General features: G+C 32.1%; 2 protein-coding genes across 2 annotated transcripts; one reads left to right on the top strand and one right to left on the bottom strand.

Annotated features, from left to right (window-relative positions):
- The first annotated feature begins 44067 nt into the window (after nt 1-44067).
- On the top strand, nt 44068-49068 carry LOC112720227 (65-kDa microtubule-associated protein 1). The gene is made up of 10 exons (XM_025771088.3): nt 44068-44263; nt 45128-45221; nt 45305-45508; nt 45633-45890; nt 45969-46184; nt 46356-46511; nt 46591-46902; nt 47571-47658; nt 48269-48417; nt 48600-49068. The coding sequence occupies exons 2-10, from the start codon at nt 45150-45152 to the stop codon at nt 48894-48896; spliced, it is 1752 nt and encodes a 583-aa protein (XP_025626873.1). The 5' UTR covers nt 44068-44263; nt 45128-45149; the 3' UTR covers nt 48897-49068.
- A 422-nt stretch (nt 49069-49490) lies between these two features.
- LOC112720225 (indole-3-acetate O-methyltransferase 1) lies at nt 49491-57784 on the bottom strand. The gene is made up of 4 exons (XM_025771087.3): nt 57502-57784; nt 56809-57228; nt 54330-54605; nt 49491-49994 (listed from the first exon to the last, which is right to left on the bottom strand). Exons 1-4 carry the CDS (start codon nt 57613-57615, stop codon nt 49635-49637), a joined length of 1170 nt encoding a protein of 389 aa, XP_025626872.1. The 5' UTR covers nt 57616-57784; the 3' UTR covers nt 49491-49634.
- Nucleotides 57785-72089: the final 14305 nt, after the last annotated feature.

Here is a 72089-nt window from a genome sequence, read left to right as displayed (position 1 = left end):
AGGGATCAACATCCCAGATGAAGTGTCCGTTTATATGAGAAACATAAACATGTTTTCCATTTTCATAGAAATATACAGGTGGGTCATTCAGATCATGAGTTGTTTGCACCTGAAAAGAAGAGATCATACTGATCCTTCTAAAGGATGGTCCTTGCATAGAAGTTTGTCTAATTCCTCCTGATTTTTGGAAAACAGTGATCACCGTTTCATCACTATTGTGGATAATAGTTGGAGGTGCTGTAGTATGAACATCAACCTGTTTCTTGGGGAAGACTTTCTCATAATCAGTAATCCATTCCAAAGGAATGATAAAAGAAAGTTCTTTAGTAGTGGTCATCCTTGGAATATTCATGATTGCTGGTCCTCTGGCATTATCTGTGAACGTGAATAATGCTTCTCCTGTAGTGTTTGGAAGATTGAGATCGAGAGCATGGTCTTGAACTCTGTGGAGGACTTGGTGATACAAGGTGGCCTGTTCAGCATTAGAGTCTTGAATTACCCCAACTAATTGTATCTGGAATTTTAATCTTTGAGATATTGTTGGGTCTGATAGCCTCATGGTAAAATACTAAAATTAGAAGCTATAGTAAGGATGACACTTCCATTTGAGAGTGTAGTAACTAAAGCCCCAATTAAGGCTCCTTGAAGATGGAATTCAAAAGAGCAACTTTAGCTGTCACCGGAAGGGATCTTCTTCTATGAAGGGTTAGGATAAGCCTAACTACTCCTAAATGTAGATGGGTGTAGCCTTGGTTTTGGTAATTTTTGATGAGTTCTTGTGAAATTTCTAAGGTTATATATTGTTCAGCAGTAGTGGCTTTTAAACCACATTGTTGTAGATAAGAAGACTAGATGACTTCTTTTGGTAGAGGAGAAGGGTTTCTAGTGATAAGATGGCGGATGGAGGTGAGGGTTGATTTCTTTTGTCTTTGGTAGAAGGAATAGGGACTGATGGGTGGGTATTCAGTGGCTAGAGTTCTGGAGTCTTCTGGGACATGGGTGAATTCTACCAATTGATCAATTTTATTGGCAAGAGTTTTCTTTAGACTAGGGGGTAAACGATCTATGCTTAAAGAAGTAGAATGATGTATGGGCTCTGAAGAACTTAGAGACGATGAAAGGTTCATGTTTAACAACTCTCTCTTACTTGCTTTCACTAGTAATACCTTCTTCTTTTTCTTATAACCTGAGGCTCTGATACCATAGGGGGTGGATCTCCAGTACTTCAAGATATCAATACTATAATACTTTGAGTGCTTATCCCAGTCACTCTTATAATAGCATAAATCGAGTGAGATTATAGGGTCCGAGCAAGTATTATAACATTGAGTCTCTTTTTCACTATGAGAAATTTTCGTGGATCCTATCCATGCCATTTTCTAATGAGCAGGATCCTTTGTTGACAGAGGCAAGCTTAGAACATACTTAATGACACTGGATAAGGAAGAAGAAAATAGCACTAGCTAAGCTTTCAGAGAGAGAAGAGAGATTTAGAATATTTTGTGAAATAGGAAAAGTGGATATATTACAATGTTCATTGAGAGCTGATTACAACTGGGGTAAGATCCTCCTTTTATAGAGGTCTCCAGATGACAACAATATCTTACAAAATTTAAACAAGCCTATCATACAATGCCAGCTGGAAGATAAGGATAAGCCTTATCTCTTTCTGACTTTTCCTAGACACGTGACAGAGGTCACTTTATTTTAGTGCACTTAATAATTATACATAGCAGGGACATTGGCTCAATAAAGGGACGGTTTAAAATAGTCTTCTGGAAGGGTCCCGTCACCATCTGAAAAAGATGATGTATCATCAGAGGCCAAATTGACTGCCCTAAGATCTGAGTCTTGTAAATAAGTGAACGGGTCTTCAGTGGTTTCTTCATTAGGATCATGGGCCTCTTGCAGATACAGGTCATATGGATTTGCGTATGGTCCTTCAGTGTCATTGGGTATCCTTGCATCAATTCTGGTTGGGCATGGTGGTAAGGCATATACTCTTCCACTTAAATCCTCAGAGTTTAGATCTTCATCAGACTTTTTGTTTGCTGTTGGGATATGTCTGGATGTGCTGGGCTGATCTTTTCGAGTATAAAAAGAGTATTGTTCAAATTGATTTATTATTCCTGAGGTTATGAATCTGGATTGGAACTCTTGGAGTGTAATTGGTGGGACATCTATTTTGAATGGGAGTCCTTCGACTGCATCTCATTCTCCATATATTCCAGGTTGCCAAAGTTGACAAAGGTAGTTGGCCAAGGCATTCAAAACTTTCTTTTCATCTGTGGGCCACATAGTAGAGTATCCAACAATATCCATCCTATTCATGGTGTGAGGATCGCTACCAGTGAAGTAACTTTTCTGTAAGGTGACAAAACAACAGAATTTTTTTTTTCCTGAGAAGGTTTATCCCATAATTGATGGCGACCAAGCATGTTGTATAACATTCCTCTCCATGCATCTAGTGGAGCATACATAGAGAACAATCGGACCAAATGTGATTTTTTTAGTACTATTACACAAGATATGGTATACCGGAAAAAAGTGACACTATGATGGCACAGGTATATATGGATGACAGAGCCCAGATATACCACATCATTTCTTCTGGTATAGGTCCTTGGATTATTGGGATAGTGTAAAAAGGGGTGTCCATGTTGAAGTACCTCGAGTTTGGATGGATTTGGGTTATGATGAGGAGCTGGTGTAACCAATAGAACAGAGTTTGTCTGGCAAGACAATCTATCTGAAACTCAGTCTAGGGTCTTGCTTTGAGGGAAAAAGGGCCAATCTTTCTTCTATATTGGCATCTGTGAAGAGGACAATAAGAAAATGGAATGGTGTATGAAGGGTTGTGTGTACTCATGGTATAAATGTAATGAACTGGTTTTGGAATGGGTTCTTTGATAGGTCTGGATAGAAAATCAGCAAGTGTGTTTTGGTGTCCCTTTATGTGCTTTACTTCGAATTTATAACGGGAAAACCAATCTTTCCATCGTAAGAGCCGAGAGTCTGGCAGAATCTTTTTCATGATTTCCAGCATTGATGGGAAAGAGCTGTTATCCATCTTCACAGTGAAATGATAAGAACTGAGGTGGAAATTGAATTGTTCTATCCCGCGTTTGACAACAAGGATTTCTTTGTAAGTGGCATGGTAATGTTTCTCTGATTCTTTGAACTGTCCACTATTATGCGCACAGTAGTGTCTTGTCCCATAAATTTCTTCAAGTAACACATCTCCCCAGAATTCATCACTAGAATCTGTCTGCAATATCCTTTTTCCTGTGCTAAGAATCTTTAGAGGAGGGGGGTCTTGCGCTATCTTCAACATGATTTTGACAGCTGTGGTTTGTTCAAGTCCCCATGGTGGGGGTTGATGAATCCACATTTTATAGTGTTTATTTGCTCTATTTGGGTAGATTTCATCAACTTTTCTTGTATTTATCCATTGTAATAGCATAGTTTCATAATTTCTCTCTAAATTGTGCTTGAAAGTGAAAACATGCTTTTTAAGCTTTATAATTGCTAAATTTTATTCACTTTAATTCCATTTGATGCCTTGATGTGTTTGTTGAGTAATTTCAGACTTACAAGGCATGTATGGATTGAAGAAGTGGAAGGAAAGCATGCAAAATGGGAGAATTCAAGAAATGAAGAATTTGTAAAGCTGCCAAACCTGACCTCTCGGTACTAAAGTGATCATAACTTGAGCTACAGAGGTTCAAATGAGGCGGTTTCAGCGGCATTGGAAAGCTAACGTTCGAGGTTTCAAAATGATATACAATTTGCTATAGTGGACATAATTCTAAGTGTGCGTACGCACACAATTTGTGTGTATGCACAAGTCAGAAAATAGCAAGTGCGCATACGCACACGTCCTGGCACATGAGCTCATTAATTGCAAATCACTGGGGACGATTTCTGGGCCTCCAAAACTCAATCCAACTCATTTCTGAAGCTATTTCAAGCCAAATTGAAGAGGGATGAAGTGGGGAGCACTTAGGTTTAGGTTTTTACATATTTTGTTTAGTTTTTCTAGAGAGAGAAGCTCCCCCTTCTCTCTAGAATTAGGATTCCTTAGTTTAATTTTTTGCAATTTCTACTTTTAATTCTTGTTTTCATTTACTTTTCCTTGTCATTTATTATTATTGCATCTTTGTTCTTTTCTTCTATTTGTTATTTCCTCTCTTTTGTCATTTTTATGTTCATGGATACTTTTGTTAATTTCAATTTTAATTAATGCAATTTATGTTTTCATGTTGATTATTGCTTTCCTTAATTGTTGTTATTATTTTCTTGCAATTGGTAGTTGTAGCATTTATTATTTCTTGTTATTTTATCATACTTTCTTTTCATGCCCACCAAGTGTTTGATAAAATGCTTGGTTGGGTTTTTACTTAGTTTTTTGACACTCTTGGCTTGGAATTGATGACTTTGGTGATCATTGAATCATTGATGTCCATTCTTGTTTGATATATTGGAGTAGTTAGTTGATTTGGTCTCCATTGACTCTATGTGACCCTTAGTGTTGACATAGGACTTATGGATTGAAATAAACTATGCCTATTTGACTTATCCTCGATGTAGGGTTGACTAAGTAGGATTAACTCTTCATAATTATCATGTATTTGTGGTCAATGGCTAGGATAGATAACCTTAGCTCTCAATTACTTGCCAAGAGATTTCTCGCATTTGAAGTTTCCTTTCCTTGTATTTAATTGCTTTTGACTTTTATTGCTTTGATGTTTAAATTCTTGCATGTTTAGTTTTCACACTCTTAGTTGAGAAATTGTGTGTTTGGGTGGAATTGAGTTGTGGATGTCCATTCCGCATAGTATGAGAATGGCTAATTGGTTTGGTTTCTATTGACGCTAGTCTTTCACTAAGTAATTAGTGAGTTGACTAGGACTTATGGATTGAGACCAATTATGCCCTTTTGACAAATTCTCAAGGAGGATTGACTAATTTGGATTGATTCCACACAATTGCCATATTTGTGGTCCATAACTAGGATAGAAATCCTAAATTCCCCAATTCTTGCCAAGAGTTGCCATTTACATTCCTTGCATGTTTATTTGCTCTCTTACTATTTACATCTCTTACTCTCTTGCATCCCCAATTCCCATGCTCCCTCATAGCCAATAATATGATACTTAATTGCAATTCCTGGGGAGAACGACCCGGGAGTTTAAATACTCTTGGTTATTTGATTTGAATTGTGACTACTCTTTGATTTAAACTTTGATTGTGAGAGTTCATTGTTGGTTTAGACTATGCTATTAATGAAGGGAGCATCAGGGGTTTCTTTTTGAAGAGTTTTGATAGCTAGCTGGTGTGTCTGGTCATATCTGAGATAAAGTTTCTGATGTAGTTTACAATTCCCAAGAATTATTGAACTTGTTTGACCGTCAAGTTTTAGTCATGGAAATGGATTAACTCCTTGGCAATATGCTCCCCTGGCTAAAAAAATTCGTCTTCGAAGACCATTCTGAGGAACTCATTTTTTGTTTTAGCAAGAGAGCTCTTTTTTTTTATGACAGCATGATTCCCTGATTTTTGACAATTTGGGTGAATTAGGCCAAGAGCGCCTTATGGGCTTCATTGTCCTTTGAGAACAGTAGAATGTCATCAATGTAAATGAGTATGGAATGTAGAATATGCTCAAAGATTTTGGTCATTGCTTTTTGGAAAAGGGATAGGGCCACTTTGAGTCCGAACGGCATTACTGTCCACTGATATTGGGCCTCAGGGATACAAAATACTGTTTTGTATTTATCCTCAGGATGGAGCCCTATTTGCCAAAAACCATCCTTTAGGTCAAACTTGCTGAATATTTTTGCTCCACTTAGCCTTTGTGTAATAACTGAGATTCTTGGTAGAGGAAATTTATCATCCTATAGAAAGACATTGAGTGGCTTATAATAAATGAAAAGCCTCTTTTTTCCTCTGAAGGATTACCATGTGTTCATAACACGCAGCGGAAGAAAAGAAAGTAATCCTTAAAGATCTATTTTGTGCTTAAACTTTATTCCAATAATAATATATAGATATAGATCAGATCTAATACCTGTGTACGCTAGTAAAAATTACTTTCTCCTTCGATGGTACGAAGGCGCTATGCGTATCCACACCGAGACCAACCTTTGCTGTCAACTCATTGACCAATGGACATCTGATCTAAATTGAGAAACCTCTTGCAACTCTTTGCACGCCATAAAAATTCTTCTCCAAGAATCAGGCTCACATACGTTTATGTGTGTAGAGGTAAAGGAATAAAACTCTTGTTATTCTCATTTCATTCTCGTTTTTCCTCTACTCTTGGCATACATATATATAGTATAAGATTTGTTACTGATTTCAAATTTGAATCTCCATTCAAATTCAAATCATATCTTGTTATTTTAAACTTGAATCTTTCAAATTTATGAATCATATCATAACTCAATTTGAAACAGAATCAATTAGGATCTCATCCAAATTTAGAATTCAAGTTTAGAAATAGAATAACTAATTATTCTCAATTATCATATTATTATTATATTCTTGGTGCTAGCAAAAAATATAATAACATTCCATTTGAATTAATATAATTATTTATTTGATCAAATCAAATTAATAATTAAATAATTCTACAGCAAATGTTAGAACACTCGTTAGTGTATGACCCTATAGGTTCAATACTAAGCGGGTAGTAAATTAGTCATACTAAATTTACTAATCAAGGTTGGCGTCTATCAACACTCCTCAATGACCTGATAGTATGAAGTAATATATTTTTACTAAGAACCTTAGAAGAACAAAGTATAATTCTTTCCATCTTTTCAGCTCTTGATTAACCCTTAGAGTATGGTTTAATTATCAAACTCTAACTTGTTACCATTATTATAATAAACTGTGAATGACTTAAGAAACTCATTTCTTCATTCATTCAATCTCCTTGGCCAAGGTTTTATTCATCTCAGTCATTATAATCATAGAGCTCAAACTCTTTACCGAGAGTTGACGGATTCCTTATTGACTAATCATTAATTCTACAAGTATTTAAATCATACTCAATATCCATTCAACTAGCACCCTAGGGTATTAGGTGTCCAGAATCAAAGTATAATAAATACATTGTTAATTACTATGACAGTCGCAGGTCAAAGGAAACTCTATTACTATGTTCATGTTGAGAATATCCTATTGACAAATATACGATAATTATAACCCTTAGGAATTCTCAAAGTGAATCAGTTCAATGGTCATATCTCTATATGCACCATCTATATATATAATTTAATAAATGAGATCTATTAATCTTCATCCAATGAAGACCATTATATATATATATTGATCTTTCCGGATTATTAATGTCCTTTTCTAATAATCCTATGATCAAGAACAATTTAGATTAAATTATAAAAGATTTATCTCTCAATATTATGATCACTATCACAATAATAAATCTCTAAATTTAATCAAGGACCTTTAACATTTTAATATAATAATAATAACAAATTATTTGACACGTGATTGATTGGATTGTGGTCATACTACTTATTCCCAACATCCTCTATTTTGGTCAGCCCTTTTTTCAACATAAAAAGTTTGACATGCCCAGTTAGAATTAGTTGGTTCAATGAGTCCTTGAAAAAGAAGAGCCGCACATTCTGCTCTTGCTAATTTGAGATCTTCAGGATTCATTCCTGAGTGCGTGGCCTTTGTTGGGTTGATGTCCTCATTCTTTTTAAAAGGGAGGTAGACATAAAAATCTGGATTCTTTCACAAAGGTGCCAGATGATTGAATTGATCATGACTGTCATAACAAGCATTAAGGAGTTGTTGTTGGACCTCCTTATATTCTTCTGGAGCTTCTTGTATCTCAAGGATGCTTTGTATTCCTGTATAGGGCAAGAATTGCCCTTTGTAACTTAGGCCAGTGGGTTTAATGTGTAGCCCGTGGGTTCGGAAAAAGGCATCAAATTCAAACAGGACATCTTTGTCTGGGAGGTAACTACCTAGTACCCTGAACCAAGTACATAAAGGGACACCAAAACACACTTGCTGATTTTCTATCTAGACCTACCAAAGAACCAATTCCAAAACCAGTTCATTATATTTACACCATGAGTACACACAACCCTTCATACACCATTCCAAATAGGACATCTTTGTCTGGGAGGTAACTTCCCAGTACCCTGAGCCAAGTACATAAAGGGACACCAAAACACATTTGCTAATTTTCTATCCAGACCTACCAAAGAACCAATTCCAAAACCAGTTCATTATATTTACACCATGAGTACACACATCCTTTCATACACCATTCTATTTTTTGATTGTCCTCTTCACATAAGCCCATACAGAAGAAAGATTGGCCCTTTCCCCTCAAAGAAAAACCCCAGACTGAGATTCAGATAGATTGCCTTGCTAGACAAACTCTGTTCTATTGGTTACACCAGCTCCTCATCATAACCCAAATCCATCTAAATCCAAGGTACTTCAACATGGACACCCCTTTTTGCACTATCCCAATAATCCAAGGACCTATACTAGAAGAAATGATGTGGTATATCTGGGCTCTGTCATCCATATATAAAAGTGCCATCATAGTTCCACTTTTTTTGGTATACCATATCTTGGGTAATAGTACTAAAAAACAATCTCATTTGGTCCGATTGTTCTCTATGTATGCTCTACTAGATGCATGGAGAGGAATGTTATACAACATGCTTGATCGCCATCAATTATGGGATAAACCTTCTCAGGCAAAATAAAAATTCTGTTGTTTTGTCACCTTACAGAAAAGTTACTTCATTGGCAGCTATCCTCATACCATGAATAGGATCGATATTGTTGGATACTCTACTATGTGGCCCACAGATGAAAAGACAGCTTTGAATGCCTTGGCCAAATACCTCTATCAACTTTGGCAACCTGGAATGTATGGAGAACGAGATGCAGTCGAAGGACTCCTATTCAGAACAGATGTCCCACCAATTATACTCCAAGAGTTCCAGTCCAGATTCATAACCTCAGGAGTAATAAATCAATTTGGACAATACTCTTTTTATACTCCAAAAGATCAGCCCAGCACATCCAGGCATATCCCAACAACAAACAGAAATTCTGATGAAGATCTGAACTCTGAGGATCTAAGTGAAAGAGTATATGCCTTACCATCAAGCCCAACCAGAATTGATGCAGGGATATCCAATGACACTGAAGGCCCATACTCAGACCCATACGACCCATATCTACAAGAGGCCCATCATCCTAATGCAGGAACCACGGAAGACCCATTCACCTATTTACAAGACTCGGATCTTAGGGCAGTCAATTTGGCCTCTGATGATACATCATCTTTTTCAGATGGTGACGAGACCCTTCCAGAAGACTATTTTAAACCGTCCCTTTATTGAGCCAATGTCCCTACTATGTATAATTATTAAGTGCACTAAAATAAAGTGACCCCTGTCACGTGTCTAGGAAAAGTCAGAAAGAGATAAAGCTTATCCTTATCTTCCAGCTGGCATTGTATGATAGGCTTGTTTAAATTCTGTAAGATATTGTTGTCATCTAGAGACCTCTATAAAAGGAAGAGGTCACCCTAGTTGTAATCAGCTCTCAATGAACATTGTAATATATCCACTTTTTCTATCTCACAAAATGTTCTAAATCCCTCTTCTCTGTCTGAAAGCTTAGCTAGTGTTATTTTCTTCTTCCTTATCCAGTGTCATTAAGTATGCTCTGAGCTTGCATCTGTCTACAGAGAATCCTGCTCATCAGAAAATGGCATGGATATGATCAACAAAAATTTCTCATAGTGGAAAAGGGACTCGATGTTATAATACTTTCCCAGACCCTTTAATCTTACTAGATTTATGCTATTATAAGAGTGACTGGGATAAGCACTCAAAGTATTATAGTATTGATATCTTGAAGTACTGGAGATCCACCCCCTGTGGTATCAAAGCCTCAGGTTATAAGAAGAAGAAGGTATTACTAGTGAAAGCAAGTAAGAGAGAATTGTTAAACATGAACCCTTCATCGTCTCTAAGTTCTTTAGAGCCCATACATCATTCTACTTCTTTAAGTATAGATCGTTTACCCCATAGTCTAAAGAAAACTCTTTCCAATAAAATTGATCAATTGGTAGAATTCACCCATGTGTTAGAAGACTATAGAACTCCAGCCATTGAATACCCACTCATCGGTCCCTATTCCTTCTACCAAAGACAAAAGAAATCAACCCTCACCTCCATCCACCATCTTATCACTAGAAATCCTTCTCCTCCACCAAAAGAAGTCATCAAGTCTTCTTATTTATAACAGTTTAGTTTAAAAGCCAATACTGCTAAACAATATATAACCTTAGAAATTCCACAAGAACTCCTCCAAAATTACCAAAACCAAGGCTACACCCATCTACATCTAGGAGCAGTTACGCTTATCCTAACCTTTCATGGAAGAAGATCCATTCCGATACAGCTAAAGTTGCTCTTTTAGATTCCACATTCAAGGAATACCAACATGCCTTGATTGGGGCTTTAGTTATTGCACTCTCAAATGGAAGTGTCATCCTTACTATAGCTCCTAATTTTACCATGAGGCTATCAGACCCAACGATATCTCAAAGATTAAAAATTCAGATACAGCTAGTTGGGATAATTGAAGACTCTAATGCTGAACAGACCACCTTGCATCACCAAGTTCTCTACAGAGTTTAAGACCATGCTCTCAATCTCAATCTTCCAAACACTACAGGAGAAGCATTATTCATGTTCATAGATAATGCCAGAGGACCAGCAATCGTAAATATTTCAAGGATAATCACTACTGAAGAACTTTCTTCTATCATTCCTTTGGAATTGATTAGTAATTATGAGAAAGCCTCCTCGAAGGAACAGGTTGATGTTCATACTATAGCACCTCCAACTATTACCCACAATAGTGATGGAACGGTGACCACTATTTTCCAGAAACCAGGAGGAATTAGACAAACTTCTATGCAAGGACCATCCTTTAGAAGGATCAATATGATCTCTCTTGTTCAGGTGCAAACAACTCATGATCTGAATGACCCACCTGGACATTTCTATGAAAATGGAAAACCTGTTTATGTTTCTCATATAAATGGACACTTCATCTGGGATGTTGATCCCTCCATGTGTGACTCCGACTGTGATTGTGCTAATCAATGGAGCGACATTGATGATGAAGATTATGATAGGTGACGGAGGAACAAGAAAAAGAAGAAAAGATCACAGTGAGCCCTTTGCTCATATAAGAGACCTGAGCCCCCTGATGATGCATATATGGCTCCAATTCAAGAAGAAAAGGTTGGCCCAAAAAGGTTCTACAGATTATTCTTATCAATCAGCCAAAATAATCCCATGTATTGCAACCTTCAGACCTTATGAGGAAGAATTTTCACCTTTGGTGACTTAGACTGATGAAAAGAAAATTACTAGATGACCTTACGTAATTCCTCAAGGGATTACTCCACATGGACATCAAGCTACAACTCCTCAAGAGAAAGTCCTCAATTGGCACACGGATAATGCAGTATGTCAAAATAAAGTATTACTCCAAATTAACCATACTCTTGATGCTCTTGTAGAAAAAACTGAAGGTCTTTCAGCACAACTAGGATCTATGGCAGAACAAGTTGCCGAACTCAAGAACCGGCTCTCTACACAAGCTTTTCAACTTGACCAAGAACTCAAAACCTATATTGACAATAGGTATTTTGGGCCAGAGTTCCATAGGAAAAATAGAGAAATGGATCAAGTCAAGTCTCAACTTCGTCAGATTGAGATGGACAAAGACAAAACGGCTGTACCTCAGGCATTGGCTATAGACCCATTATCCATGTACCTTAAACCATATCCATCATATTCACCTGTCTTATTTCCCTCAACATATTCACCACTTGAAACCTCAGATTACGAATCCATCTTCAAATCCACTTATCATTTAGCCAGACAAGCAAATACCAAAAAATCTATCTCTCCTCAAGGGCGATGTTACTTGTCCCAGCCATAGCCATCCCAGTCTCAGCCAGCTTTCCAACCCAGACCTCATCCTCCCTGGAAGCCAGGCAATTTTTTCAGAGAAGATACACCATTTAATACCCCCACAAAAGACAAGGGTATCAAAGAAGGGTCACCTGCCCTGGGCTGAATAATTAATATACTTACTCTGGATAATCAATCACACAGTGAGAAAATCACTGATGAATCTGGTGATGAAACTGCTGAAGAAGAAATCACTGACGAAGCTAGTGAAGAAACTGCTGAATGGTCCAAAGAAGACAATGAAGCAGACCTTTCAGCAATTGCCATGGTCAACCCTGTAGAAAAAGAAGAGGAAGAGATAAGATCAGAAAGGGATGAACCATTAGCCTCGGTAAATCCACCACAGATGGGATCTTCTGAAGTAAAAACTTCTAACAAATGGTTTACCTTTGATGATATTCCACCATCAAGATACAAGAAAAGGTTAAATGAATTTGGTGCTTGGATTGAGACCACCATGGGTAATCCAAATCTTTCAAGAAGACAAGTTCTTACAGATTTTATAAATCGAATGACTGGCAATCTCCGAGAATGGGTTAACAATCTTTCTGAATATGAAAGACTTCAACTCATTAATAGTACTTCTTCCCAGTTATTGGGATACTACATCAAGAATTCTTGTGAGACATTACAATTATCTAAAAAAGAAATTCTCAAGAATATTTTGAAATGAAGTGTTGTTCACTCAACAGGAAGGACTTAGAGAAACATTACAAGCGAATGGCTGTTAAATATTATCTTCTTGGAGGAAACAATAATCCACCACTTAAACAAGTCTTCACGGCATCCTTGCCAAATGAATTTCAGCCAAAATTACAACAGATGATGATGACTCTTCGTAAAGAAGTAGCCACCACCACCATTGGAGAAATATATCAGCTAGCTCTAGCTGCTCTGGATAAACTGTGTGAACAACAACAAATATTCAAATGGCTCAATCAAGACTCAAGCAAACTCGAAAGGGCATGCAACAAATCCTACTTGAATATCAAATGCAAAGAGCTAGGCATGTGTGAATGCAAGCCAAAGAAGAAAATGCATTGGCAACCACAATCTAGAACATTCCAGCAGAAGGCATTTAGAAGGGGAAGAAGGAAGCAGAGATATCATTATTTCAAAAAGAAAAAACCCCATACTAAGTCAAACAAATGCTTTATTTGCGGAAAATAGGGTCACTTTGCTAGATCATGTCCTAATAAGACAAAAAAGGAGATAAAAATGCTTCAGTCTTTAATGGATGCAGCTTCTATCGAAGATGACGAAGATCTTGAATCAATACTTGAAGAACAAAAAAGCAAAGATAGTGAGACCCAATATGTTCAGTTCAGAAGAAGACCTCCCACCTAAAAGGTCAATCTTTACCATATCCTCCATTGCTTCCATTACCACAAGAATTCCTAAAGGATCAAATACTTCGAAAGAAGAACTTGGATATCTTGGATCTTTAGGAATAAAGCAGATTGATGGCACTCCCCGACCTCATTTTGATTTAAAGGTTAAGACGTCTATCTATGACAAACCAATAAGAGCTATCGCACTAATAGATATTGGTTCTTGTGTCGCTGTCCTAAAACCACATGTTCTACCAAAAAAAATGTGGGCACTTTTCTCTAAGAGATTCGCGGCAGCTAACAATGAAGTCTTCACCATCAATCTCATCTCCAAAAAATCAATTGGATTGAAAATATTTGCAAGCCAGACCATTTGGCTCAGGGTACTGGGAAGTTACCTCCTAGAAAAAGATGTCCTATTTGGATACCCATAGACTACACATTAAACCTACTGGCCTAAGTTACAAAGGACAATTCTTGCCCTATATCGGAATACAAAGCATCCTTGAGATACAAGAAACTCTAGAAGAATATAAGGAGGTCCAACAACAACTCCTTAATGCTTGTTGTGACAGTCATGATCAATTCAACCATCCGGCACCTTTGTGGAAGAATCCAGATTTTTATGTCTGCCTCCCTTTTAAAAAGAATGAGGACATCAACCCAACAAAGGCTACGCACTCAGGAATGAATCCTGAAGATCCCAAATTAGCAAGAGCAGAATGTGCAGCTCTTCTTGTTCAAGGACTCATTGAACCAACCAATTTTAACTGGGCATGTCAAGCCTTTTATGTTGAAAAAAGGTTGAGCAAAATAGAGGAAAAAAGAGGCTTGTCATTGATTATAAGCCACTCAATGTCTTCCTACAGGATGATGAATTTCCTCTACCAAGAATCTCAGTTATTACACAAAGGCTAAGTGGAGAAAAAAAATCAGCAAGTGTATTTTGGTGTCCCTTTATGTGCTTTACTTCGAATTTATAATGGGAAAACCAATATTTCCATCATAAAAGCTGAGAGTCTGACAGAATCTTTTTTTTTATTTCCAAAATTGATGGGAAAGAGGTGTTATCCATATCCACAGTGAAATGATAAAAATTGATGTGGAAATTAAATTTTTCTATCCCGCATTTGACAGCAAGGATTTCTTTGTAAGTGGCATAGTAGTGTTTCTCTTTTTCTTTGAACTGTCCACTAGCATGCGCACAGTAGTGTCTTGTCCCATCAATTTCTTCAAGTAACATAGCTCTCCATAATTCATCACTAGCATCTGACTGCAATATCCTTTTTCCTGTGCTAGGAATCTTTAGAGGAGGGGGTCTTGTGCTATCTTCTTCAGGGTTTTGACAACTGTGGTTTGTTCAAGTCCCATTGTGGGGTTTCTTTTTCAAGAGTTTTGATAGCTGGCTGGTGTGTTTGGTCACATCTGGGGTATAAAGTCTCTGATATAGTTTATAATTCCCAAGAATTGTTGAACTTGTTTGACCGTCAAGTTTTCGTCAGGGAAATGGATTAACTCCTTGGCAATACATAAAGGAGTTCTGGGGTATCACAAATCCAATTTTGAAAAAGATTGTCACCCCTAGTTTTCACTTCTAACATAGCAGTGACCCTCTTTTCTCCCTTCTTTTTTCATCTACTCTTTCTTTTTGTTTCTTTCTTCTTTTTTTTTTTTTGTCTATTTTTTTTTCTCTTTTTCTCTCTTTCTTCCATTCTTATCCAACTCTCTCCTCCCTCCACCTTTTCTTTCATCCACCTCTCCCTTCTTTTATCTTCCTCTCTCCTTCTTCTATCCTTTTAGTTTGTTGTTCTTTTTTTTTCTGTTTAGCTTTTCATATCTAACAATCACTTTGGCCTCATTTGTTTAAAGATACGGGACACTGAGATAGAGACACAGAGATACAAAATTGTATTTAACAAATGAGACATAGACAGTGACATTATGTCCAGAGATATTGAATTAGTGTATTTTATATCCATCCTGACAGGAAAGACATAGAAACAATATGCTAACAGCAGACACAACTTATTTTTTATTTTTCTTTCATTATTCTTATTAAATTTTTTAATGAAAAAAAATGAGAATAACTTAAACTTTCATAATTTATTCTAGTGTATCACCAAACAAAATACAAAAATACTAATTTTTGTGTCTCTATCCTTTATGTCTTATTCTCAATGTTTTGTGTTGTCTTGTCTTGTTCTCAAAATCAAATGTAGCCTTTATAGTGTATTTTTTTTCTTTTTGCAGTGTATGTGTCTCTCATATGTATAATTTGAACATGGTAGTACAAATTTTGCAGATTTAAAAATTAAAGAAGATACATGAAAAAATGTTCAGTTTAGAAAAATGTTCATATTTAGTCTAAGAAGAAAAAAAGATATCTCATGTTATTGCAATATTTTTGGTGTAAGTCAAGAAACTAGGGTAGCGTTTATTTTGAGGTACTAGGACGGGACTGAGAGACTAGGACTCAGTATCATATTTATTGATCCAGAGACTGATACTAAAATTTCAGTCTCTGTTTTCAAAACTTTAGTATTTTAATACCTCTAAAAAGTGAAGACACAGAAAACTGAAATTTTTGAGACGGAGACTGAAACTTTAATAATATTTTATACTTAAAGTACCCTCATTTCAATTAATTAATTCCAACTTTACCCTTTGTACAAATTAAATTAGAGTTTCAATCTTATTTCAGCCTCTGTCTCTTACTTTACACCAAATACAACATTAAAACTTATTTCAATCTCTGTCTCTCAGTCTTTGCCTCTTAATCTCAGTCTCTCAGTCTCTGTCTCTTTTCCAAAGGCTATCTAGAGGAACTTAAACTCATTATCTCTATTTTTATTTAAGATTCATTGTAACTAAAACTTGTATCCACTCTCAGCATATAGTTCAACACAAAGATTATTTATTTTTCTTTAAGATTTAGATCTAAATTTTTTCTATTTTTTCATAAAAAAATAGAATATAAATGTATGTGTTTATGAAAAATATACTTACTCATTTCCAACATAATTCCAAGCATTCCAACCCTCAGGTCGAACTACATCTAATAAACTGAAATTAGCAATGATAACTTTGGCAAATGGTCCATATGCTCTCCCAAGCTCAGCTTTTCCACTAACACTTGTTATGACACATTCCTTAAACACAAATCTTGTTGGGGATTCATTTGTCATTCGCTTTTGTGCGGTTATAGTGCCATCTAACCTAGGACCATTTGCTCCAAACGTAAAGTTAATGACACTTTTCTGCTCATACCATAAACTTAAGAAAATTACATAACATGCTAAACAATTAACATTTGAAATATATGTACTAATAATTGGTACAAAGATAATTTAAAGTACTAAGTGTTATTGTAGTTTTATATAGGGTTAATTGTATTTTATATTGTATATACTTTAGTAAATGCCCATTTTGGTTCCTAATTATTTGGACGAGGGACAACGCACATTCCCACGATTTGAAATTAACAAAGCGGCCCTCAACCTCCATTGGAAATATCCATCGCAACTCTTTCAATCGGAAGACAAACGGTGGGTGTTCACGTGTCAGTGGCTAGTCCACATGGATTTTACGCGTCTTCATCCAAAACGGCATCCACTATTTGTATTATCGGCTTCGACATCAATGGTTCCTCTATTGCTCACTTTCTCTGCAAGTACTCCCCCTCACTCTTCCGACTTCCCAACAAAAATCCTCGTCTTTGAGCGCCGCACCACCGTCGGTGCCCATATGGCTACCGTCACAATTGTTGGCGACATGTTCGAGGCCAGTTTCTCTCCTCCACCCTAAGAACTTCCACGCTATGAATTACACCAAACTTCTGGACCTCAAGGTAAAGCCACCGTCGTCGATGATGAACTCCATCGGGATTTGGAACGGAAGCTGCGTTTTGTAATCTCCTGCACTGTTTGCTAAGATTACTTTCGACGACAGCACAGAGACCGTCGGCAACAAGTAGATTACTTCAATGGAAGTTTGAAATTTAAGAGCAGAGCCCAAAATCAAACCTCATAAGAAGGAACTAGGATTAGGAATTTATCTTTTGCAAAGATGTTGTGGAGAAGATCAGCAATGGAGGAAAGATCAGCTATGGAGGAATCCACCGACCATGCAGACCAAAGAGAACCCGAAGGCGGCGGATTTTCAGGCTCTATCTCAGTGTTTCATTAATGGACAAGGAGTAACACCAACGAGACGTTGGCGTTGGAGTAGAAACTGGGTTGTGAAGTGGGTATCTATTGATGGGAAAGAAGAGGACGGATCAGTCCTTAAGCTATACCTTCAAAGAGAATGACATTGTTTGATAAGCTTTTGGCAATACGAATTCAATCTTCAAAGTACTGTCTTTCACTCTCCTGCAAAAAATTTTCAATTCTTTTTTGCCATTTTTCAAAATTCAAGCTTTCGTATTTTAATTTTTCTATGGTTATGGTAAATTCACTTTCAGAAGAGAAGCAAAAAAAGCTGAAGAAAGAACAGAAGCTCAATGCAATTTTTCATTCAATTTCTCAATTCCTTTTTAATTTATTTTTATTGTTCAAAAAAGTTTTCAATGCTCTTTTTTATTTTTATATGAGTAAATCATTCCCACACACATAGTCTTGTTGAGAAAAAAGTTGCAATCAACTCTACCGAAGATGAAAAAGGAAAAAAACCCTTAACAAGTTCGAACGAAGGAATGAAGAGAATGCTACGGAACGACAACATTTTGAAGGGGTTGTAAGGGGCGATTAGTCCCTACTTAGAAGGAGACAAATTCACATAGACTAGTCATTGACACGTTAACACCCTACCATTTGTCTTCTGATTACAAGGGTTGCGATGGGTATTTTGATCAATGGAGGTTGAGGCCGCTTTGTTAATTTTAAATCATGGGGTGCGCTTTGTTTATAATCTAAATGATTAGAGATCGAAAAGGGCATTTACTCGATATACTTTAACCTGATAATTTTAAAAGTAGAAAATGACAATAAGTAGAATAGAATAAGATTTATGATACATTTTATTTTTAGTGAATTTTTTTAAAAATCCTGTTCTACCTAACCAATAAATTTAAAATCCATCCACCTAAATCTGAGTCGTAAAAATAACTATTCACTCAACTTAAATATGTCCAACTCATAAAAAAGTAATAAATTTATGAGAAAAAGACAAATAGGTCCCTGACCTTTTGTCCCGCGGACATTTTTGTCCCTAACCACTGAAAAATACTTTTAAGTCATTGACCTTCACAAAACTTGGACGGATTAGTCCCTGACGGAGGCATTTGGACGGATCAGTCCCTGATGGAGGCATTTAGACGGAGGGACTGATCTGTCCAAATTTTGTGAAGGTCAGGGGCTTAAAAGTATTTTTCAATGGTTAGGGACGAAAATGTCCGCGCGACAAAAGGTCAGGGACCTATTTGTCATTTTCTCTAAATTTATTTTAAAGCAAATACATATATATTGAAATTACTTTTAACACAAATAATATTTTATATTTAAAACGTATTTGATAAAAGTTAAATTAAAATATATATATATATATATATATTAATTTAAAATTTGTATTACCATGACTCATATTCAAAATAAATTTATTGTTTGTGCGAAAAATCTATTCAAAAGATTTAGAGTACGAGTAAGATTTAGGTTGAGAATCTTAAATTTGAAAGTAAAATAAGATATGATTTTCGAAAATTTTTGTATTGGTAAATAAAATTAAGATAAAACTTAACCTTATCTTAATAATAATAATAATAATAATAATATACGATGTTTTGAATTGATGTTGGAGTTGAGTATCAATTTTGATAAATTCAGTTTGATCTCAATCAATTGTGATCAACAGTGGGTTCAAAGTATGTGCAGTCTGTTGGGGTGTAAGGAGGCGGCCCTCCTGGTTCGATATCTTGGAATCCTCTTAGGAGCCAATCCGAGGTTGGTCAAGGTGTATTTTCTACTAACTCATTTGTGCAGGTATTGCAAGTGGAAACACTTCCAGATGACATAACAAACTATAGTTTCACCAAGACTATTTGGAAAGGGTTAGTCCCTCCAAGAGTTGAGTTGTTTGCTTGATTTGTGTTGATAGGCAGGGAAAACACAAAGGAAATGTTATGTCGACTTGGAATTGTTAATCAGAATGAGAATGTGTGTGTGTGTTATGTAATAAGGATGTTGAATATATCCACCACTTGTTCCTTGCCTGTGAATTTTCTTAGCAGGTGTGGTGCACTTGGTTATCTGATTTTGGCAGACCTGGTCCGTTCCGGATTTTCTGAAGGAATACTTTTAAAGCTGGAATGTGCTACATATAGGAAATAGGAGCACAAAAAGTGGTTTATAAGCTTCTTCGCAATTGTGTGGAACATCTGATTAGAAAGGAACCGGAGGTTGTTTTAGAATAAAGCAAAATGTGCTGAAAACATCATCAACTTATCGATTCTAAATTATAAGAAGTAGAGACGTAAAGATCCCTTTAGTTGTTGATGACAATGCCAAAAATAATACTAAAATAATTTTTGTATGAATTACTATATAGAATTTACAATAAGTGTTGCTTTCATAATTTCTTACTTGATCGCTCTACGTTTGTATTGAGCTCCTTTGAAAAATAATATACCTCATAAATTGATTGTCCATCTCCAAATATGAAATCTGCTGCTCCTTGAATGTAGCAATATTTAAAATAATGGCGTCCTCTATTGTCCCACAGAGTATCTTGTAGACTAGTAAAGGAACAACTGTAAAATGCATTTCTTTCACCTTCTAATTTTGCTGCTAGTGCTGGTAAAATGCCTTTAGTTTGAAGTGGATAAGGATCATTATATATGTTCTGGAATATACATGAAAATAAGGAATATTAAATAAGAAAATGGTAACAGTTTCTGTACTTGATATTTTTCTATAATTATTAATTACACACCATGTATAGTAGATATCACTTTCTATTTTTACCGATCATATATATATATACATTAAAATTTCGTTATTAAATCAGTTATTTATATAAAATATATATTAAAATATAAAATAATATTTAAAATAAATTAATCAATATATATATATTTAATTATTTAACATAAATATATTAATACACATTAACTAATTTAATGATTGATTTTTTTGTGTAAATAATATTTTTTATTTTTACTTTCCTTAAATGCAATTCCTTTAGCAACAACATCACTTGCTGAAGATGTAAATGTGGGACTAGTACTCGTTGTGTCATGTTCACTCCATTGGATTATGGTGGAGGGATTACCAGCTCCTTCAAGAAAAATACATGGTCTATTGTAGGCAATAATTTCTTTTTCTTCTCTGCATGGTAATAGAAACATAAATTATTAAAAAATTTAAAAATAAAATACATCAAATAATAGTCTAAATTAATTTTTTTAAATCATGTACTAAATCTCCAAATTAGTTTCTTGGATTCACAATTTTCACTATTTTAGTCCATTAAATTCAAAATTACTTATACTGGTCCCCGAGATTCAATTCTGAATACTATATTAGTCTTTAGACCCTTTCTAATACTGAATTAGCAAACTAAGTAATGAATTGTCTCTGACTTATTACGCTGGACATATGGCTAAAAGCGTCGTTTCATTTTAGTATTTATACAAGGCAAAAAGGAGAAAAAAAAAAAAAGAAGAATTTATATGATGTGCAAATTATTATATCTCCCTTCATTCTTGAAAACGACATTCTTCTGTCTTATTTAAGAGTTAAAACGAAAAGACGCTATTTAGTTATGTGTCTAGCGTGACAAGTCAGAACTAGCTCAGCATTTCGTTCGTTGATTCAACGTTGGAAAGTGTTTAAGGACCAATGTGGTGTCTATAATTAGATCTCGAGGACCAGTATAATAGATTTTGAATTTAAAAGACTAAAATGGTGAAAGTCGTGAATATGTGGAATCATTATGAAATTTAATCGTTCAAATACTATATAAATAAATATAACCATATTAGGTGTGTAAAATATAAAATACATATTAAAAATGAGTTAAACTATACCTGTATTTATATATAAATATATTATAACTGATTTTAATATGCAAATAATATTTTTAAATAAATATATAATTGCAAATAAAGAAAAACCCTTACGTATAAATTCCTGCAGCGATTCGAATATGAATCCATTGAGTATTTGGTTTAGAGATAGATTCAATGGCACTTTGGATGGTTTTGAAGCTTCCTCCCTCACCAGCAGAGGCGGAGCTTAGTTAAGACAAGGGGCCATGGTCTTTTTAAATTTTTGATAAAAAAATTAGTAATACTTTTTCAAAAAATAAAATATTAGTTCAGTTGGCTTAAATATTTTACTATGACTTAAAATATCAAAGTTCAATCTTCATCTTTTGTTTTTATTGTATAATAATTTTTAGTTTTAAATATTTAAAACATGTTGGATTTGGACTTAACTGAGTGTATTCGCATTTCGCAGCTCTCTATTTAATAAGCAACACTTTCTCTACCTTTGAGTTCAAATATAAAAAATTAGGTATTTTTTATTTATGTAATTTAATATTATTTTACATTTTATATTTCACTATTTATTTAATTTAATTTTTTATATGATAAAAAATATTAGAATATTCAATAAGTATTGATAATATTGTATTTGTATAAATTGATAAAAAAATCAATAAATATTATAAATTTTAATATTTGTCATTCTAACTTCTTTTTTACATATTTTACAGGATATATATTCAAATTTTTATATAAAATAATTATGAAAAATTAAAGAATTGATTATTTTTTAAGAGGAAGACTAATATTCAAGAAGGAGAACATATAACTTTTACAATATCAATACCTGTACATAGTTCTTTTACTTTAATGAATCACGAAGAAAGTGAGATACAACCTCAAAAAATTCAAATAGTTGTATCTGATGAGTTTGACCTTAATTCTTTGCAACGAGACCCTGGAAAAACAATTTTAAATTTGACAATATCACCCAAATCAAAGAGACGAAGTTAGACGAACTTATCTTAAATGGGGTCCATATCAAAAACATCTTGACAATTATCTTTCATCCGGTCCCCCAAAATTTTGTTTCAAGCTCCGCCACTACTCACCAGATTGATTCACATCAATGACATTTGGTGGATTAGAACAATTCAAAGCATTACAAACTCTGATGATAACAATGATAAAACAAGAAATGGTTAAAATCTTTATGTGTCGCATCTTCTTAGTTTTGTCAATACTCAACGTTAATGGGGTTTAAATAAAGATGAGTTCTTTCTCATACACGGATATAGAATCTACAATAATAATTGCAACAACTTTAAATAGAAAGAAGTTATCTTTTTATTCCAAACAGAAAGGAATATGGCATAAAATCTACAAACAGTTTTGACCATATTTTAATCTCTTAAAAAAAATCTTAACTGAATTATTAACAGAAAGAATAAATAGTTATTTTAGCACCTAAAAGATTTTTATTTTAACAAAACGAACCTCAATTTTTTATTTTGATGAAATGAACTTTAGAATATCAATTTTATTTGACAAAATAGTCTAAATGTTCAGAATGCTAGATTAATTAATTAAGCCAATTTATCAAACAAAATTGATATTTAGAGGTTTATTTTGTCAACAATAAAAATAACGAACTAAAAATCTATTTTAACAAAATCAGAATATTTTAAATACAAAAATAACTATATACTCTTAACAAAAAAAAGTTATTTGCATTATTTTGTGTACACCTCTCTTATATATTTTCACTATTAAAAGAGATCGATAAAAATAAAAAAGATAAAAGTTTTATCTTTCATTCCATAAAAAAAATTATGAAAAATTAGTGCAACAAATACTATTTTTATTTCATTTATTTTTTACTTATAAATATTCACATGCATTATTTTACTAATTATACCAATCAAGGCAAATGACGACGATTTTCGCCATTAAATGACAATTTTGCGACAATTAGCTCGTTTGACATGACATGTGTTACCACAGTCACTCCTTTTAGTGAATCTACTCAAGTTAACATTCAAATTATCCTTTGAAATTTGCCTCAAATATCAAATTTGTATTTTAAATTTCAATTTAGATATCTCTCTCTCTCTCTCTCTCTCTCTCTCTCTCTCTCTCTCTCTCTCTCTCTCTCTCTCTCTCTCTCTCTCTCTCTCTCTCTCTCTCTCTCTCTCTCTCTCTCTGCATCATCCTAGAGCCTAGAAAAGCACCGGCGGCGATGACTCGGTTCTCTCCCTCATACCGGCGTCCTTAGCTCTCTTGTAACACCCTACTACACAGTTTTACGCTTAAGTCGTAGAACAAGGGTAGTGTGGTGTTACAGACCTCTAAACAGAAAATATTTACATATAGTAGTGGAAAGAGATAACATACTAGGAGCCTTGAAAAAAGGGTAAAACAAAATCGCAAAATAAAAGGCGCAACGGTCAAGAAATAGAATTACTTGCGTGCTAAGAAACTTAAAAGTTAAGGATAGGAATAAGCAAAAGAGTCACAAGAGTGCCAATAATACAAAGGAACTAGCTCCTGACTCAGCATGCGAAGTCAAGGCTGGCCGGAGAATATTTACATATATATACATAAGTATCCCGAATACCCAAAATACAGAAACAAGTCCCTAACTCTCCTGTAACCTCTATGAGGAACAAAATAATCAAGTGTCTTGGAGAGCAAGCTAGTACATATATACATACATATACAAACTAAAACCCAAAATACACCGGGGACTACTCCGCTTCAAGGAATCTAGACGCCTAGCGAGGAGCCTCTCGAACTGCATCTGAAAACAACAACACAGTATGGGGTGAGAACCGAAGGTTCTCGGCATGGTAAAGGTGCCACGCGTATAATAAATAAGGTCCTGGGAATGCCAGAGGCAATCCTAGAACTTCGTCATACAATTATAAAACTTAATCTCTAAGCAGAAGCCATAAAAAGGGGTAGGTAATCTAAGTACCCTAAATTTACTCACTTTTAAACCTAACATAAACACCAAACTGTTCCACCCTTCCTCCGATCCTCCATCATCCATGAATCAGCAGAGACAGACAAACAAATAGTTTCACGCACAAGTAGGAAACAGATAGTGCAAATAGCAAATATAGCAGTTAGCAGGGTATAAATTCAGTTAGGCAATCACAAATAATGCATAGTAGATAAAACAAACAAATGCACATGATGCATGCCTGTCCTATGGCTGATGAGGCTCATATGTCAGTTATCCAGCCAACTCGACAAGTTCGAAAACCTTAGACTGTCCCCCGTTGCGCATCCCCATGAGTCTATGCATAGATTTCACATTCATTCATCATTTAATCACTCAATGGGGGATATCCATACCCGGAATTTATACGTGTCCGGTCACCCTTACAACGTAGGGTCAACAGAGTATCGAGATTCAACCTGGAACACGCGGTGACAAGCCACGGTTCTGTTACCCAAGAAAACTCGTATCTCAAATAATATCATTCATAAGCCATTTCATGTTCATAATCATTAGTTAATCATTCATCAAAACCATGGCATCATAACTTCATTTCACATTTACACCTCTTATTTATATCTCATCATATTTACCAATCTCTTCATCCCCAAGTTACCTTATTTTCCTAGCTTCAACTAGCTACTAGACTTAGTACTATACCTTAAGTCTAGTCTAGAAGGAAGAAAAATGAAGGTTTAGAAGTGAAAATCTGGTTTAAAACACCAAAAATCCAGTTTTGCAGCAAGCAGGGGCCACGCGTGCGCGTGAGTCATGCGTACGCGTGGTAGTATGAAAAGGTAGCATGCGTGCGCGTTCCCTTTCCATGCGTACGCGTGGTCATGCATGTTGGCTCATCACGCGCACGCATGGGCTACTCGCACATGCGCAGTTTAAAATGCCACTCCACGCGTACGGGTAGGCTACGCATACGCGTAGATGTACGTTCTTCCAAAAAATAATAGATTGCCCAGAAAGCTGCAAAACCATAATTTTAGCCACCTACATACTCATTTTTCACACCAAACTTCCGTCGTCCATAACTTTCTCTACAAAATTTCATTTTTCACAAAATGTATATCATTCAAAAGCTTGAAAAAGGGCATTGTCCATTCTTGTCTTCTCAAACAAGGGCAGAGGCTATGGCCTTGCTTGCCTCTGCCAAATATAGTATGAGTTCTTCTCCTTTTTCGGGTCAGATGAGAATTGGTGGCTGGCTCAAGAAACTTTTGAAGTTTTGAAAAGTTTACTCGCATTCTTGAGTCCACTCGAATTGGCATCCCTTCTTGAGTATTAAAAATAGAGGTAGGAATTTTAGAGCCGACCCTGCTAAGAATCTAGATAAGGCTACCAATCTGCCGTTTAGTTGCTGGACTTTTTTCAGCAGGGGGTATTTTCATCTTTAAGATTGCTCTGCATTTTTTCGGATTGGCTTCGATGCCCCTCTAAGTGACCATGAATCATAAGAACTTTCTGGCTTCCACTGCAAAGGTACACTTTGTGGGATTTAACCTCATCTCATGCTGTCTTATTATCTTGAATATTTCCTTAAGGTTGGACAGCAAACCGACTTCTTTCTTGGTTTTGACAAGCATATCATCCATGTAGACCTCAATCAACTTTCCGAGGTGGGATGAAAATACTTTTTTCATTAACTATTGATATGTTGCTCCAGCATTTTTTAGTCCAAATAGCATTACTACATAGCAGTAGTTTGTCTTGGAAGTAATAAATGAGGTCTTCTCCTGATCTGACTTGTACATCAGGATTTGGTTGTATCCTGAATATGCGTTCATAAAGTACAAGTATTTGTAACATGAAGCTGAATCTACTATAGCGTCAATGCTGGAAAGAGGGTAAGGATCCTTGGGACAGGCTTTATTGAGGTAGGTATAGTCAACGCACATCCTCCACTTCTCGTTTTGTTTCTTCACGAGCACTACATTGGCAAGCCATAACGAGTATTTTACCTCTTTTATGAACCCAGCTTCTAACAATGCTTGGACTTGTTCTTCTACTACTTGTGCTCTTTCGGAGCCGAGATTTCGTCGTTTTTGTTGGACAGGTCGTGAGCTCGGATAAACGGAAAGCTATGACTCATGAGGTCAGGACGGAATCCGGGCATGTTAGAAGCCTTCCATGCGAAAAGGTCGATATTTTCTCTTAGGAGCTTGACAAGGTCTTCTTTTAACTATTTATCCAAGTTAGCCCCTATGTTTGTTGTTTTTCCGACCTAATCATCGATCTGGACCTCCTCAGTCTTTTCATCGGGTTGTGATCTCAATTCTTCTCGAATTTGGACACCGTCGAGTTCTATGGTATTGAACTCTTTCCCCCTTTGTGCATCCACATAGGTTCAGTCTTTAATCGTAACACCTTCTTGCTAGTTTCTGATCTCCTATCACAGTTGCTATTTCCTCAGAAGTCGGGAATTTTATGCAAAGGTAAGGGATAGAGACTACCGTAGCAAGTTGGTTTAGAGTTGTTCGACCTATCAGGGTATTGTAGGCTGATGCTACGTCGACCACTATGTAATCTATACTCAAAGTTCTTGACTCAGTATCTTTACTAAAAGTGGTGTATGAAGAAATGAAGCCTAAAGGTCGGATGGGCATATCTCCCAACCCAAAAAGAGTGTCTGGATATGTTTTTAGTTCTTTTTCTTCTAACCCCAGCTTGTCAAAAGCAGGTTTAAATAGGATGTTGGCCGAGCTTTCTTGATCTACCAGAGCTCTGTGGAGGTTTACATTGGCAAGTATCATTGTGATCACGATAGGGTTGTCATGCCCAGTGTTATCCCTTGGGCATCTTCTTTTGTGAAGATAATAGTAGGTATATCGAGAGCTTGATCCTCCTCCCCGACTTGATAGACTTTTTTCAAATGTCTCTTGTGGGAGGATTTAGTTATTCCACCTTCTGCAAATCCTCTAGCAATCATGTGGACGTGTCTTTCAGGGATTCGTGGTGGCCTATCTAGCCGACTCTTGTCTTCTTCCTCTCTTTTTCTTTTTCCCTGATCGTCCGATCTTTCTACCAAGTATCTTTTCAACCAACCTTCCTTGATCAACTTTTCTATCATATTTTTTAAGTCATAGCAATCATTGTTAGAATGACTGTATATCTTGTGGTATTCACAATATTCTGTCCGACTTCTACCTTTTTTATTTTTGATGGGCCAAGGAAGTAGAAATTTTTCTGTGTGGCAAATCTCCCTGTAGATGTAAACAAGGAAAACTCATAATAGGGTATAGTTGTGATACCTTCAAGGCTTATCCGAGCTGTATTCATATTTTTTTCTTTGCTTCTTTCTCTTTATCTCATATTTGATAGTGAGAGTTTTGTCTCGGGGCAAGCTCTCCTAGTCGGACATTCTCTTCCATGTTGATGTACTTTTCTGCTCGCTCTTGCACCCCATACAAGGAGGTCAGGTGCCTTTTCGATATGGACTGGGAGAATGGGCATTCTGTGAGGCCATTAACTAGCCCCATGATGATCGCTTCGGTAGGAAAATTTTGGATTTTCCAGCAAGCCTTGTTGAATCTTTCTATATAAGCTCAGAGTGTTTCTCTGACCTCTTGTTTAACCCCTAAAAGGCTTGGAGCGTGTTTGATCTTACCTTTCTGGATGGAGAATCGGGTGACAAAACTCCTTGCAAGGTCATTAACATAAGTTACCGACCTGAGTGATAGACTGTCAAACCACTTTATTGCCGCCATGGTTAACGTCGTCAAGAAAGCTTTGCAATGAGTTGTATTCGATGTATCAACCTAGTACATTCGGCTTTTGAAATTACTTAGATGGTGTCTCGGGTCGGTCTTTCTATCATAGAAGTCCATGTCTGGGCTTTTAAAATTTCTTGGAACCTTAGCCCAAATAATCTCCTCCGTGAATGGATCTTTATCCCCAAGGGGATCTCTTCTCGATCAACATGAGCTCTCCGACCTCGAAGGTTAGTCTCTAGTTTCTTGAGTTTTTCTTCCACATATGTTCGTCATCGTACCTCCCTTTTTAGGACTCATTCAGATTCTCGTTATAACTCCAATTCAATCTCGAGCTGCTCCAACCATCCATGGTATCCGTGTACCAGATCTATGAGCTATGCCAGATTTTGGTTCACGACGTCCTCAGGTGGGTGGATTTATGAGTTTATCCTTCTGGGTTGAGGGTTTCGTGAAGTCCCCTCCCCATTAAAGCCGTCCGTTCTATCTTGTTGTGGAGGTACCATGATTGCACGATCGTCGTTGTGATGTTCTGGCTCAGACTCGGATGTCGTGTGTCGTCTTCAGGACGATTGTTATTTCCTCCAATTCTTCACTTCTGACAATACATGAAAAAAATTCTATTAATAAATAAAATTTTGTTGAGAAAATAAAATATAGCATTCCAATGATAGTTTTTGAACCTTACTCATAATCAGATTCAGTTTATTTTTTGGAAGATGAATCCTTAATAACGTCCTTCCTTTTTTTGGATTTCATCATGAAAAAGCAAACAAGCATCAGGCAATAACACAATAAAATTGATAAAATATACAAAAAAATAAAACAATACTTAATGCTTTGCTATTCTTTTAGGTTGTTTTCTTCTTTTTGGTGTCTCCTTTGAGTCATGTTCAGAATTAGACTCAGACTCAACAGTACTTTCACTTTTCGAAGAAATAGTCTTATTCTTTTGTGGCTTCTTTTGTTCCTTCTTTTGTTCCTTCCTTTTTTCTTTATTTTTGTCTTTTGATTGTTCTCTCAGCCGTGCTCTTTTCACGATGCCCTAAAACAGAAAAAAATTAGTTTACATAATATATTTAAAACAAATACACCAAAATTAAAGAAAGAATATGTTGAATTACCATATTATCCTTAGTCTCAGCTTCTATTCTTTCAACCAGCAATTTTCTAGTCCAATGTCGCACCCACGGTGGTCCAGGAATTGTATGTACCGGCATTGTGTGTGGATTCATGAAAATATACAATCATTATAGTAAAGAGGCAGCTATCAACAACATTTTTTTTTCAATTTGTGCTCTCTAATGCCCTTGATGTAAAAGTTGAGCACATGACCACCCCAATTCTGTTCACGTATTATGTACACATGAAGAATGAGCGGCATGTGAACCGAAGAAATTTTGTTTATCGTTGTCGGTAACAAGAAGCACATCTAAATGTAAAGGATGAATGTCCTCTTGAATTTCAGCCAATTTTTCTTCCCATCAACACTCATCTCCATCATAGAGTTTGTCAATTGCGACAAAGTCAAGTCTTGGAAGTTTCTAATAACTTCCTTCTGCTCCTCACTAATATTTTTAAATTTAATTTTGCTTGAATAGCATTGCCGTACAAAAGCAGCAAAAATATTTCAATAACACAGAAATAATTTGATAAAACACTGAAATTTGATTTATATAATAGATTACAAAATAGATTTTTACCAGATGCATCCAAGTCAAGGGCAGCTCCTATATTTTCTTCGATGATGTGGATTACACCATACCATGTGTGCAGTATGTTATTGTATAGATCAAATGAATATACCAATTCTTTTAAGAGCTTATGTGGTACATTCATGGCAGGGATATGCCTCATACCACCGAATTCTAACTCTTAAACAATGGCTTTTTTGTCATCGCTCATGTTTTAGAATTTATCATGAATGGATCTTGTGGAGCATCTCAAATCATGAGTTTTCTGTAAATAAATGAAAATCATGTGAATAAACTATATTTATACAAAAAAAATTGAGTTGTTCTAACATATATATGCTTACATTATATTTTGGTGCTTCCTTTTTTGCAGTGCTCCTCCTAGCAACCTTTTTTACTGTCATTTTTTCTGTATGAAATAAAAAAAGGTTAATAGGTAACAACAGCATCAGGTGCACCTCAATTTAAACGAAATACACCGAAAGACAAACCAAATACATCGCAATTATTTCTTGATTACATCACACATTGTGAGTTCAAAAAGATATGTAACTCAATCAAACATGCATAAAATGACACGAGAAGTACTACAACAAAATTCTACGAGTTAGTTACAACAAAAAGAGGACAAAACATCAAGTGCACCTCAATTCATATGAAATACACTGAAAGACAAACAAAATACACTGCTATTATTTTTTTATTACATCATACAATGTGAGTTCAAAAACACATGTAACTTAATCAAACATGCATAAAATGACACCAGAAGCACTACAACATAATTCTATGGGTAATTACAACAAATTCATGAATAAAATTCCTGAAAATGAAAAACAACATATGCAAATCACTAAAATATGTACAAAATAACATCAGAAGCACAAGAACAATATTCTGTTCTCTAGCTACAGTAAAAAGAGGACAACAGCGCCAAGTACACATCAATTCACATAAAATACACCGGAAATTGTTACTGATTACTATAGACAAACTTAGTTCAAAAGTTGTTACACCTCAAACATGCACAAAAACATATTCAAATCTCTCAAACAGATGCAAATATAGGTTAAACTATACGAGAAATACTATGTACCATTTTTACACTGACCCAACACAGTTATCACCAAATGAACAGTATAATAAGAATAGTAATATGTACTTTAACGCAAGAACAAAAAATGAATCTACTAAATAAACATAAGGAAAAGTATAGGTAGACAATGAAAATACTAAACAATGTGAACAATGGATATATTGGATGTTCAATTCAATAGGTATGCGGATGATTGACTATATTGATTTTTAATTGGATGGTTATTTCTTTTGATTTGTTTTACTCATTCACAGTTAATAATGACTGGATGTTCAATTTACTAGGTATGCGGATGGTTATCCTAATGTTAGAGTTTAGGAGGTAATTTGTGGTGGAGTATTTTTTTATTTTATTGGGTCAATTCTAGAGCCATTGTTCACATTGTTCACAAAAGTCATTGTCTACCTAGCAAAACCCTAAACATAAATATGACTATCTAGTGTTTTGCGATTGAAATGAGAAAGAGAAACGTGAGAAAACTAGACGATTAGTGAACAGTACTTTCAATAATCTTTCGTCTTCTGTTTTTGTGTTTCTTGGTGAAGATTTCGAACTTAGCTTTGAAATTTCTTTAAGTTTTTGTGACGATTTTGAGAGATTTTAAGTATCATTTGAATTTTGAGCGTTATAGTTTTGATCGAGGAAGAAAAAACGTTTTTCATAATAACGTTTGCGCTATTTAACAGTTGCGAGAGCGCATGTTTACACGCACTTTAATCTGAGATTGGTTTTTATTGGGTTTGGACTAATTTGGTTAAATTTAATTACAAAAAAAACTTGTATGTATAACAAGACTATTATCAATATTCACCATCATTTTCAACATTTATCCACCATGACTCTCCTTTAACCCATTGAGAGTTAGCATCATCGTGCAAATCGCAAGATTGAAAATCTTAGGATTTTAGAATTTAAGCCAGAACTTATGAAGGGATTAGTGAAAACAGTCTCTAGTTCTTTACTTAGGGTTCACAACATAATTAGTTGTTGCCATAGGAATTAAGAGATAATTAATTAACTTTTTTTAAATTAAAAAAATATATAATAATGTCAAGTGTGGCTTTTCCTGGGATAGTTTCAACAGTAATATTTACTTACGTTTATATAATTTTTTTCTATTATTTACTCTCATTTTAAATAATAAATTAAGAGTGCATATATCATATAAAAATAAAGACCTAATAAAAAATTCAAAGGGCATCAAAAGTAGTACAATGTTTGTGTTACTCTATTATGTGTACTCTAACGATAACATTCCATTAAAAATCAAATCTCAAAATTCATATTTTTATAAATTTAAGTTCAGATAAACTTTAAATAGTGGTTGAATTATTGAAACTTGGGATTTAAAAATCAGAAAAATATTAAATATAATAGATAAAAAAATTCAAAAATATTTATAAAGATGCTCAAAAATTATTTTGAGAGAACTCTTAAAATAATGAATAATTTATATTAATATATTTTTTTATTGTCTTGAATTATTATTTAGAGCGTAAATATTTATAACTAAGTATGCTTAATTTTCTCAAATTTTAGATCGGTTATCCAAAATATTTATTAGAACCAATTAAGAGCTAATTAATTTAACTTAAACAGAAAAAGATAATAATCTTAATTATGGCTCTGATATTGATGGTTTCAACAATAATATTCATCCATTTTCATATGAATTTCTTTCCTTGTCTATTCTCATTTTAAATGATAAATTAAGAGTGCATATATCATATAAAAATAAAGACCTAATAAAAAATTCAAAGGGCATCAAAAGTAGTACAATGTTTGTGTTACTCTATTATGTGTACTCTAACGATAACATTCCATTAAAAATCAAATCTCAAAATTCATATTTTTATAAATTTAAGTTCAGATAAACTTTAAATAGTGGTTGAATTATTGAAACTTGGGATTTAAAAATCAGAAAAATATTAAATATAATAGATAAAAAAATTCAAAAATATTTATAAAGATGCTCAAAAATTATTTTGAGAGAACTCTTAAAATAATGAATAATTTATATTAATATATTTTTTTATTGTCTTGAATTATTATTTAGAGCGTAAATATTTATAACTAAGTATGCTTAATTTTCTTAAATTTTAGATCGGTTATCCAAAATATTTATTAGAACCAATTAAGAGCTAATTAATTTAACTTAAACAGAAAAAGATAATAATCTTAATTATGGCTCTGATATTGATGGTTTCAACAATAATATTCATCCATTTTCATATGAATTTCTTTTCTTGTATATTCTCATTTTAAATGATAAAATAAGAGTGTATACCTCATATAGAAATGAAGACCTAGTAAAAAATTTTAAAAGTCTAATGGTTACACAATATCTTTTGCGTTACTCTATCATGTGTATTCTGACGATAATATTTTATAATTTTATTCTCTTTTAAACTTTATCTCATAGTCATAAAATTAAACTTCAAAACTTAAAATTTGTGTAAATAAAAGTTCAGATAAACTTCGTGTAGGAGTTAAAATGTTGGGACTTGAATTTAAAATTGGGAAGATGTTAAATATAATAGATTAAAAAAATTCAAAAATATTTATAGAGATGCTCACGAATAATTTCGGAAAGGAAATAATCATTAAGAAAGCGAGAATAAAAAAAAGGGATAGATGCATAGACTCAGTGGGAGCTGTTCTAATAAATAGAGTTGACGAACTTTTCTGTTGCGTGAGAGGAAAGAATCCTATTGTACAAATAAAATTCTCAAAAAGCTATACAGAAATATGTATATAGACTTGTTTACGTATTTGTACTGAAATATTATTTCAATTGATTAATAAACACACTACTCGAAATCTTTATTTTTAAATCCTTATATCACTTACTAACAGAACTCTTACAATAATAATAACTAAGATTCATATATATCTTTTATTTTTTTGAATTATTATTTAGAGTGTAAATATTTATAACTAAGTATACTTGGTTTCTTGGATTTTAGGTAAGTTATCCGAGACGTTTATCATAATCAATTAAGAGCTAATTAATTAACTTTTCTTAAATTAAAAAAAATATAATAATCTCAAGTGTGGCTTCTCCACAGACAGTTTCAATAGTAATATTCATTCATGTCTATATAAATTTTTTTCTATTATTTACTCTCATTCTAAATAATAAATTAAGAATGTATATACCATATAAAAATAAAGACCTAATAAAAAACTTAAAGGACATCAAAGGTAGTATAATATTTGTGTTACTCTGTCACATGCACTCTAGCGATAAGATTTGATTGAAAATCAAATCTCAAAATTATATTTTTATAAATAAAAGTTCAAATAAACTTCAAATAGTGGTTGAATTATTGAAACTTTGGATTTAAAAATAAAAAAAATATTAAATATAATAGATAAAAAATTCAAAAGTATTTATAAAAATATTTAAAAATTATTTTTTGAGAGAACTTTTAAAATAATGAATAATTTATATTCATATATTTTTTTTATTGTCTTGAATTATTATTTAAAGTATAAATATTTATAACTAATTATACTTAGTTTTCTCATATTTTAGGTAGCTTATTCAAAAAATTTATTAGACCCAATTAAGAGTTAATTAATTTAACTTAAATGAAAAAAAGATAATAATCTTGATTTTAGCTCTGATACTGATAGTTTCAATAGTAATATTCATTCATTCTCATATAATTTTTTTTGCCTATTTTTATTTTAAATGATAAAATAAGAGTGTAATACTTCATATAAAAATGAAGACCTAGTAAAAAACTTTAAAAATTCAAAGGTAGCACAATGCTTTTGCGTTACTCTAACAATAATATTTCATAGTTTTATTCTCTTTTATTTCATAGTTATGAAAATTAAACCTTAAAACTTATCATTTTTGTAAATAAAAGTGCAGATAAATTTTATGCAGCGGTTGAAATATTTGGACTTGAATTTAAAAATCAGGAAGATGTTAAATATAATAGATTAAAAATATTCAAAAATATTATAAAGATATTTATGAATAATTTCAGAAAATAAATAATCATTAAGAAATAAAGCGAGAATAAAAAAGAAATAGGTGCAGAGACTCAATGGGAGCTGTTCTAATAAATGGAGTTGACGACCTTTCTTTTCGCACGCGAGGAAAAGAATCTTACTAGCAGAACTCTTATAATAATAAATAACTAAGATCATATATATCTCTTTTATTTTCTTGAATTATTATTTAGAGTGTAAATATTTATAATTAAGTATACTAGGTTTCTTGGGTTTTAGGTAAGTTATCGAGACTTTTTATCAGAATCAATTAAGAGCTAATTAATTAATTTTCTTAAATTAAAAAAAATATAATAATCTCAAGTGTGGCTTCTCCACGAATAGTTTCAATAGTTATATTCATTCATGTCTATATAAATTTTTTCTATTATCTACTCTCATTCTAAATAATAAATTAAGAATGTATATATCATATAAAAATAAAAACCTAATAAAAAATTTAAAGGGCATCAAAGGTAGTATAATATCTGTGTTACTTTATCATGTGCATTCTAACGATAAGATTTCATTAAAAATCAAATCTCAAAATTTATATTTTTATAAATAAAAGTTCAGATAAAATTCAAATAGTGGTTAAATTATTGAAATTTGAAATTTAAAAATAAAAAATATTAAATATAATAGATAAAAGAATTCAAAAATATTTATAAAAATATTTAAAAATTATTTTTTGAGAAAACTCTTAAAATAATAAATAATTTATATTCATATATTTTTTTATTGTCTTAAATTATTCTTTAGAGTGTAAATATTTATAAATAAGTATGCTTAGTTTTCTCAAATTTTATTAGGTCGTTTATGCAAAAAATTTATTTGAACCAATTAAGAGGTAATTAATTTAAGCCAAGAAGCAATAACTCAAATGGCATAGTCTCTCCATACTCAATTAAGAGGTTGCGGGTTCGAGTCTCCATATCTTCGATAAAAAAAAGTAATTAATTTAACTTAAATGAAAAAAGATAATAATCTTGATTATGGCTCTAATACTGATGATACCAATACTAATATTCATCGATTGTCATATGAATTTTTTTTATTGTCTATTCCCATTCTAAATGATAAAACAAGAGTGTATACATCATATAGAAATGAAGACCTAATAAAAATTTTAAAGGTTTCAAAAGTACTCTCCTCATCTAGTGCCCGACGCTCTGCTAGGGTTTCACTGCGCCGCCTCCATGGTTACACCTTTCTTTGTCTTTTCTTCGTCAAACCCTTTTCCATCTTCTTCTACTTTCTTTTCTTAATTTCTTTTTCACTTAACTCCCTAATTTTAGTTTTCTCTCCCAATTCATTCCTCTTTTATGTCGGAGTTTGGGGAGACACATGACAATCCACAATCTTAAAGGGATTTGCAAATCCTACTCCCCCGAGGTTGGTTTTATCTGTGAAACAAAAAATCAATCTCGACAAGTTGAAGAAAAACTAAGATCTTGTGCTTTCAAGGAATGGTTTATTGTGGATCCGGAAGGATTATCAGGGGTTTTGGCAATGGCATGGAGGGATGATTGCACTGTTCAGATTTTACAGCATGATAGATTTTTTATTGCGGCATCAGTTCTGACAGCTGGTTCTAATGATCCCTATGGTGTTCTAGGTGTTTATCTTAGTTCAAATGATCAACATAGAATGGCTCAATTTGCTGAATTAACTTCAGTCACCCAACAGTTCGATGATAAAGTTGTGTTAATGGGGATTTTAATGCCATTTCTAATCAATTGGAGAAAGAAGGTGGGGGTGCTAAATCTCCTTCTTCTATTGAAACCTTTAATAGTTTTATTGATGATAATTCCCTGATTGATATTGGTATGGTCAGAAGACCATTCACTTAGTCAAATAGATGGAGGGGTGATGAGTTGATACAGGAAAGACTGGACCGATTCCTGGTAAGAGTTGATTGGCAGCAACTCTATCCCAATGCAACGGTTCTTAGACTGTCAGAATCAGGCTCGGATCACGCCCCTCTTCTCTTAGACTCTAATCCGAGAATTGAGAGATCTAAACGCCGATTCAAATTCCAAGAAAGATGGTGTTTCAATGATGAAATAAGGCAGATTGTTAGAGAGGTTTGGCATGAACAGATTGATGGTTCAGCCACGTATATCCTAGCTCAAAAAATAAAGCGTTGTCGGCATAAGATTGTCAGATGGCAGCAAGAAAACAGATCTAATTCGAAGGTGGAGATTGATTTACTACAGTCGGAATTAGAGGAACTTCGTTTAGCAGGAATTCATGGAGGCAACATCATTTTAAAAATAGAGGACAAACTTAAAAAGGCATTGCAAAATGAGGAATCTTATTGGAAAGATAAGTCTAGAGTCAAATGGCTCAAATCTGTTGATCAGAATACAGCTTTCTTCCATCAGAAATTTAGAAATCGAACCCGAAGGAATAGAATTTGGCAACTAACTGGCAGTGATGGTGAAGTGGCTACTTCAAATGCTAGTATTGCTTCTGTGGCTGAATCTTATTTCAAGGACATCTTTTCCTCCACTTGTCATGAGAACCCTGAACCTCTGTTTACTGATTTTGAACCTAAGGTTACATCTCACATGAACCGTAGGCTTCAAAGATCAGTGACTATGGAGGAAGTGAAACGTGCAACATTTAGCATTCATCCTCAAAGTGCTCCAGGAGATGATGGTATGACAGCAAAAATTTTTCAAAGCTTCTGGAACATACTTAGTGGTGATGTGTTTCGAGCAGTTAAGAGCTTCTTTTTTGGGGGCAGAATCTTGAAGTGTTTTAACCACACTCAGATCTGTCTTATTCCCAAGATTTCTGATGCTAAAGATATGACTCAGGTAAGACCAATAAGCCTATATTCAGTCTTTTACAAGATTTTCTCCAAAGTATTTGTACATAGGCTTCAGGGTATGATGAATAGACTAATTAGCCCTACGCAGAGTACTTTTATTAAAGGCAGATTAATCTCTAATAATATTCTAATTGCTCACGAGTGTATGCATTACTTGAAGAACAAAAAAAGGGGTCTCGAAAATGAAATGGCGCTAAAATTAGATATGAATAGTTTCTGATCTCCTATCACAGTTGCTATTTCCTCAGAAGTCGGAAATTTCATGCAAAGGTAAGGGATAGAGACTACTGTAGCAAGTTGGTTTAGAGTTGTTCGACCTATCAGGGTATTGTAGGCTGATGCTACGTCGACCACTATGTAATCTATACTCAAGGTTCTTGACTCAGTATCTTTACCAAAAGTGGTGTATGGAGAAATGAAGCCTAAAGATCGGATGGGCATATCTCCCAACCCAAAAAGAGTGTCTGGATATGTCTTTAGTTCTTTTTCTTCTAACCCCAGCTTGTCAAAAGCAGGTTTAAATAGGATGTTGGCCGAGCTTTCTTGATCTACCAGAGCTCTGTGGAGGTTTACATTGGCAAGTATCATTGCGATCACGATAGGGTCGTCATGCCCAGTGTTATCCCTTGGGCATCTTCTTTTGTGAAGATAATAGTAGGTATATCGAGAGCTTGATCCTCCTCCCCGACTTGATAGACTTTTTTCAAATGCCTCTTGCGGGAGGATTTAGTTATTCCACCTTCTGCAAATCCTCTGGCAATCATGTGGACGTGTCTTTCAGGGGTTCGTGGTGGCCTATCTAGCCGACTCTTGTCTTCTTCCTCTCTTTTTCTTTTTCCCTGATCGTCCGATCTTTCTACCAAGTATCTTTCCAACCAACCTTCCTTGATCAACTTTTCTATCATATTTTTTAAGTCATAGCAATCATTGTTAGAATGACTGTATATCTTTTGGTATTCACAATATTCTGTCCGACTTCTACTTTTTTTATTTTTGATGGGCTAAGGAAGTAGAAATTTTTCTGTGTGGCAAATCTCCCTGTAGATGTAAACAAGGAAAACTCATAATGGGGTATAGTTGTGATACATTCAAGGCTTATCCGAGCTGTATTCATATTTTTTTCTTTGCTTCTTTCTCTTTATCTCAGACTTGATAGTGAGAGTTTTGTCTCGGGGCAAGCTCTCCTAGTCGGACATTCTCTTCCATGTTGATGTACTTTTCTGCTCGCTCTTGCACCCTATACAAGGAGGTCAGGTGCCTTTTCGATATGGACTGGGAGAATGGGCATTCTGTGAGGCCATTAACTAGCCCCATGATGATCGCTTCGGTAGGAAAATTTTGGATTTTCCAGCAAGCCTTGTTGAATCTTTCTATATAAGCTCAGAGTGTTTCTCTGACCTCTTGTTTAACCCCTAAAAGGCTTGGAGCGTGTTTGATCTTACCTTTCTGGATGGAGAATCGGGTGACAAAACTCCTTGCAAGGTCATTGAAATAAGTTACCGACCTGAGTGATAGACTGTCAAACCACTTTATTGCCGCCATGGTTAACGTCGTCAAGAAAGCTTTGCAATGAGTTGTATTCGATGTATCAGCCTAGTACATTCGGCTTTTGAAATTACTTAGATGGTGTCTCGGGTCGGTTTTTCTATCATAGAAGTCCATGTCTGGGCTTTTAAAATTCCTTGGAACCTTAGCCCAAATAATCTCCTCCGTGAATGGATTTTTATCCCCAAGGGGGTCTCTTCTCGATCAACATGAGCTCTCTGACCTCGAAGGTTAGTCTCTAGTTTCTTGAGTTTTTCTTCCACATCTGTTCGTCATCGTACCTCCCTTTTTAGGACTCATTCAGATTCTCGTTATAACTCCAATTCAATCTCGAGCTGCTCCAACCATCCATGGTATCCGTGTACTAGATCTATGAGCTCTGCTGGATTTTGGTTCACGACGTCCTCAGGTGGGTGGATTTATGAGTTTATCCTTCTGGGTTGAGGGTTTCGTGAAGTCCCCTCCCCATTAAAGCCGTCCGTTCTATCTTGTTGTGGAGGTACCATGATTGCACGATCGTCGTTGTGATGTTCTGGCTCAGACTCGGATGTCGTGTGTCATCTTCAGGACGATTGTTATTTCCTCCAATTCTTCACTTCGGACAATACATGAAAAAAATTCTGTTAATAAATAAAATTTTGTTGAGAAAATAAAATATAGCATTCCAATGATAGTTTTTGAACCATACTCATAATCAGATTCAGTTTGTTTTTCGGAAGATGAATCCTCAATAACGTCCTTCCTTTTTTTGGATTTCATCCTGAAAAAGCAAACAAGCATCAGGCAATAAACACAATAAAATTGATAAAATATACAAAAAAAAATAATACTTAATGCTTTGCTATTCTTTTAGGTTGTTTTCTTCTTTTTGGTGTCTCCTTTGAGTCATGTTCAGAATTAGACTCAGACTCAACAGTACTTTCACTTTTCGAAGAAATAGTCTTATTCTTTTGTGGCTTCTTTTGTTCCTTCTTTTTTTCCTTCCTTTTTTCTTTATTTTTGTCTTTTGATTGTTCTCTCAGCTGTGCTCTTTTCACGATGCCCTAAAACAGAAAAAAAATTTGTTTACATAATATATTTAAAACAAATACACCAAAATTAAAGAAAGAATTCTGTTGAATTACCATATTATCCTTAGTCTCAGCTTCTATTCTTTCAACCAACAATTTCCTAGTCCAATGTCGCACCCACAGTGGTCCAGGAATTGTATGTAACGGCATTGTGTGTGGATTCATGAAAATATACAATCATTATAGTAAAGAGGCAGCTATCAACAACATTTTTTTTTCAATTTGTGCTCTCTGATGCCCTTGATGAAAAAGTTGAGCACATGACCACCCCAATTCCGTTCACGTATTATGTACACATGAAGAATGAGCGGCATGTGAACCGAAAAAATTTTTTTTATCGTTGTCGGCAACAAGAAGCACATCTAAATGTAGAGGATGAATGTCCTCTTGAATTTCAGCCAATTTTTCTCCCCATCAACACTCATCTCCATCGTAGAGTTTCTCAATTGCGACAAAGTCAAGTCTTGGAAGTTTCTAATAACTTCCTTCTGCTCCTCAGTAATATCTTTAAATTTAATTTTGCTTGAATAGCATGGCCCTACAAAAGCAGCAAAAATATTTCAATAACACAGAAATAATTTGATAAAACACTGAAATTTGATTTATAGAATAGATTACAAAATAGATTTTTACCAGATGCATCCAAGTCAAGGGCAGCTCCTATATTTTCTTCGATGATGTGGATTACACCATACCATGTGTGCAGTATGTTATTGTATAGATCAAATGAATATACCAATTCTTTTAAGAGCTTATGTGGTACATTCATGGCAGGGATATGCCTCATACCACCGAATCCTAATTCTTAAACAATGGCTTTCTTGTCATCGCTCATGTTTTAGAATTTATCATGAATGGATCTTGTGGAGCATCTCAAATCATGAGTTTTCTGTAAATAAATGAAAATCATGTAAATAAACTATATTTATATAAAAAAAATTGAGTTATTCTAACATATATATGCTTACATTATATTTTGGTGCTTCCTTTTTTGCAGTGCTCCTCCCAGCAACCTTTTTTACTGTCATTTTTTCTGTATGAAATAAAAAAAAGTTAATAGGTAACAACAGCATCAGGTGCACCTCAATTTAAACGAAATACACCGAAAGATAAACCAAATACATCGCAATTATTTCTTGATTACATCACACATTGTGAGTTCAAAAAGATATGTAACTCAATCAAACATGCATAAAATGACACGAGAAGTACTGCAACAAAATTCTACGAGTTAGTTACAACAAAAAGAGGACAAAACATCAAGTGCACCTCAATTCATATGAAATACACTGAAAGACAAACAAAATACACTGCTATTATTTTTTTTATTACATCATACAATGTGAGTTCAAAAACACATGTAACTTAATCAAACATGCATAAAATGACACCAGAAGCACTACAACACAATTCTATGGGTAATTACAACAAATTCATGAATAAAATTCCTGAAAATGAAAAACAACATATGCAAATCACTAAAATATGTACAAAATAACATCAGAAGCACAAGAACAATATTCTGTTCTCTAGCTACAGTAAAAAGAGGACAATAGCGCCAAGTACATATCAATTCACATAAAATACACCGGAAATTGTTACTGATTACTATAGACAAACTTAGTTCGAAAGTTGTTACACCTCAAACATGCACAAAAACATATTCAAATCCCTCAAACAGATGCAAATATAGGTTAAACTATACGAGAAATACTATGTAACATTTTTACACTGACCCAACACAGTTATCACCAAATGAACAGTATAATAAGAATAGTAATATGTACTTTAACGCAAGAACAAAAAATGAATCTACTAAATAAACATAAGGAAAAGTATAGGTAGACAATGAAAATACTAAACAATGTGAACAATGGATATATTGGATGTTCAATTCAATAGGTATGCGGATGATTGATTATATTGATTTTTAATTGGATGGTTATTTCTTTTGATTCGGTTTACTCATGCACAGTTAATAATGACTGAATGTTCAATTTACTAGGTGTGCGGATGGTTATCCTAATGTTAGAGTTTATGAGGTGATTTGTGGTGGAGTGTTTTTTTATTTTATTGGGTCAATACTAGAGCCATTGTTCACATTGTTCACAAAAGTCAGTGTCTACCTAGCAAAACCCTAAACATAAATATGACTATCTAGTGTTTTGCGATCGAAATGAGAAAGAGAAACGTGAGAAAACTGGACGTTTAGTGAACAGTACTTTCAATAATCTTTCGTCTTCTGTTTTTGTGTTTCTTGGTGAAGATTTCGAACTTAGCTTTGAAATTTCTTTAAGTTTTTGTGACGATTTTGAGAGATTTTGAGTATCGTTTGAATTTTGAGCGTCATAGTTTTGATCGAGGAAGAAAAAGCGTTTTTCATAATAACGTTCGCGCTATTTAACAGTTGCGAGAGCGCGTGTTTACACGCACTTTAATCTGAGATTGGTTTTTATTGGGTTTGGACTAATTTGGTTAAATTTGATTACAAAAAAAACTTGTATGTATAACCAGACTGTTATCAATATTCACCATCATTTTCAACATTTATCCACCATGACTCTCCTTTAACCCATTGAGAGTTAGCATCATCGTGCAAATCGCAAGATTGAAAATCTTAAGATTTCAGAATTTAAGCCAGAACTTATGAAGGGATTAGTGAAAACAGTCTCTAGTTCTTTACTTAGGGTTCACAACATAATTAGTTGTTGCCATAGAAATTAAAAGTACTATAACTTTTTTTTTTTGTTTTTCATGATGTCCTCTAACTCGACAGGTCAAGGACTAATGAGTTGACCACTCGACCAACTCAAGTTGGTTTAAAAGTACTATAGCCAGTAAACGTACAACGTACGTACATACGCTCTTTGGTGGAGGCCTAGTGCGTCACAAATATTGTCGTAGCCCATTCTCAATAACGGCGATCCAATTTTATCCCATACTCTTAGTAGAGGCCAAATATGTCATTAGGCTGTTGTCTTTTCCACTTTATACAATAATTATTTGGTCATTTACTCACTCATTGACCTAAGAATTTCACCTTTCTTAATTAATTTCTTAACCTAATCCCGTTGGTAGAAGGCACCCATAATAAGATATTCAAAACAATTTATTTTTTTCCACAAGAACCCATGGGAAAAAGCTACATTTCAATTACTTGCTTTGAAAACAACCGATGTTAACAATCAGTCGTGATATGGTGGTAACTTTTTATCTCTTTCTTCAATCATGTGGCTGCGACTTCGATCTTTAAATCTTGGAAACAAAGCTAGTTTTGTACTTTTGTTACATTTCCAGAAAGTTCCTGTGACAATTGTACTGGTTATGGTGACAAATGCTCTGGTCTACCCTCTATTGTTTTCCTAAATAATCATCTGTTTAAAAAATACATTAGTTTTATTTAATAATCGATCCCTTTTATTGCGAAATGTTACAGAGGTAAATATAAATAAAAAATAAATAAAAAATACTGACCAACTAAAATTTCTCTTTATTTTATGATTTCTAATTTTGTATAAAAAAAAATATTTAGTTTTCACAACGTAATCTTAAAGTGTAATATTCAAAATCAAGAAGTGTGAATTCAATTTCGAATCCATATAGCGATTATTGTTGAATGATGAATAATAACGACACTAAGTCAATAGGGAAAATGTTGTTTCCGTATAAGTCAACAAGGAGCGACCATGATTTAAAGAGCGTGTAGCGTAGGTGAGGTGACAGACACAGTGGCATATTCGTAATTACCTTCTACAACCCCGCCCAATATACTAACTCGGACAATCAAAACACACTCCCATTCTCTCTCTTCTCTCTCTTTCTCTCGCATAATCCACGCACTGTGTCCGTGTCTGTGACAAGAGTGTACTGCTTAGATCTGAAAACCAAAGAAACTCTCAAAGCGACGATCCAACTGGGTAAGCAAACCAACACAACTCTTTCAGCTTCCACCGCCTTCACCTCATTCTTCTTCTTTTTCTTCTCTCACAATGTGTTCCACTTCTTGCTCCTGATCTATTTACTAATACCACTTGTTTCCCTTTCTATCACTTTCTCATTGCAAGTTTTCTATGCATTCTGCCTTTGCAACATTATTTTACTGTTATTGCTGTTATCGATTTTGTTATTGATTGTGTTTTCAGTGGAATTTCACTGTAGCTTCATGTTCAGGATTTTTTTTTTTACTTGCAAAATGTTGTTGTGCTTGGTTCTTTGTAGTTATTGTGAGTCAAAAGTGTCTTGTTGATTTTAGTTCTTAGGATGAATTTGATGCTTCCGCTTCTACTATACTTTGTTGAATATGATCCTTCTCGTTTCTCTTTCCATTCTGAGACTAACTATCTCTTTTTTCTTATATTTTATTCTTTCAATTTTTCTTCCGTCACTGGAGAAAATAGCTTTAATGAGTCAAAAGCATTTTAATTTTTAAGGTTGAGAAAATAGGTTTTGCTTGCTCATTCCTGTCCCGTTCTGTTTGTTCTTTTGTTGTGATTATTTCTGCATTGTGTTTAGTTCGGTATTACATTATATATTATGATTCAATGCTAAATGATGTGCATAGTTGCTACATCTGCCAAGAGATCTTAGCATATGTAGTTCATTGAATTCGACAGCAACACATATCTACATATATAAATTGGACATTTTGGCATATCAAGTTTTTTTTTTTTTTTTAATTAAATAAAGAGATATTTGAATTTCTTATGTTTGAGGGAAGAGGAAAGAAATTCCATATGTTTCTCTTTATTTGTTTATTGATTTATTTTTTCTGTTCTGTGCAGACTAGGGTGTGCTGGAACTTCAATGGCAGTGACAGATTCACAAAATCCTCTTCTTGGAGAAGACACCTGTGGTTCCTTGTTAAATAAGCTGCAGGTAACTTTATTAAAGCTATCATTCGTGTGACAGCCGTTGTGCATGGTCTATGTGTTATTTGAGATTATTTTCTTTTGCTGCAGGAAATATGGGATGAAGTTGGAGAGAGCGATGAGGAGCGAGACAAGATGCTTCTTCAAATAGAGCAAGAGTGCTTGGATGTGTACAAGAGAAAGGTTGAACAGGCTGCTAAGTCAAGGGCACGCCTTCTTCAATCTTTATCTGATGCTAAGATTGAGCTTTGTAATCTTCTATCGGCTCTTGGAGAGAAGGGCTTTGCTGGAATGGTTAGTAACTACTTAAATATGCATTTATATTGGCATCAATAGAAACTGCAAATAGAATTGTTTTATATGTTTTTAGATATTAAAGTGGTAAACTGATTTCCCATGTGTATTTTTTGGCCCCCAGCCGGAAAAAACTTCGGGCACTATCAAGGAACAGCTTGCAGCTATAGCACCAATACTTGAAAAGTTATGGCAACAAAAGGATGAAAGAGTAAAGGAGTTTTCGGATGTGCAGTCGCAGATTGAAAAGATATGTGGAGAGATTGCTGGCGACTTGAGCCCTAGTGATCAGACAGGACCGCCCGCAGTTGATGAGTCTAATCTGTCCTTGAAGAAATTAGATGAATTTCAATCCCAACTACAAGAACTTCAAAAGGAAAAGGTATATAACGGTTATACATTTGAGAAATTCAATTATTCACTTACAAACAGGTTGAGAATTGGTTGCTTTCCCTTGCAGAGTGAGAGGTTGCACAAGGTTCACGAATTTGTGAGTACTGTGCATGATCTTTGTTCGGTCCTTGGTATGGATTTCTTGAGTACTGTGACTGAGGTTCATCCGAGCTTAGATGATTCTACCAGTGTTAACTCCAAAAGCATAAGCAACGGCACACTAGCTCGGTTGGCTAATACAGTATCAACACTGAATGAAGAAAAACAGAAAAGGCTACACAAGGTAATGAGTTTATAATGCCGTATGTTAGTTTTGTGATACTTTATTTAATGTACTGGTGTTTGTTACTTATATGGCTGCTAGTTATACAGGATTTTCATTCATGTTTACAAGGAAAAGCGGTGTGTTCAATCTTCGTTACTCTTTTTGTGATCTATATATTCACCCTTGCAGCTCCAAGAATTGGCTTCCCAGTTGGTTGATCTGTGGAATCTAATGGATACTCCTCCGGAGGAGAGAAGTCTATTTGACCATGTTACCTGCAATATGTCAACTTCTGTGGATGAAGTCACTGTTCCTGGTGCTCTTGCTTTGGATCTGATTGAGCAGGTATTGATGACCACCTGAAAGCTATGGATTCGGGCTCCAAATGTTATGGTTTCTGATTGTTTATTGTTTTGTTTTTAAGGCTGAAGTGGAAGTAGAGAGGCTCGATCAGCTGAAAGCCAGCAGGATGAAAGAAATTGCTTTCAAGAAGCAAGCAGAACTTGAAGAGATATTTGCCCGTGCTCATATTGAAATAGAGCCAGAAGCTGCTCGAGAGAAGATTATGTCGCTGATTGATTCTGGAAACATCGAACCAACTGAATTGCTGGCTGACATGGACAATCAAATAGCAAAGGCGAAAGAAGAAGCTTTAAGCCGAAAAGAAATATTGGACAAGGTTGAGAAGTGGATGTCAGCATGTGAGGAAGAGAGCTGGCTTGAAGACTATAATCGGGTACGAATAAGAACCTTTTTGTTGCTTTATCTGTCTCTCTCTGGTTGATGTTGCACTATTTTTTCTCAGTACTAAATTACTAATTTAAACTGAAATTCTTGAAACTAGCATCATTTGGTGAGAATTCCAGCTAATAATATATCATTAGCATAAAGCTATAATACTGACAAATATCACTATAACACAGAAATTACATTATAAGACATGCTAATGTTATTAGATTAACAGCTTTGACGTCAATTCATGCATCAAAAAGGATAAAATGAAACTTCAATGTTGTCTCTTGGAAATTACATACTGTCATCTCTCTATCATGTGATTCTTTTTCAAGAATACTTTGATAGTTTGACTTGCATATTCCCTTGTATTTTTTAATGAGTTTTGTTTTGCCTAATATAAGCGAGTAATCAACCATAATGTTTTTGTGCTAACCAATTTATCGTCACTAATGACTATTGTAGAACTGTATATCTTTGATGTTATGTTTTCATTTTCATTATTATTAATTAATATTTGGTATCATATCATTCATAGTTCATATGCTATGATGTAGCAATATGCCTTGTTCTGTTGCCACGTAGAAAACTAGAGTACCAGACAATGTTCTTTATATGGATTGTTAATTTGTTATTTTACCCATATGATTCTAACACTGCATTGCGAAGCAGGATGATAACAGGTATAATGCAAGCAGAGGTGCACACTTAAACCTGAAACGTGCAGAGAAAGCTAGGATACTAGTCAACAAAATTCCAGGTATTTGTAGGTCAAGACTTAACATCCATCAGAAATTATTCGTAATTTTATGCATCATCAGCATAGAAACCCTTACACTAATAGTAATAAAGAATGTGCTACATTATTGAAGTAACTTCAAGTTTTCCTTCAATTAAATATGTAATGTGGGCTTTGTATGATCAGAAACAATAAGATAACTTGGTCTAGATGAAATTCTGTGATACTGTTTTTTTATTGAAAATTGGGAATGAATATTGTCACTCCTATTTCAATAATGTCACTCCTTTATTTTTTTAACAAATTCATGCAAATATACAATGCAAAAAACATAATATGTGGAGTATCATTATCAAAAGTAGTAGCAATATCATCACTCTGGAAGAATACATTAATATTTTTATTATAACTATAAATTCTTTTGACTTATTTTATAGTATACAAGTCTTACATGGATTGCTGTTATTGTTGGTTGGTAGAAATGAATGCAATCAAACACAGAACTCTTTCTATTTACAACTGAGTGTATTGCATTTAACTCCTATTTGTTTGGTGAGTGATACTTCACTTGTTTCTTGGCATACATGAACCCAGAATAATTAAGTTTGGTTCTTTACACGAAAACATGCAGCTTTGGTTGACACATTGGTTGCTAGAACTCGAGCATGGGAAGAAGTTCATGACATGTCATTCGCATACGACGGTGTTCCTCTTCTTGCTATGTTAGATGAATACGCCATGCTCAGGCATGAAAGGGAAGAGGAAAAACGAAGGATGAGGGTAAGTTTTTCTAGTGAGATAATTGATTAGTCATTTGGTCAAAGTAAACTATCAGATTTCCCTATTTCTGTCACCATTATATTTGTTGAATTATGAACTTTTAGCTCTCCCAAAAAGTTGGTTAGTAACTAGTAACACAAATGGAATGAGTATTTGACCACCCATACCTTGACATGTTGTAGGACCAAAAGAAGTATCATGAACAGCAAAACACAGAACAGGATTCTCCTTTTGGCACAAAACCCAGCCCTGCTCGGCCGGTTGGCAGCAAGAAGGTAGTTGGCCCTCGTGCTAACGGAGGAGCTAACGGCACTCCTAACCGACGACTCTCTCTGAATGCCCATCAGAATGGAAGCAAGTCTACATCAAAAGATGGGAAAAGGGATAGACAATCTGCTCCCCTGAACTATGTTTCCATATCAAAAGAAGATGCTGCTTCCCATGTTTCTGGTTCTGAACCAGTCCCCGCATCACCCTAATAATAGAGATGTATTTTCAACCATAGTTTTCATCTTTGTAGCATTATCACTTCACTAGTTATTGCTGTAGGAATATAATCTTTCAGTTACAAGCAACTAGAGAGGAACTGTTCTGAGATGTGTATGTTGTATCTGTCATTTAAAGGTTTTCTTAATACATGTTGCTTTATCCTTTGGTGCTGGTTCGTAAAAGAGTTGGATGCATGGTGGTATTATTGCATGAACTTTACAAAGCAAAGTCCTTACTCAATTATAGAAGATACAAGTTCTTAACATTGGAAAATGTTTAGCAATACTCTCAAGTTTTAAATGAGGAATGTTAGGGAATTAATTTTTTTATTAATTCTTAAGTTTTAACTTTAATTCATGAGTAATCTACTCATTAAATTTTTAAAATATACAATTTGACCGAGTTATCAAATATTTTTTATATTTATCTTTTTTATAATTTGGTTTTAATCTAATAAAATTTTAAAATAATCTATTATAATTTCTGACAATCAAACAAAGGGTCGTCTCTCTTTTCTTGAACGGGAAACAAGTGAACAGCACATTTTTTAAATGTATTTATTTCTATTTCATAGGCTAATATCATTCGCTGGGATACATAATCCACGTAAAAGGGAGTTCAACAGTACTTTAATAGTAAAGAAACATATATGGAAACTTAATTAGTATATAATACAAAATAAATACACATAACATTTTGCCCCCTTTTTCTTCTAAGTGAATTGTAAATTATGATTGAACAAAAGAAAGGGATGCAACTATGTGATAGAACTGAAGTTGTTCTAACAAGTCTTTGCCATGGCAGGTAGCTCTGTGCTCCACTCTAAGAAAGAGCTCGTGGCTAAGGTCTTCTCCGATGTGGGCGTCAACAAGGACGCCGGAGACACTCCGGCAGGTGTTGGCCAGGGCCTTTCCGACTTGGCTGGCGTTGTCCGGTTGGTCAACCACAAGAGGGCTTCCTCCTTTGAAAACCTCCAGCTTGTGGATGGCGAATGACCCGTCGCCTTCAACCACCTCCTTGAAGTCTTGTAGGCTTGGTGCATAAACTGGAATGTTGAAACTGTCACGTTTCTCACTGCTAATTAACCCCTGCATGTGGTGCTCATCAACAATCAAAATCACTGTCCATACTATTATTTCAATCCACATATCATCATTTGCTTTTATTATGAGGTGAATTATATGGTAAATGTTAGGATTTGGTTGAATTAGTCCCACATTGCTTAGGATAGCAAATGGAGTGGGTGGCCTAGGCTATAAATATGAGGCTAAGTTCTCCATTTGTTTTTGCACCAGTCAGAAACACTTTAAGCTTGTATCTGATTTTTCTTTTCCTCTGTACTCTTTGATTAGAGAGTGTTGTGAGGTGTAGTTAGATATTTGCTTTGAAAGAGTGTGGGTGTACTGGGGTGCCGGTGAGAGAAAGAAGTCTATGTGTTGTAACAATTTTCACATAGTGATATTCTCTGGTTGTCATTTGACAACGGCCGTGGTTTTTTCTCCGGTAATTGGAGTTTCCACGTTAAATTCTTGTGTTGTGATTGTGTCTATTTTATTTCTCTGTCAAAGGTGTTTTCTCAAGGGGGAATTGTGTCTTATTCCCAACAAGTGGTATCAGAGCTTCGGTTCGGTGGGATTTATTCTTAGTATGCTCTGTGGTTGCAGCCTAGTCTAATCTCTTTGGTTGCTGTTGTTGTTGCTGGAAGGCAGTGTGACTCTGTGAGAGTGCAGTTTGGAAAAGGTTCTGGCTAAGGAAAGACTTGGTATTTAAGTGTGTCCATTGTGACCCACCTCTCTTTCCTGGGGACCCTTCCTAGTGCACGGTCTACAGTTGAGTTATAATATTCCAGTATACGGTTGCAACAATGTCAGGATATTCAAGTGCTGTGAAGCTTGAAATAGAGAAATTTGATGGAAGAATCAATTTTGGCTTGTGGCAAGTACAAGTCAAGGATGTGTTGATACAATCAGGTTTGCACAAGGCGTTGAAGGAGAAGATCTCTGGTTGCTCTCTCTATGAGAGAAGATGATGTTCTCTAGAAGACAAGAAGTATCCTCATGGTATTACCGCACTGCCATGGATAAGGATGAGTTGTGGCAATCAGGTCCACAATTGCACACGGGCATTGGTTGGCGTTGAGATGCAAGGTGTGTGGCGGAGTTAGGTCGATGGCTGAAGAACTTCCAGGAAAAGCCAATTTGGAAGTTGCACCATGAATTTTCAGCAAGGTTTCGATCTGTACCAAGGCGAAATGCTTGGAGTGGTCTAATTCCAAGTGAGTATACTTTCATGGTGGAGTATGATAGTTCTCTGAACTATGATTGTCGGTATAGACAATGGCAGCAAAGAATTGTCGGTGTTGACAATGGAAGCTGAAGATGTGTGACTATTTCAATCAAGGTGGAGATTGTTAGGATTTGGTTGAATTAGTCCCACATTGCTTAGGATAGCAAATGGAGTGGGTGGCCTAGGCTATAAATATGAGGCTAAGTTCTCCATTTGTTTTTGCACCAGTCAGAAACACTTTAAGCTTGTATCTGATTTTTCTTTTCCTCTGTACTCTTTGATTAGAGAGTGTTGTGAGGTGTAGTTAGATATTTGCTTTGAAAGAGTGTGGGTGTACTGGGGTGCCGGTGAGAGAAAGAAGTCTATGTGTTGTAACAATTTTCACATAGTGATATTCTCTGGTTGTCATTTGACAACGGCCGTGGTTTTTTCTCCGGTAATTGGAGTTTCCACGTTAAATTCTTGTGTTGTGATTGTGTCTATTTTATTTCTCTGTCAAAGGTGTTTTCTCAAGGGGGAATTGTGTCTTATTCCCAACAGTAAAGATATAAGTTTACAGATTTTTTTTTATAGGATGAAAGAGAGATTAAAAAAGCTAGGATCCACATTTTGAATAACAATAAAATAAACAAAAATAACTATAAAAAAAATTTATACTCTCTATATAACTTTAATTTGTATAATAAAATGCTCCTTATTATTATTATTATTATTGGTTGTAAATTAAAAGCGTGAAGGGCAAGTAGCCAACAATTGACCATTCTGAAACCTAGTGGGAAATATTATTCTTCACATCATGCAACTCAATTATTAATCGTCACTGGTTGTAATTGAAAAAGTATAGATAAACAATTCCTAACCAATAAATTTTAAATAATTGTAATTAATATCTATTAATTTTATATTTTTTAAAGAATAAAATCAAAGATAATTAATTAATATAAAGTGCAGTTCAAAAATATTTGTTAGTCGAGATTGGTTTTAATAATGTAAAGAGAGGTTGTGTTAACCCAAAACAACCGAGTTAGTAAATAAATGGTCCTTTTTGAGGTTTGAAAAAAAAAAACACTTTGTCATCGCGGATGCTCGATTTACATAATTAAGTTCATCACTAGCTACAGAAATTCAGGGTCGTCCTATTCTTATTGTGGGCCAAAAAAGTACATGAATTATTATCCTTTAAGTTAAATTAGTACTATGTGCGTATGCTAGGACAAAGGTTTAAGTATAAGGGTCTCATTACATTCCGTACTATCTTGATTAACATGTTACGGTACAAGTTCAAGTAAGTAATTGGTGCGTGCATTAGTATTTGTTATTAGTGATTGTGGGTCCTCTACTCTAAAATCATTATTAGATCGATATAAATAGATAGAAAAAATTTAATGTATCCAATAGAAATGTGGGTCCTCTACTCTAAAATCAATATATTAGTATGGATTCTTTTTTAATTAATTTTTTTAAATGCTATAAATAAAAGATTAGTACATGTCTAAGATATGTTATTTACTCTTAATTCTTATATCTCTTAGATCTTAGTATCTTACTTACTTGAGCATTAAAATTTTTTGTACGTACACTTTCACCTATTTGAAAATGTCAACCTAAAACAAGAAAATCCATAGTAACTTTGTGTTTCGATTTTATAAATTCGTGTTTCTACTAATATGAGAGGTAATTCTAAGTTCTAAGTTCTAACTTTAGTTTTGGAACAATTTTATTATCATTAACCGTGCAAAAGAAATAAATAATAATCAAAGCTTTGTTAATCAAATTTTCAATTCGACAGATATTTTAAAATTATAAATGTTATTTGTACACAAAAATCAGTTATTAAAATCAGCCACTAATATATTTGTGTATAAATATACGTGTGATTTAATTTATTTTTAATGTATATTTATATTCCAATATATATTTTATACTGGTGACTCATTTTAGTATACACGTAGCATAACTTATTTAAAATAGATGTTAAAAAACTACAAACATATATATCCAACTTGTCTATCTTGATGATATGATGATAGATGATGATTACATGTGTTCTAAACATCCAAAACCTAATCGTTTGTCAATATCATGGAACTTAGCCAGCAGCCAACACTTAATTATTATTTATTATTTTTGCCCGGCATGATGATGAAATTGAGGGTGGGCAACAGACATATGAGATCAACTTATTTTAATGATGACAATAAGATAAGTTTTTGTATCACCTACAGTATAATTCTTGATCATTATTTTAGTCATTATTGTTAAGCAGGTGTTCAGTGTTCTATTTCTAAAAACACTTAATAGAATGTTTAGTATAAGAAGTTCTAATTAAATGATTAAATATTTCAAAGTCTTTTTTAATATAAAATTATTCAAAATTTACTATTTCGAGAAAGAATATTCAATGTTTCTCAAAGATTATTAATATATTTGTTGGAAAAACATTTAAAAATGAAAGGTTTTAATAAAATAAAATAATAAATTTTTAGATTAAACCTCTAACATCGGACGTATACTATTTGATTGACTAATTTTAGTGACTTTATTCTAAATGATTTTTCACAATATCTAACGTTTTTTTTTTCTCTTCTAATGATCTTATGAATTAGCTTATTGTATACTTTTTCTTTCGGTTAAAACTTATATAGTTTTGTCAGTGACTAGACATGTGAGTGTTTTGTAAGTTAAATAAATTAAAATAGTTTTATATATGGCATCTCATATCTTTTAAAGATAAGATGTTTAGATGATTTATAAATATAAAATATTTTTTAATTCTATAAATTAGTTTTTAGAGTTAAATTAATTGAAGTTCACATCATTTCAATTCTAATTATATACGTGAATAAAATTAGTATTCATATGATTCAAATTAATCTATATCACGAATTATATATTTATTTTGAGTCACATTTGTTATATGCAGTAGCTATTTTAATTCATTAGAATCTACCTACACTAAATTAAACAACTCAGAAATACACCTAAATAAACACATGATTAACGAAGCCTTTATAAATTGTTTTGGGTTTGGCAATGAGAAAAACATGCTCTAATAAGTAGTGTGGAAGTGCAACACACTGTTGCATAGAGAGCGAGGCATAAAAATGTAGTGTAGGAGTAGAACAGAGAATAATTACCTGAAGGACAAGATCATCCCAAGCATCCTGAAAGTGGGTCCCAAAGAGGAGACCAGCACCACCCTGGTCGGTGGGGTCCAGAGATGTTCTGCCCAAGCAAACCAAGAACATGGACCCACCTCTCTTCATCTCCACAGATCTTGACCTCAGGAACGCTGCCAAGTCTGTTTGGAACTGTTTCTTGTATGCAATGGCTGTTATCTCATTGGCTCCATGGATGAACACTCTCCCTTTGTTGTATGCACTTGACCTCTTCTCCGTTACTGCTTCTGGCACCTGCATGCATCGTTCACCAAACCACCACCAAATTCAAAATATCATTTCACCACTAAATCAATCTTACATATTTATATACGACAAAACCCTCAACAATAGTATAATTTATTGTTTTTTACTATAATTTTTAGTTTATATTTTAAAAATTATTAGTTAATTATCAATAAAAATAATATATTTTTTAATATTTTTAATTTATTTTAATATTTATTTTATATTTAAATATATATTTTAGAATAGCTAATTTTTAGTATACACCTAATATAATTACTTTATTTATATATAATAACTTAATAAGTTACTAAAAAGGTTGTATATATCTATCAATTTTTATAAAATTTTTTATATAATATTAAAAATAATTGATAAATTTTAAAAAATAAAAAAAGTGTACAGAGAAAAAAGATGTACAGAAAAAATAATGTATTTTTTTATCATAAAACTTTGTTACATGGTGAAAATTTTTTGTCAACATATAGTTAAACTAAACATATAAATATTTTTAATACAAATACACAAATATATATTATTTAAAAACAAGATACACATATTTATACAATTTATATGTACACATATATTTTAAAATAAAGTATTTAAAAGAATCCATTTAATTTTGAGCTCAAAATACACATAATTTTCAACACGTAAAAATACAAATATTATTTTGTTTAAACTACACCAACATTTTAACATATAAAAAACGTACACATATTTTTGAACATACAATATATCTGAATAAATATGTATATACTTGTATATTTAAAAAAAAATATCTCAAAAAAATTTCAGATTCAACAATTTTAATTTATATTAACTAATTCTTTTAGTCAATAGTCTAATATTTTTATTTTAATATTTTAGTATCATATTTTTAATCAATATTTTTAAATATTATAGATTAATTACTAATTAAAAATAATAAATTATGCTCATCTTATAATATTATTAAGACAAAATATTAACGAGAACATATGGCCAACCAAATCAACCGTGGTCAAAATATATAAAAAATTTCTCTAATTAATTTAAATGGAGCCGCCTTTGTCAGCACATTACTACTAATAATCAGTATTATGTGTCTCTTTTGGTAATCAAATCAAGCCGGCCTCAAGATAGATAGAGATATATATAAGTTTGAGACTGGAGTTAAAGAAACATTATATTATGTTCTTGCATTATTGTTGCTATTATATGCATGAATTGAGAACCAATCCAAATATACGTCACTACTCACGATGTCCCTGAAAATAAGGTCATATTTTCAAATCTACTGTTGTGACCCTATGGTGCTGTTGCATCAACTATACTTTAAATTTGACCATAATTTAGGACTTGTCCTTCAAAATAAATTCTTTACGCATGTAACGGGTTCCCATTATATTATCCTCGGGAAGTGGCAAACTATTCATATTAATTATGTCGTAGAAATCAAATTACTGCATTGACTCACAGGTGAAGAGTTTTCTTTAGAAAAGTCATCACAAAAAGGAGAGATGAAGAATGCTTCAATTCCTTGATATTCAATTTCAGTTACTAATTAACTATTTATATTCAAAGTATTCTGTATTATTGAATGGCCCGAATAATATATAAAAGTATATACAGATATTAAAAAAATTAAAATAATAAAAATATAATATCTTATAATAAATATATAGATATGTTAAATAATTCTAATGAATGTTAATATATTCTAATAAGTGCTATATTGTTAGTCTAGAATAAAGATATGAAGAGTGCTAGAAATCAATAAATTTTGTGATTTATATCTATCAATTAGTTATTATTAGTATTTTTAATGGTACGAGATTATATCTAATAATATAAAATTACTTACTTTTTTTTGCTGGTTAATTGTTGGCTAAATTTTAATAAAAGTGATTATCTTAAACTTTCTTTAAAGGGTATTTCAAATTAAAAGAAGTTTGAACATCTAATTAATTTGTCGTATCATTTTTGGAGAAAATAATTTGTCTACTAATTTTGGAGAGCACCAAAACAATGACAAGAATGACTTTAAATACACCATACATTAACTAACAAACAGAAAAAAACGAAGTAGAAACCACAGTAACAAAACATGTTAAAGATGAATGAACTTTAAATATTTAAATTTTATTATAAAAAATAAAAAAATTCAACAAAAATTAGACATGAAGTAATAGATATTAGAAAAATAACGAAAAAATAAAGAACAGAGTACCTGAGATAACCAATGTAAAGAGAAGGCAGAGTGGAAAACATTGATGGACCTGGCCGGAAAAAGCCTCCGGTAGAAAGAACCAGGGACTCCGGCGGCAAAGTAAGAACGGTGGTTTTTGGCGGCGAGGCACTCTTCCATGCTGACTCCATAGTTAGGCATGGGTGGAAGGAGCTGAAAGAGAGTGTTGAAGTCATTGCTAGGAAGATCTGAGAAGAAAGCTGAGAATTCGGGTGGATCCAATCCCAAACCCTCATAGCGCTTCATAATGTGCTTTATCATCACATCCACAACGTTTATTGTGTTGATCCCACATGAACAACCCAAATCCACCACCACAAATGGCATCTCTCTTGATGCTTCTACTTCAACTCTGTCTAGGGTTTCTTTTAGAAGGTGAAGCATTGACTTCGCATGCATGGCCTGCATATATTATCATATTTTTCATTTAAGTTGGTGAGTTAGAAACATATGACTACTACTTTCTTGCTACATAATATTTTTCATTTTAAAATTTTAATAAAGCTAAATAAATATATCAAAATGATAGATATAGTTGATGGAAAAAAACAAACGTATTTTTGTTTGGTGTAGGTGATGAGAAATTAAAGATCTAGTAGTCAATGGTGATGTTGATGGAGTTAGCAAGTGAGGTAGAAAATTATGAAAGAAAATAGATTAGAGTAGGGTACGTACCTGTGCTTGGGAATTGTTGACATAGCTGGCTTCTCCTTTGCCTCCTTTCATGCTAAGCAACTTCTCTAGCTCCATAGTGGACACTACAACATTGTCTCCCATAGCGGGCAACATCTATAATATATATAAGAAGCGAAAAAGATGATGATCAACTATAGAAACTAATAAATAAAAGGAAGAAGAGGCTATGTATGTGTGTGTGTAGATGGTGATGATATTTTTGATGAAATGGGGGAGGAAGAGGGTTGATATATATAGACAAAGGAGGGGAGACAAGAGTAGTACGTATCTCAATAATTATAGCTGCTACTTATATATATTTATTTATATACTCTTTGCCGCTATGTATACAAAGGACAAGAAAGGAGCAACAATTATTATGGATTAGTTACCAATTCAAAAATATATGTGTTTTCACAAAAAGTTGAATCATAAAATATGGGCCTCACATGCATCAACGAAGGACCAAGATTGGCGCCGGATTTTTATTTTTACAATTACTAAGCAATTCGTGTGTAGCCCGTGTAGATATCTGTGCCATGTACAATGAATTTTTTTATATATATACTTCGTTAAAAAATTTTAATTCATTATAATATATATTATTGAATCATGATTAAAAACAGATAAATGAATATGTATAAGAAATTAATTTGTACAGAACTTTTTAAATGACAACGGTGTGTGAATTTTTCAATTACTTCTTTATCAATTATTTATTATCTATTATCCATTATTTACAACATATATAATGGAAATTGTAAAAAGAAATAATTATATACAACCATTTCTTTTAGATCTTTTAAAGAATTTTTTTTTGATCATATACAATCAGGGAAACTTTATGTAGCAACAATCTTCCATAGATAATTCCCTTCAGGTGGTGGTTTCAACCAAAGTATCATTTCTAACGAGTATATATAAAATCTTAGGAGAATTTTTAAAAAAATGAGAATACTATGAAAATTAAAAAAAATAATTAGAACTTGTTTTATTTAATATTTATTAATTTTAATTAATTTTAGTTAATTCTTTTTTATTATCAAATATTTATGTAAAAAGAAATGCTATTGAGATAAAACGCGAATCCAAGATCTTGTAATGCCTTTTATCTTATGGCGAATTCCTCAATGTGCAGCTAGCTCGTTATACACAATTATTAAACAACCACAAAATTTATATGGTAACTTTTAGTTTACCTTTATCTCAGCACATTAGATATATTGTATAACTGCACAATTACTAAATCATACACAATGACTAAAAATCATTTTAAGATCCTAACTTCTCTCTACAAACCACTCCATTTTATTCGGTAAAGTATTAAAAGACTCATGTATTAATATATTTTTTTTTAACAAAAGAGCTCGATACAATAAGTAGAGCAAAAAAATAAAAAAGTTAAAAAAATCGTAAAAAAAATCATCAATTATTTTTGGTGCTCCTCCTTCTAATAGTGTACTCCTAATTTTGTACTCTTAATTATGTGCTAGTGAAAATATCTCAAATCACTCCAATCTTACTAAAACTATATCAATCCGATTGTAAGATCGCTAAGCGGAAGTCCACCAGTTGCATATCTTCTTGTATACAATTCTTATTAAAACTCTGTTAAACATCCTTTTTTTTCCTCTACTTGTACAATCTCGTTGAAGTCTCCCATAGAGACTGACATAATCCTGCAATATAACTCAGTTCTTCTCACACAGTAAATTTCGCTTCTCTTGTATGAGTTCCATACACTAAAGAAAGCATAATTGAAATTATTTTTAGCAATACCCCTTCAACACACAACCAAAGCTTCCTTTATAACAACGACTCATTTTAAACATTATTTCATCCCAAATTAACAGTAAACCACTTGAAGCACACTCCGACTCAATATATTCTCATCACGCAGCATCACACCCCCAAATTCTTATTACATCAAACTTTGTCACTACCAGTCACTTAATCTCAAACAAGCCTAACATATTCAATTTAAATTTATTTCTTGAGATTTTGACCATGCTCAAATTTTCATCACCCATCAACCCCCTAACATCCAAGAACAAAATTATTTTAAAAATTATTACACACCTTTTTTTAATTTTTATTTTTTGGCTTGTAGCGCCTTACTTTCTCTTTCTGTTTTGCCAATCTTCTTTTTTGAGCAATTTTTTCATTCTTTGCTTGGAGAATAGACATAATATCATCTTCTTCAATGTATAAAATTGCACCTGATTCCAATGCGAAGTCCCAAGTTTTTATATTTTTAAGAATCTGCTCCTCCAAAATACTGTCTCTGTTCTCCTTACTTCCTTCATCTTGTCCGAACCACCATCATCAACAACCCTCTTTTTAGCTACTTCATCGTATTCTGATAATTCCTCCAGTCCCTTTGTCAATGTTGTTCCCTTTGCACTGGAACCCATGCCACTATCATTCACAATGTCATCTCTGTTACCCGTTCCTTCGTCAACGTCTTCCGCACCATCGTTATTAACATATACACCCAACCCACCAGTCCCTTCATTCAATGTCACCTCCGGGAGAGTAGCAGTTTGGTTCTCTACCACCAACTCTTCCTCGATCTCATGACCCAACATAGGTGGCGTCAGGATTGCGCATTTCCCTTGCCACGTTGAGCCTCCTCTGCCGTGATCAGCCTTTAGCTTTCCTCCTTCAACACAGATTCGGTCTCCCTTGGTTATTTTCGCACAGTCTCCAATGTAAGTTTTGCAGATGCAGCTTCCTGCACACTTGCCGTAGACCCTTCTCTAGCGTGCCCATCCCTATCGTGAAAATCGTGCTCCATTTCTATCAAGCCTAATCTGGATTCTAGACTTAACTCAACATCACCGAACTGATTGATTGAGGAGATCGGGCTCAAGGATCCTTTTCTACTTTTTTGGGACATCCTTGAATTGTTGGGTCTAACACCAAGCCTACAAAGAACCTTCTTTTTCTTATTCTTTTTGTCCATCCTTACCAGCCAATTAAAGTTACCTTCATAAACCCATGTAACTGTATTTTCAGAATCAGCTTCATAATTAATATAATCACATTCCACACAATCCGCTCTCCCTTCAATTCCTTTATAAATTGGTTGATATGTTACCATTTTTATCTGATTTTTGTTTTGAGTGATCATTAATCCACTCATTCAAAATAATTTCAGGAATTACCAACCTGCCCTTATCTTCTTCGTCTTCCCTCAACTCCCCAATCACCACATCGGCTGCCTGGTCGTTGAAAACTGTCGGTTTTGTAGCCTGTGCACTCCTTAAACTCGTACCCGCACACTCCTTTTCTGCAACTGTTCTTCGTTGTTAACATCTATAGTCACATTTTTTATTAATTTCTTCATAATAATTCAAACTAAAAGCCTCCTATCCCACTTCTTTCACTAGCACATTGAATCCACTTATATTTATTATGATATGGACCCATTCATTAATCATATCCATGATACAAGTATCAATTTGCACTCGTCCAACACTAAAAGACATATACGATTCTGTCACTTTGTCACAACCGACTACTTCTCCCCATTGGTCTGCTAACATACTAAAGGTATCTGCTGACCACGCGTGTAACGAAACTCCGTAGCATTCTAACCACACTCTTCAAGTTTCACGTCGCTCCGTCTCATCCCATCTCCATATACTATGGAAGAATTGCAAGAGACTATACATTTTAAACGTATATGCTTCTTCTGCATTCAATACAGAATCAAAAGTCAAAAGAACTTTATACACTCCTACTTCCCATACTTGGACAACTTGAGGCATTTTTTTTCCAATCATCTTCTTCAAGGAACTAAAATCAATTGCCTTAGTCGTACCGCCGACCAGACTTCTCTGTAGCTAGTCCAAATTCTTTTTCACCATCGATACTTTTACTTTTTTCGTCCACCCATTTTCATGCGGGTCTGATTCTTTTTGGTTCCTTATTAGTTTCTCTACCTATCTTTGATTATCTTCTCCCTGAAGCTGAGAATTTGTCTTGTTCCGACTATCACCTCCTTCTATGTGTTAATATTTTAACTCTACTCTATGACTATAAGAAGGTTAGTGAAGATTTGTCCAAAGATACGTAAAAAATAAAATTTCTAATTTGCTAATATATTTCTCTTTTTTAGTTTATTATTTATTACAGTAGCCATTTATAACTTTAATTGAAAAAATTCTTCTGTTATTTTTTTTATCTCACATTAAATTTTGTATCACTTTTTTAAAATACAATTATCTCAATTTAAAAAAAATAACTAAAAATCTAAAATTTAAAAATAAAATCTTTAAGATCGAAGAAATATGATTAATATAATTTATTAGTTATAGACTCATAGTTAATATGGTCAAATCAAATAAATAATTAATTATAACAGTCTTAAAAAGTATTAATTAAAATATATAAAACAAAAATATTAATGTAAATTAAAATAAAATCAATTTATTTATTTTAATAAAATTAAATAATTAATATAATTAATTAATTATAGTTAATTTGATTAAATAAAACATTAAATAATTTAATATTTATTGTAGTTAAATCAAATAAATAATTAATTAATTAACGTATTTAAATATATTTTTAAAAATATGTTACGTTAGTTATATTATTAATTAAAAAATTTTATTTTAATAATATATAATAGATGTAACTGAAATTATTAACTAATTAATGATACGTATAATAAGGGAACAAACGATGCATGCATTTTGATAGTTAAATGGTTAAAAGAAAAGCGATAATTATGGACCTAATTTTGCAGCATACAATTATACATAAACTGATTATTATTATTATTATTATTATTATTATTATTATTATTATTATTATTATTATTATTATTATTCTCTGCGGTGTGCAACCTATAATTAATTGGATAAGCCTATATAACGAGTCTCTGATCTTGAGGATATTTTGTAAGACTGAAAAAAAATATCAAGTTTTAGGCCAAACACGCCAACGTGCCGCACATCAGTTTGCATACGTTTTTTTTTTTTAATTATTTTTTAAAAAATATTATATAATCAATTATATATAAATTAACATTAAATTATTTATGTTAAAATTTGTCAATAATTTTAATATTTTATTTCATATTTTTATTAATTATTATTATATTTTTTATTTATATTTTAAAGAACCAATCATCAATAATCTATAATATGTTACATTATGACACCAAGCATTTAATGCCAGTTACCTCTCTCTTCTCATCTAATTTTTAGAGAAGTATTGTGTAATTAATTATACACAAATTAATATTTAATAATTAATTATGTTAAAATTTGTCAATAATTTTAATATTTTTTATTTTTTTTGTAATTATTATAATTTTTTTTATATCTTTATGGATCAATAATTTTAATATTTTATTTTTTATTTTTTTAAAAACTTTTACAATTTTTCTTATATTTATGTAAATGTTATATATAATATTTTGTTTTACACAGTCGAAGCAAACATTTAGAGATAGATTTGTATTTTGTCCGAGACAAGGTCGTAGCTAGGGATGTAAATAGGCTATGTAAAGTCGGGTTCGTTTTTATCCAGATCCGACCTTAAATAATGATAGGGTCTATTTTTGAAACTTTTAACTAGTCTTAAATCCGGTGAAATCATACTACTTTCGGATCACACTAAAATCGGGTCTAAATCGATGAACTTTGTACTTTGATAAACTTTACGAACAAAAATTATGATACACTTTTTTATAAAGAAGAAAAAGATATATTTGTTACCGAGAAGTTGATATCTATTTTTAAACTTGAATTTGTCCATAAATTCTAATTTGATACTTGTTTGATCTATTTTCTAATTCAATTAAGTGTGATTAAAAATAAAATAATAAGCTTATAATTAATATAACATAATATTGGAATTAATTTAAAACATATATACTTTTTTTAGTTTTTTTAGGATATACATGGAGCCGGATGAAGTTAAGTTCGCCTTGACCTAGACCCAGCCCTAAATAATGATCAAATTTATTTTTGAGGCTCTTATCCGACTTTAGACCCAATGAAATCACATTAAATTAACCTCTAAAGTATTCGGATCTGGACTGAACTTTCGAATCGGATCAGACCACCCTAGTTGTAGCAGAAAAAAAAAAAACAACTATATATAATTCATATTTTTACTAATTCTTAAGTAGCTGATGTCATAATTAAACTATTATCAGCAGCTCCCTTTTATATATTTTGCATGTGCCAAACTTAGAATAATTATAAACACCAAATTTAGTTTGAGGGGGCTATAGACAGTACTAGTAGTAATATAACTGATCTAACTGATTTAGACGAAGAGAAGTTAGAATCTTAAATTAGTTAGGATCGACTTCTTGTATTAGTTTGTTCTTAATTTCCTTGTGGCTTAAGGCAATGTACACACTCTATATATGTGCTGTTATAGGCCAAAGTTAAAATTTGGATATGAAATTCTTTTTGTGTTATTCCCAAAGACGGGATGTATATATAGTGTTAAAAAATTCAAAAAAGCATATAGTATTAATATATTTAGTTATATAAGTATACATAACAAGGTATAATAATAAAAAATAAATTTAACAAAGATCATAACACACAAATAAATATATATACAACAAACAAATAAATAATTACATATAAATCAGTAATTAAATTATAACAGTAAAAATTAATTATATTCATTATTAATTATTTATAATAAAAATAATAACATTAAAATGTATCAAGAAATAATTCTTAAGTTTATAAGAGTTATAAAAAGTTATATTGTTATAAATACTGTCTAAGTCATAATATAATCATCTCTTTTTAAGATTTATTTTGATTTTGTTATTAAATTTATGCTAAAAAAAATTATAGTTAATATTTATTAATAAACATAACAAACACATCATGCTATACATATGTTCTAACTACTAAAATATATGTATAGCATGATGAATTTGTAATATTGATTAATAAATATTTGTCACAAATAAAATATGAATTAAAAAATAGATATATGTAATATATAATTTTCTTAGATGTTTTTATTCTTTCAAACATTTAATATTATTTTTTATCTTTCAAAATAAAAAAATTAACATCAAATATAAAATTTTAATTAAAAAATGGACCAAATTTTGTTTTAATATTAAAATTAAATTTAATATTGTAATACAATTTTAAGTTTATCTAATAACTGTCTTGACTCTTGAGGTTGTTCAAAGTCCAAAGCATGCGTAATATTATATTGTAATACAATTTTAAATTTATCTAATAACCAATTCGACGTTGTTCAAAGTTCAAAGCATGACGTTGTTCAAAGTCCAAAACATGCGTAATATTATATTGTAATACAATTTTAACAATTTTAAGTTTATCTAATAACCGCCTCGACGTGGTTCAAAGTCCAAAGCATGACGTTGTTCAAAGTCCAAAGCATGCGTAATATTATATTGTAATACAATTTTAAGTTTATCTACTAACCGTCTCGACGTGGTTCAAAGTCCAAACCATGCGTGATATTCGGCGACCGGCGTGAAACTATGTTGGATCTTCTTTTACCTTTTTCTGCAACAACTAACTACCCTTATAATTGCACAATGCTTATACTTCTTGCCTTTAATTGGCAACACATTATAATATTTGCCCATATCCACAATTAGCCATGCAAATTCTAGAGGTCATAGCTTGTAGCCGCAACCTTTGTCCTTTTTCTTATGATGCTTTCCATTCCTTTAACTTCAGTAAATTATAAAATTTGATAAAAAATGGTTGAGAACATAATGTGTATGTACATCCTTTGTGCTTCGTAAATGTTATAAGAAAAAAAAAATATAAAAATACCACACGGAAGAAAATTATCAGGCAATGTGTGCACACTGTATGTCCTCAGTTTGGATGAATAAAAGTGTCGACAAATTATTTTTCCAAGACGAGGACATTTATTGTTAGTCTTCATGTAGAGTTTATTTTCTCCTTTTTTTTTTTTAACTTGAAATATTGATATATAATAAACATATTTATTGCATGTATCTTGCACTAAAATTATTTTTATTTGGAAGAATGAAATTAAAGTAACAAGAATTAAATTATAAATATTTTGGTTACAGAAATTTTGATGAGCTATCTCAAGAAAGCCCCCTCCCCCCTCTTCAAAATTAATCAAATAGAATTATACGGGTAGTTTTTCTATCTAAATAATATGATGATATTGTGTTAATTTAAACCCTCATTATTATTAAATTGGATATAACCTTATTAGAGATGTAATAATTTATATGTTTTTTTATTAGTTTAAGTTTTTATAAAAAATAATTTTATAACATGATAACAAAATTTCTTTAACAAAAAATCTTATAATTCGATTCTTATCTACCCTAAAAAAATAAAAAATAATTTAAACAAAAGACAAACAAAACAAGTTTATGTAAAATTTACGCAAAAAAAAAAAAAAAAAAAAAAACTCTTATGTAAAGAGCGCATTAAAAATATTTATAATTATTAATGTGTCTTTTTCTACTCATTTAATATTCAACAAACCTAATTAAGGTGGAAATGAGTCCATATATCTCAGCTAACAGTAGATACAGTGTAAATCGAAATTTAACATGATATTTGATTAGTGGGTCAAGAATAATCATCACCACTTATTTTACTTGGTGGAATTGAAATAATTATGCTTGGGGTGAGATCCATACCGGAGGTTACTAAATGAGGGCATCCAAGCCAAAAGAGAATGTAAATTAAAACCTTTAACAAATAAGAGAAAACTCATCAGAAGAGTGTTCATAAAAATGGTGGTATGGTCAAAAAGATAGTATTCATTATTTACCTTTATTTTCCGTATAAGCTTATGCAATGTGTAATGTCTATATTTTTTGCTTGAATGAACCCCCCCGGGTTCAGGTAATGAACTATGGACATGGAGACAAATGGATGAGGGGGCCTTATAAATTTGAATAATATAATTATATACTGTAACATGTTGCCCCATGTTTGGTGCTTTAATTTATTACCTCCATGGATCTTTTTCCCAACAATATCTAAGTTATATAGTTTCACATATAACTTTAATGATTAATATTCATGTAACGAAGTTATGCTTGCTGTTTCATGTTCAAGACTATGTATGTCTATGAACAACTTTGGTTTGTCTATATTAATCAAAAGGTGACAGAAAACAGTTTGAGAAGCACAATTGTGTCGCCAATTTTTGTAGTCCAATTCTACCTACCTCTCTCTCTTCCCTTGTATAAAAACATCAGTTTATCACACGAAAATAAAGTAAAAAAATCAATCATCTTTCAATACACAAAATAAAATCATCCATTAAATCAATTATTCGAATAAAATATATATTAAAATATAAAATACATATTAAAAATGAGTTAAACAATATATATATACACATCGTCATTAATATAAGACTAATTTATTATGGACAAAATAATTTTGAAAACTATATATATTATGAACTTATATATAGAAATGATGAATATGAATATTTGTCTAACAAACATAAGCAAGATTTTTTCTTAAAGAGTAGTAAACTATTAATATGTACTTGAAAAATTTTCACGCTCACAAAAAAATCCGAAAAAACACGAAAGACAAATAATCCAATAAAATATAAAATTTAACCAAATATCCAAACGTAAAAGTATGACATCACATGAAATGAAAAACGCTGATCTGACAATAGGAAGTATTAAGATGACAAATTCAAATAGCTCAATTATTACCTAAATTTAATAATTATTTTATTTGAGTGACATAGTAAATTTTTTTTTCCAATTTAATTTTTTGAACACTAACTTCTCCATTTTAAATGATTTTTTTTTTATTATTTACTCCCACTTTAAAGATAAACTAAGAGTGTATATGTAAATTAAGACTTTTAGTAAAAAATTTTAAAGGCTACGCTATTTTTGTGTTACTTTATCATGTGTACACTTTTTATGATTTTGTTCTATTTTATCTTATCTTTTGAGAACATAGATTACTAGGTTGTGTTGAGTACCTAGTCATGGAATGAAATCCAACCTCAAAATTCATATTTATATTTTTTTAAAATAAAGGTTCAGATAAACTTCACATAATAGTTAGATGGTTGGAACTTGAAATTTAAAAAAAAATATATGTTAAATATAATAAATTAAAAAATTTAAAAATATTTATAAAGATATTCATAAATCAGTCACTCGTACAACTCTCAAAATAATGAATAATTTTAGATTCATATATATCTTCTTTATTTTCTTAAAATATTATTTGGAGCGTAAATATTTAGAACTAAATATACTTAAGTTTTTGAATTATAAATCGGTTATTCAAAAATTTTATTACAGCTAATTAACTTCTTTTAAATGAAAAAAAAAACATAATAATCTTAGATTGTGGATTTGTGGCGGCTTCTCCATTCGGTGATACGAGAAGTTCCAAGAGTAATATTCATTCATTATCATATGAATTTCTTTTATTATCTATTTCCATTTTAAATAATAAACTAAGAGTCTATATGTCATATAGAAATAAAGGCTTAATAAAAAATTTTAGATGTCCCAAAAGTAGAAAAATATTTTTGTGTTATTTTATAATGTGTATTTTAATTATAAGATTTTATGATTTTTTTTTATTTTTAATTATAAAAATCAAACCTCAAAACTTATATTTTTTTCAAATAAAAATTCAGATAAACTTTATTTAGCGAAGAGATGTTAAATATAATAGATTAAGAAATTTAAAAATATTTATAAAGATACACAACAATAATTTACTGACAAAATTCTTACCATAATGAATAACTAAAATCTATATATCTCTTTTATTTTTTTGAATTATTACTTATAGTTGAGTATACTTAGTTTTCTTGAGTTTTAGGTCGATCATGGAAAACGTTTATTAGAACTCATTAAAAGCTAATTAATTAACTTTTCTTAAATTAAAAAAAACATAATAATCTTGATTGTGAATTTTTTACTGATGATTCCAATAGTAATATTCACCCACGCTCATATGAATTTGTTTTATTGTCTACTCTCATTTTAAATAATAAATTAAGAGTGTGTATGTCATGTAAAAACGAAGACCTAGTAAAAATTTAAAAGGACACAGAAATAATATAATATTTTTATATTACTCCATTATGTGCGTCTAGTGATAAGATTTGATGATTTTGTTCTCTTCTTATAATGAAGAAAATTAAATCTCAAACTTAATTTTTTAAAAATAAAAATTTAGATAAACTTCATAAAGTAGTTGTATTGTTGGAACTTGAAATTTAAAAATAAAAAATATTAAATATAATAAATTCAAAAATATATATAAAAATACTCACAAATCATTTATTAATAAAACTCTTAAAAATAATGAATATTTTTAGATTCATATATATTTTCTTTGTTTACCTGAATAATTATTATTTTAAAGGACACAAAAGTAATACAATATTCTTATATTACTCCATCATGTGCAGTCAGTGATAAGATTTGATGATTTTGTTCTCTTTTTTTCTAGTGAAGAAAATTAAATCTCAAACTTAATTTAAAAAAAAAAGTTTAGATAAACTTTACAAAGTAGTTGTATTGTTGGAACTTGAAATTTAAAAATAAAAAAATATTAAATATAATAAATTCAAAAATATATACAAAGATACTCACAAATCATTTATTGATAAAACTCTTAAAAATAATAAATATTTTTAGATTCATATATATCTTCTTTGTTTTCCTGAATAATTATTATTTGGAGTGTAAATTTTTAAAATTAAGTATATTTGGTTTTCTTGAGTTATAAGTAGGTTATCCAAAAAAATTATTAGAACCAACTAAGAGCTAATTAACTTCCTTTAAATAAAAAAAATATAATAATCTTGACTGTGATTTCTTTGTGCAATGGTTTCAATAGTAATATTCGTTTATTCTTATATTAATTTTTTTCATTACATACTCCCATTCTAGATGATAAACTAAGAATGTATATGTCATGTATAAATAAAGACCTAGTAAAAAATTTCAAAGGCCCCAAAGGTAGCACAATGTTTTTGCGTTACTCTATCGATAAGATTTTATGATTTTGTTCTCTTTTATTTCTTAGTTATGGAAATCAAACCTCAAAACTTATAATCAGGAAGATCTAAAAAATAATAAATTCAAAAATTCAAAAATATTGATAAAAATACTCATGAATCAATTATTGACAGAAGTCTTATAATAATAAATAACTCTATATATATATATATATATATATATATATATATATATATATATAATATCTTATTTTCTCAAATTATTATTTAGAATATAAATATTTATAATTGAGTACAATATACTTAGTTTTTTTTTTTGTTGTAGGGTGGTTATTCGAAAAGTTTATTAAAACCAATTAAGAACTAATTAATTAATTTCTTGTGGCTTTTCCATGGACAATAGTAATATCCACTCACGTTTATATAATTTTTTTTTCTATTCTCATTCTAAATGATAAACTAAGAATATATATGTCATATAAAAACGAAGACATGGTATAAAATTTAAAAGGCAAAAAATAGTACAATATTTATATTACTCTATCATGTACACTCTAACGATAAGATTTAATGATTTTGTTCTCTTTTATCTTTTAATCGTAGAAATGAAATCTCAAAATTTATATTTTATAAATAAAAGTTCAGATAAACTTCAAATAATAGTTGAACCGTTGAAACTTGGGATTTAAAAATTAGAAAAATATTAAATATAATAGATAAAAAATTCAAAAAGATTTATAAAGATACTCAAAAATTATTTTGAGAGAACTCTTAAAATAATAAATAATTTAGATTCATATATTTTTTTTATTGTCTTGAATTATTATTTAGAGTGTAAATATTTATAACTAAGTATGCTTAGTTTTTTTTGAATTTTAGGTCGTTTATTCACATATACTGATACGAATGATTTCAATAGTAATATTCATCCATTCTCGTATGAATTTTTTTATTGTCTACTTTCATTTTAAATGATAAATTAAGAGTGTATATGTCAATAAAAATGAAGATCTAATAGAAAACTTTAAAAATTTGAAAAGTAGTACAATATTTTTTCTGTTATTTTATCATGTGTATTCTAATTATAAGATTTCATAATTTTGTTCTCTTTTATCTCTAATCAAAGAAATCAAACTTCAAAATTTATATTTCTATGTAAATAAAAATTCAGATAAACATCAAAAAGTAATTAGACGATTGAAACTTGAAATTTAAAAATAAAAAAATATTAAATATAATAGATTAAAAAATTTAAAAATAATTTTAAAGATATTCAAAAATTATTTACGGACAGCACTCTTCAAATAATGAATAATTTTATATCTATATATATATTTTTTATTTTCCTGAATTATTATTTCGAGTGTAAATTTTTAAAACTAAGTAATCTTAGTTTTCTTGAGTTATAAGTCGGTTATCCAAAAAAATTTATTAGAATAAATTCAAAACTAATTAACTTCTTTTAAATAAAAAATAATAATAATCTTGACTTTGTGCCTTTTCAAATGCTGATAGTTTCAACAGTAATATTTATGCATTCTTATAAGAATTTCTCTTATTATTTACTCCCATTTTAAATAATAAACTAAAAAGTGTATATGTCACGTAAAAATAAAGACCTAATAAAAAATTTTAAAAACCTCAAAAATATCAAAATATTTTTGTATTATTTTATCATGTGTATTCTAACAATAAGATTTTATAATTTTATTCTTTTATTTCTTAGTCATAAAAATCAAACCTCAAGACTTATAAACTTCAGAAAGTAGTTGGACCATTGAAATTTGAAATTTAAAAATCAGATAAATGTTAAATATAATAGATTAAAAAATTCAAAAATATTTATAAAGATACTCAAAATTCATTTACGGACATAACTCTTCAAATAATGAATAATTTTATATTCATATATATCTTTTTTATTTTTCTGAATTATTATTTGGAGGTAAATTTTTAAATTTAAATATACTTAGTTTTCTTGAATTATAAGTCAATTATCCAAGAAATTTTATTAGAACCAATTAAAAATTAATTAACTTCTCTTAAATAAAAAAAATAAATAAATAATCTTGACTGTCGCTTCTTCACAGTTTGATGGTTTTAATAGTAATATTTGTTTATTTTCATATAAATTTCTTTTATTGCTTAGTCCCATTTTAAATGATAAAATAAGAGTGTACATGTCACATAGGAATGAAGACCTACTAAAAAACTTTAAAAACTTAAAGGTAGCATAATGTTTTTGCGTTACTCTATCATGTGTATTCTAACGATAATATTTTATAATTTTGTTCTCTTTTTATCTCATGCATAGTCATGAAAGTTAAACCTCAAAACTTATGATTTTTGTAAATAAAAATTCAAATAAACTTCATGTAGCTGTTGGAATGTTAGGACTTAATTTAAAAATAAAAAAGATGTTAAATGTAATGAATTAAAAAAATTCAAAAGTATTTACAAAGATACTCACGAATAATTTAGGAAAGGAAATAATGATTAAGAAAGCGAAAATAAAAAAAAAGGATAGGTGGAGAACTTCAATAGAAGTTGTTCTAATAAACGGAATTGTTGACCTTTTCTTTTGTACTACGAAAATA

This window comes from Arachis hypogaea, chromosome 11, assembly GCF_003086295.3.
Source record: "Arachis hypogaea cultivar Tifrunner chromosome 11, arahy.Tifrunner.gnm2.J5K5, whole genome shotgun sequence".
Lineage (NCBI taxonomy): Eukaryota > Viridiplantae > Streptophyta > Magnoliopsida > Fabales > Fabaceae > Arachis > Arachis hypogaea.
Note: the sequence above shows the minus strand (reverse complement) of the source record. Positions and strands in the feature narration are given on the sequence as shown.

Coding starts and splice junctions, on each gene's coding strand:
- LOC112720227 (XM_025771088.3), top strand. CDS start 45,150: ATGGCAGTGACAGATTCACAAAATCCTCTTCTTGGAGAAGACACCTGT. Junction 46,512..46,590: donor CTTTGGATCTGATTGAGCAG/GTATTGATGACC, acceptor TTTGTTTTTAAG/GCTGAAGTGGAAGTAGAGAG. Junction 48,418..48,599: donor AGGAAAAACGAAGGATGAGG/GTAAGTTTTTCT, acceptor GACATGTTGTAG/GACCAAAAGAAGTATCATGA.
- LOC112720225 (XM_025771087.3), bottom strand. CDS start 57,615: ATGTTGCCCGCTATGGGAGACAATGTTGTAGTGTCCACTATGGAGCTA. Junction 57,229..57,501: donor TCAACAATTCCCAAGCACAG/GTACGTACCCTA, acceptor TAATATATGCAG/GCCATGCATGCGAAGTCAAT. Junction 49,995..54,329: donor GGGATGATCTTGTCCTTCAG/GTAATTATTCTC, acceptor CACCACATGCAG/GGGTTAATTAGCAGTGAGAA.